Source organism: Mastigoproctus giganteus, chromosome 8 (genome assembly GCF_048544385.1).
Source record: "Mastigoproctus giganteus isolate SK-2022 chromosome 8, ASM4854438v1, whole genome shotgun sequence".
Taxonomy (NCBI): Eukaryota; Metazoa; Arthropoda; class Arachnida; order Uropygi; family Thelyphonidae; genus Mastigoproctus; species Mastigoproctus giganteus.
The window spans coordinates 14,588,291-14,660,379 of NC_143582.1; the positions used below are offsets into that span (position 1 = coordinate 14,588,291).

General features: G+C 36.4%; 3 protein-coding genes across 3 annotated transcripts; 1 reads left to right on the plus strand and 2 right to left on the minus strand.

Annotated features, from left to right (window-relative positions):
• The first annotated feature begins 5,023 nt into the window (after nt 1-5,023).
• LOC150081277 (fatty-acid amide hydrolase 2-B-like) lies at nt 5,024-34,129 on the plus strand. Its single transcript, XM_090379482.1, has 7 exons — nt 5,024-5,206; nt 13,747-13,966; nt 22,068-22,277; nt 25,247-25,366; nt 26,807-26,961; nt 27,118-27,219; nt 33,536-34,129. The coding sequence occupies exons 1-7, from the start codon at nt 5,024-5,026 to the stop codon at nt 34,127-34,129; spliced, it is 1,584 nt and encodes a 527-aa protein (XP_090235608.1).
• A 28,996-nt stretch (nt 34,130-63,125) lies between these two features.
• On the minus strand, nt 63,126-64,220 carry LOC150081278 (terminal uridylyltransferase 7-like). The gene has a single exon (XM_090379483.1). The coding sequence runs from the start codon at nt 64,218-64,220 to the stop codon at nt 63,126-63,128; it is 1,095 nt and encodes a 364-aa protein (XP_090235609.1).
• Nucleotides 64,221-64,738: 518 nt separating this feature from the next.
• LOC150081279 (caspase-7-like) lies at nt 64,739-65,413 on the minus strand. Its single transcript, XM_090379484.1, has one exon. It carries the CDS (start codon nt 65,411-65,413, stop codon nt 64,739-64,741), a length of 675 nt encoding a protein of 224 aa, XP_090235610.1.
• Between the last annotated feature and the right edge of the window lie 6,676 nt (nt 65,414-72,089).

A 72,089-nucleotide genomic window follows, 5' to 3' on the forward strand; every position in this document is an offset into this window, starting at 1 on the left:
GACATCATCCCACTTTTTATAAGAACCTCTCATCAGAATAGACATTTGAAGTTCTAGTCAGACCTTCTCTTACTTACCTTTTCCATCAAGAGGAAGGGGTTCTTCAAGGTTCTATTTAGAACCTTGGGGAACCCTTATTAGCACTCTTTGCTATCAGGAGAAACTCCATTACAGGTCAGCTCCCATCAGTGACTTCCAATGCTATGTCAGTGATTTCAGCAACTTTTGTCAATCTTATAATATGAGATTAATTAAAAGACTGTTGAAGCAGGCTATAATGGATGCAAGCTTTTATCACAAAAATCTGACTGTATCCATTTCTGTCATAAACAAAACCTTCATCTTGATCCAGAACTTATGGCAGGTTGGCAAGGAAGTGACATCAGTGTGGTATACAAATTAATGTGGTGTTCATGCACACATTACACCTGAAATTGCATGTGATGTTTGAGTTAAATTGATCCTGTAGGACAATTTACTAATTAAGAAAATAACTAATGTGAAATAAGCATAGATTAATTTAACAATACACTGAAAACACAAATGAAATAACTTCTTTATAAAGATGACTCACAGGTGAATTATCTTTATAAAAAAGTCTAATTCATTTGTGATTGCTGTACAGTAACTAGAAGCCCCTGGCTGTAATTTTCTAAGTATTACCCCGGGGGGCTCACATCTGGTGAGTATGGGCTTGGCAAACCCAGGGTCTTGAGCTGGTTATCATCATCCTTCTCTTTCTTGCATCGTGGTGATTCCCTTCTACTTCTGACTCTCTCTCTCTCTCTCTCTCTCAGGGTAATTCAGAAATTTTTTTTTTTTTTGGCTGGTGCAGCATAAGCCTCAGGCTTCTTTGCACCATATAGCTAATAATAATAATAATAATAATAATAATAATCAAAGAAAACAGTATTGAAATAAGATATCTGCCTCACAATCAGTTTTATGCAGTAAAAATTTCATAGTATATTCAAACATTTTATGCAGTAAAAATTTAATAGTATATTAAAACAATAAATAATGCAATCCAAGCATGGAATGGAACATAACCAGAGTTATTTTTCTGTTAAGAGTGATTGCAAATTATATTGAGGTGCAGTCACAATATTGTGAAGGATTGAAATTGAGGCACAATAAATTATAAAAAAGTACTGCCACAAACTAATTGTTAGAGTTTTTTGGTTCATTTTGGATGTAAATGTGAAATAATTTAATTTTTTTTTTTTTTTATAATTCAAATATGACTGCATATAAATTGGTAATTCAGCATCACTGTGCTACATATTTTAAAATAACAAAACCAAGACAAAAAAGAAAGTTTTAAAACACTATTTGTATATATAAGTATGTTTCCAACCAGTTATATATTTTACATTAACCTTTTTTATTTAGAAACCTTGACTCATTTTTGTTATTTTTGTAAACCTTTTTGTAAGATTTTTGTAAAATTGATTGTTGTCCATTCTGATGACATAGCCATACCATTGTCAGTTCAATGTTAATTTTTCTGAAAAGCAGAGATCGAAATGTACTTTGTTCCATTTACTTCAGTCTGGTGAATACAAATTATTAATGAGAGATAACACTCATTGAACCATATATATGTATAAACATGTGCTAATGTTAAATGTTTAACATATGCCAATGTTAAATTAGATATGCTTATTTCTAGAATTTTCATGAAATTCAGGTTTTTACTTGAGAGATGGAGAATAAAAGAAGTCTGTTCTCTCACTCCTGTTCTATGAGATATGATAAGTGCATGCCTTTGTTTTCTAAGGCTTACTTACTTTTTCACTAAAGGATAGATTTTCCTTAACTTTTAGTTAAAAAAAAAAAAAAAAAGTATCTAAGCAGTAAATATTATTATTTTAATGGGACCCAAGCTTGTTTCTCATATCTGTGCATATATATTATGTCTGTAAATGTATGTATGTGTGTATTTTCCAAGCCAAATTAAAATGTTAGACGGTTTGAAATATTTCCAGTCCCCTGGCTGAGATTGGCTGACTACAACCTTGAGTGAAGAGGATTTTAGAAATTTCTGTAGTCATCAATGGGAAAATTGAATTTGTCCCTCTCCAGAAAAAAGGTAGACAGCAATGTGTTATGACTAAGTCTCATCAGAGGAGAATATCCAAGTTTGTGTGTGGTTTTTTTTTTTTTTTTTTGTTCTGGCAGATATTAGCAATGGCCACATGATGCAAGGAAGCCTATGGCTTATGCTGCACCAGCCAAAAATAAAAAATAAATAAATAAAAGAATAAAAATAAAATAATAATAATAAGAAAAAATTTTTAAAAATAATAATAATTAATAAGAGAAATGGAAATGGACAACCCATGCATTTCCCTCAACAAACTTTCAGCCTCTACCACACATGTAGATAACTTATTCCAGTAATTTATAACTCGCTGGCTAAAATAAAACTTCCTGCAAACCAGTCTAAACATCTCCCCCTGTAACTTGAAATTATGGCCCCCTTGTTCTACCTTCAGAGGTAAAGGGAAGGGTTTTTGCTTTCATAAAGGCGACTACGGTGGTCTGAGACAGTATTTAAATTCTATATGGTGGGACCAACTGATGATGTTACCAACAGCAAATTCAAAATGGGAAGTATTCAAAGAATTTATCTTGGAAGCTATTAGGCTTTTCATACCAACTAAGAAATATTGTTCAAGGTTTAGGCCTAAATGGATGTCAGATGAACTAATGAGACATATGGCAGAAAAGAAAAATGCATGGGATACATATAAATTAATGGGTGACATGGAAGCCTATGATAGATATAAGCTCGTCTGTAACCAAGTCACAAAGGAGATTAGGCAGGCAAAGGCAGATTATGAGAAATCTTTGGCAAGGATGCAAAGAAAAACAGCAAAGAGTTCTTTACCTATGTAAACTCTAGAAGGAAAGGGATGAATCAGATTGGTCCACTGTGTATTGATGGTTCAACTGTTTATGATCCTGCTCAGGTGGCTAACAAACTAAATGAGTATTTTGCATCTACATTCACACATGAGGAGTTATTCAAGGAGGGGAATGCCAGAAGTGAGTTAAACTCTGGCAGTGAGCTAGATGATTTTGTAATAACTAAGAGGAAAGTGAATGAGAAATTGTTGAAGATAAACATAAAAAAGACACCTGGGGTGGATGGGATCTATCCAGTTATAATAAAGGAGGTAGCAAAGGAAGTAAGCAAATCCTTAGCAATAATTGTAAGAGCTTCCTTGGACTCAGGGGAGGTACCCATGGACTGGAGATGTGCAAATGTGACCCCAATTCGAGGATCAAAGGGCGACACAAGTAATTATAGACGTGTTAGTTTAACCTCTGTTCCAGGAAAATTAATGGAGACACTGGTTAAAGAAGCACTGCAGGATCATCTAGACAAGATTTCAGTTATAGTTCGGACACAGCATGGTTTTGTTAAGGGAAAGTATTGCCTGACCAATTTGGTTGGATACTATGATGTGGTCACAAAGGAACTGGATGTAGGGAATAACTATGATATCATATATTTTTATCTTAGAAATGCTTTAGAGGTGGAAAATGAAGTTTACCATTGACAGATGTAAAGTACTACATATGGGAAGCAGTAACCCCAGAATAATGTATCAACTTTGTAGTACTACACTGACAGTGGTAGAGAATGAAAGGGACCTGGGGTTAAATATCTGCAGACAGATATGAAGTTTTCTGAGCAGTGCAGACGGTCTGCAAAAGTAGCTCATGTTCTCTTATCAATGATATACAGGACTTTTTCTAGCAGGGATAAGGAGGTGATTATCCCCTTGTATAAGGCAATGGTCAGGCCACTACTTGAGTACTGTATACAGGTCTGGAGGCCTCATTTTAAGAACGATGTAGAGCTGTTGGAACGAGTACAGAGAAGGGCAACAAGATTAGTAAATAGAACAAAGGGTTGCTCTTACGAAGAAAGGCTAAAATTTTGCAAATTACAGTGTCTGGAGACTAGGCACCTACGAGGTGATCTGATTGGGGTGTATAAAGCCTTGCATGGTTTGAGCATGCTCAGTGCTGATGGGATTCTTCCTCTTGCTCAGAATAATCACATGAGAGGGCATAAATTCAAATTGAGGAAAGACAGTTGTAGGATAGATGTGCGGAAGTTTGCCTTTAGCCAGAGGATAGTTGATTGGTGGAACAGACTTCCATACTTTGTTGTGGAAGTTGATAGCCTAAATAAATTTAAGGCTGAGCCAGACAGGTATTTGGAACAAACGGAGGGGTGAAATGGGAGCAGTTTTTTTTTTTTTTGACTGATGCTGCATAAGCTTGCCTTCTTGCATCATATGCAAGAAAGCAAGCTAATGCTAATATCAGCAGATCTTTTGTGTAAAAATGGAGATGCTTTAGTAATCAGTGTAGTGTTGTTGAGCCCGTCACCACCAAATACGGAGGATGCGGAGAGGTCAGGGAATGACCACCGCATATTACGGAGCAATATGGCCTTAGTTGCTAATGCTCCTAAAAAAAAAAAAAAACCAAATGTAGTGTTGTGTTGAATTGAATGATTAGCCTAGTTGACAATAAAAACTGCCATTACTGCCCCATGGCAGTGGACCATTATAAGTGGTCAAATCTGGGATCTTTACAGTTTTCATCAGCCTGCCAAGATGCTAAGACAGTTGTTGTTGTTTGTTTCTTATTTGGTTTTTAGGAGCATTAGCAACTAAGGCCATATTGCTCTGGGGATATGCGGTGGTTATTCCCTGACCTTTCCACATCCTCCGTATTTGGTGGTTACGGGCTCGAACCCCGGTCTAATCAAGGAGCGTGTGCTGTGCACTGCTGCTCCTGGCTACGGAGGCGCCTGCTAAAACACTCTGTCATATCTGGAACATATGGGAACCCTGTTATACTAGTATGTTAAATGAAAATTATCATTTTAAATTTTAAAATAAAAAAAATATATATTTCTATCTTTTTTTTCCCCCTGCAGGTCCAGAATAATTTGTACTTCCTGAACATTTTACTGATGCTTCATTATTCCTAAATCATGGAAAGCCTGTGGAATACTATTTGCTTTTTGTTGATTAGAGGCATTTTATCCCTCTTTCATTGCATCTCGTGCTGTATATTACGTTTATGGTATGGAAAATCTGATGCACTTCCTCCAATTAAAAATCCACTTCTCTTGAAATCTGCTACAGAACTAGCTGCAAAGATTAGAAAAGGACAGGTAAAAACAACAAAATCAAAATTATAGATGATATAAAATATTTCAATATTTTATTTTTATAAATATTTATTTTTGTTTATGAGATTTTACTTGGGTAAATGTATATGATTAAATCTGTAAAGCTTTTACCGTTTTACAGTAATAATATTTACTGTATAATAAGTACAGTAATAATATTTTGGGCAGTGAAAAAATTCACCATCAAAAAATCTGATCTCTTGCTGTTGGTGTATGCAGCACACTAACATGGCCACATACATGACCAACTTTATTATAATATATTTTTAAATTACTAAAAAATGTATAATAAAAATAATGAAAAGCCAGTCTTCTCTATTTCAAAGACATTGCTTTATATTCTGTTTTTCAAAAAAATTATCGAGCAGTGCATAACATACACTAAAATGCTCAAATATGTCTATTGAACTTAGAAAATATAAATTATTGCAATGTAAGAAAAATATGAATTTTTCATAATTGTAACACATTAACCACTTCAGTATTAAAGGCATTCATGCTTACTTCCTTCCTTCTCTTTTCCTGTCAAGAATAGCGGTTGTGATCTGTCTCCAGGCTGCTCCTATCTCAGCCAGACTATTCTGGATGTTATCTTTCAATTTCATGCGGGGCTCCCCCTTTGCCTCACCCAAGGGGGTTTGGCTTCCCAGGTTAAACATGGAAATTGATTGTTGTCCATTCTGATGACCTAGCCATACCATCAAAGTTGGGTTTCTTGGATCTGCATTTGAAGTGGATTTATGTTTAATGCATCCTGTATAGTTTGACTGTGGACTCAGTCTCATCTTGTCTTCTGTTCCACTCTATGAAGCCACCTCATCTTGGCAGCCTGCAATTAGCTTTGATGCTGAGTGCTAAGAGGAAAGGGTCCATGACTCACAGCTGTATGTCAAGGTTGGTACATAGGTGGACTTGTACACAACTAAATTAGTCCCCATGCTCACCTCCTTCTTGCTGATAAGCCCTTGGTTTATGGCATGGTACAAGCAGTGCTATAGTCGTAAAATTAACAGAAGGTATACTCTGTAAATGTTACATATGCAGAGAGTATACCATGCTTATTAATTAAATTCCATAGAGTATACAGCGTATACCCATATGTGTGCATATATATATATATATATATTTATATATACACTGGTGTTTAAAGAAAGTGCATCACCTAGGAATTTCGCATTTCTAACCCATTTTCACGATGGTATGTTACATTAATGAATAGCATCACAAATAGAAACAAAAGATATTTATTAATAGTTAAGGCAAAGCTAAGTAATATTTGACAGGTGCTCACAAAATATTCCAAAATTAGCATTTGCAGCCTTTATATAACAGTTTTGGTAAACACAACAATTATGGCTGAAATGTTATCAGAAGTTCTCAATTTGCTTCAGTTTATTATTTTAAATGGAAAACAAAATGAAAAGTCCACCAGGTGCAAACTAATATTTAAATATTTAGTTAAGCCGCCTCTGGCCCTGATGACAGCAGCACACCGTCGAGGCATTGACATTATCAATTTCTGAAGGTAATCAATTGATAGTTCATGGTTCCAAACACTAATTATGGATTCCTGAAATTCACAAAAGGTCTTTGGTTTCTTTCTACCAACTCCGGATTCAACACGATGCCAACAGTTCTCTATAGGATTCAGGTCCGGGCTTTTTCCTGGCCAGCTAACAGTTGTAATGGACCGTTCTTCCAACCATTTTTTGACCTGTAACAAATGTAAACACATTACTGTCGAACCTCTAATGCAGAAATGAAGCTAAAGTAACTACAGAAGTGCCTACTTACACATTTTGCCCGATGACAAGGAGCAGAGTCGTCCTGAAAGATGCAGTTACTTGGCAGGTTGAAATAGTCTAATGGTTGGCAGCAATTTACCTTACAATATAGCCAGGTATCCATTGGCATTATAGGAACCTTTTATAAACTGCAGGTGACTTACTCTGCGATACGAAATGCACCCCCCCATATCATTTGGCTGGTAGGGAATTTCACTGTACATACCATACAGTCTGGATGGTATTCTTCACCACGTCTACGGTGAATCGTTTGTCTCCCATCAGAGCCATGCAGGTTAAATTTTTTTCTCATCCGAGAAAATCACTGAATTCCACTGCTCGGGGTCCATTTGACATGCTCCTTACACCAAATGAATTGGGCCTTTACCATTTTTTGTGTGAGGAGGGGCTTCTTCTTAGGATGACAGGCAACAATTCCATTTTTGAAGAGGCCTCACTGTTTTTGTACTTGCTACCACTCCTGTATGTACTTCTCATTCTCTTTTCAGCTCAGATAAAGAAGCTTTATGGTTTTTAAGGCATAAGCGCTACAAACATGGTCCTGTTTTGGCATAGAGACTCGTTTGCGTCTGGTTCCTTTTTTCATATCAGCAGAACCAGTATTTTTGAGTTTGGGAAGAAATCTCACTGTCGACTGATTAGAAGACACTCTATAAGCAATATGGCGGGAAGAACACCCTTCATTACGTAAAGCGACAATAGCACTCTTTCTTCATGGCATCAACTGCATGTAACTCGCCATCTTGACACAAGCAAGGAATGACCAACTCTTGCAGAGCGTTCTTAAATAGCTGAAAGTAACAGCTGATGCAATATTGTGTCATCACCTACGTGTGTCAATGTTATCTGATGCAATCCGTAAGAAATATTGCCATATACTTACGTTATTCGGACGGCAATTACAATTTTAAGGGGTGATGCACTTTTTTTGAACACCAGTGTATATACAGGGTGTCTCAAAAATATTGGTACAAACGTTTAGGGGAGGTTTGTTTGTTATTTGGTTTTTAGGAGCATTAGCAGCTAAGGCCATATTGCTTGCGGATATGCGGTGGTCATTCCCTGACCTTTCCGCATCCTCCGTATTTGGTGGTGACAGGCTCGAACTTAGGGGAGGTAGGTAACATCTAAAGGAATGTGAATCGCATAGGAACCCATAACTGGAAACGTCACTGTAAGTCGGTAGATGGCGCTGTTCATCAGTTCGCGAGAGGGAAAATTTCTGGTTTACTCATTCAAGCAGCAGTCGCTGCACGAAGAGCATGCATCGATGTATGAACTGTGGGCTGGCAGACATGCACCTAGTGTATGGATTAGCATGGGGCAATGGACGAGCCGCTCAACGAATTTATAGAGAACGCTTCCCAGACAGACATGTACCGGGCCACCGTTTGTTTGCAAGTGTGCATCAAAATTTGTGCGATTATGGGTCATTTAGAGGTAACAGGAGTAGTGCGGGCAGACCACGCTCGACACGAACTCCCGCCATGGAAGAAAGTGTGTTGAATGCCGTCCAGAATAATCCTACTACCAGCACACGTGCCATTGCCTCTGCCTTAGGAGTGTCTCGTTGCAGAGTAATGTGTGTCTGGCACCACGATTCCTTACACCCCTTTCATCTCCAAAGGGTTCAGTTACTGCTCCCCCAAGATCATCCTGCACATGTGGCTTTTGCACAGTGGTTTCTCCAAGAAAGTGTTCAAGACTTGAATTTTCCAGCCTATGTTTTGTTCACGGATGAGGCTTATTTCACTCGGGAAGGCTTATTCAATCGGCACAATTCTCATGTATGGGCTCACAACAACCCACACGGTGTGTGCCCCCATGCAGCACAACATCACTTTGCAATAAATATGTGTGCAGGTATGGTTGCTGACTGCTTAGTCGGCCCATACCTGTTACCATCCCGCATGAACTCCGCTAAATATCGGATCTTTCTTGAACAAGTTCTACCAGGGTTACTTGATGGTGTTCCAGCAAATGTGAGACGCAACATTTGGTTTCAACATGACGGGGCACTTGCCCATTATGGAAGGTGTGTTCGTGACCATTTGAACAGGCGTTTTGGGCGTCGATGGATTGGCCGTGGTGGACCCGTTGCCTGGCCCCCACGCTCACCTGATTTAGCGAGCCTTGATTTCTTTCTGAGGGGGCCCTCAAATCTATCGTATATGAATTGCCTGTGGAGATGGAAATGGATCTCGGGGGGGGGGGGGGAGACTCGTCTGCACTTCTGCTACTGTCAAAGAAACTCCAGGTGTGTTCAACCGTATCCGCCAATCCATGCTGCGTCAGTGTCACACATGCATCACGTCTCATGGTGGAACCTTCGAGCATCTGTTGTAAAATCATGAAATGCATCCATCTCATACTCCATTTTTAATATTATGTCAAATAAATGTTTGCCGCTAATTACTGTCTTGTGTCATTTCTGCTTCTTGTGCCTCTGCTACTACTTTCCCGTGATGTTTCCTGTTATGGGTTCCTATGCGATTCACATTCCTTTAGATGTTACCTACCCTCCCCTAAATGTTTGTACCAATATTTTTGAGACACCCTGTATATATATATATATTAATATATTGTTTTTTCAAGTCTTTCAAAAACCAGAAGGCATACACTGTTCACCTAAAATAATCCAGAGGGTATACAGTGTATACCTGCAGATACCCTCCACTACAGACTTGGGTACAGGCATCCCGACACTGCAATCCTTGCATTTAGCTCTTCATCTGTTCAGCCATCCTTACTGATGATAGATCCCAAATACTTGAAGTACCAAACCGGATCATTGTTTCTCCCATCTAAGGTGATCAGATGGCATACATGTAGGAAATCGCCATAGACTTGGTCTTGATGGATTTGATAACCATTCCTCTTTGGAATGCTTATCAAATCCATCATAGCTTTCTGCTATACATTCAGGTTATGTTGAAGATTTTCCTGCAACTTGGCTATCAAAGCTATATCATCGGTGAAAGCAAGCTTGGAGATGGCAGCAGGCCTCATCATCTAATTTCCCAACTGGAAGGGTCGGGTATGTGCTTTGCAGTCCTTGATGATGTCATCCACGATGATGATGAAGATATGTGGAGAGAGAATGTCTCCTTACCTCACACCCAATGTTGTCAAGAATTCTTCTGAATTCGTATTTGCCAATTCTCATATAGTTGCAGCATCATGTGTAGTAAATTCTAATGTCAGCTAATAAGCTTCTGCTAACATTTTTCTTCTCCACCACTCTAACTCACACCATGGAACCTTGTAAAATGCCTTCTCAAGGTCAAAGTAGCAGAGGTGCACTTCTGAGTTGTACTCAATGGATTTCTCAATAATCTGCTGGAGCATAAAGATAAGATCTTGTGTGCTCCTTCCCTGTCTGAACCCACATTGATCATCCTCCGGCTGTCCATCCACCTCTTTCCTGAGCCTTGTTTCTATCATTCAAGAATACACTTTCCCCAGTACACTAAGCAAGGAAGTGTCTTGATGGTTTTGGCACTTCTAGTTGTCATCCTTTTTAGAAATTAGACTGATAAATCCCAGTCTGCCAGTGTCTCCTTACTTTTCCATCTATCTGCATCACTACTGTTGACATGGGTGGACAGTGCGATGTTGAGTCAATTTGGTGTGACATAAATACTGGGAAAGGGAAAAGAGTAGGAGAGTGTTATAGGCCTAATGACACTGCTGAGTACAATGAACAATTGTGCAGAGAAATAGTGTGCCAGTAAATCAGAATGTCTTGTAATGGGGGATTTTAACTTTCCAGATATTGACTGGAACTTGTGGATTGGTCACTCACTCTAGTAAGACTTTTTTGTGGATTTATTGGAGGATTGTTTACTACAGCAACATGTCCAAGGGGTAACTAGAGGGGGTAATACTCTTGATCTGATTATCAACAGTGATAACTCATGCATTAGGAATTTGTAGATAAAGAACCACTAGGTGACAGTGATCACAGTCTACTGATGTGGGATTTACTTAAAGATCTAACTACCATCAAGGGTAAAGGGAAGGGTTTTTGTTTTCTTAAAGGTGATTACACTGGTCTTAGGCAGTTTAAATTCTATATAGTGGGATCAACTGATGATGATAAAAACAGTGAATTCTAAATAGGAAGCCTTCAAGAAATTAATCTTGGAAGCTACTAGGCTTTTCATACCAACTAAGAAATACTATTCAAGATTTAGGCCTAAATAGATGTCAGATGAACTAATGAGGCTTGTGGTAGAGAACAAAAGTGCATGGGATGCATATAAATTATCTGATGACACAGAAGCCTATGGCAGATATAAACTAGGCTGTAATCAAGTCACAAAGGAGGTTAGGCAAGTGAATGCTGATTATGAGAAATCCTTGGCGAAGAATGCAAAGAAAACAACAAAGACTTCTTTACTTATGTAAACTCTAGAAGGAAGGGGATGAATCAGATTGTTCCATTTGATGTTGGTGGTTCGACTGTTGATGATCCTGCTCAGATAGCTGACAAACTGAATGAGTATTTTGCATCTACATTTACACATGAGGAATTCTGTAAGGAAGGGGAGGACAGAAGTTTACTAAACTCTAAAAGGTAGCTAAATGATTTTGTAATAATGGAGAGCAAAGTGGAGGAGAAATTTTTGAAGTTAAACACCAAAAAGGCAAAAACCCTTAGCCGTAATTATGAGAGCATCTTTAGATTCAGGGCAGGTCTCCATGGACTGGAGTTGTGCAAATATATCCCCAATTTACTAAGGGGGTTCAAAGGGCGATGCAAATAATTATAGACCTGTTAGTTTAACTTCTATTCTGGAGAAAATAATGGAGACATTGGTTAAAGAAGTGATGCAGGATCACCTAGACAAGATTGCAGTAGTAGTTCAGACACGGCCTGGGTTTGTTAAGGGAAAGTCTTCTCTGACCAATTTGATTGGCTACTACGATGTGGGGCGCCTCCGTAGCCAGGTGGGAAGGAGCAGCAGTGCGTATCACATGCTTCTTGATTAGACCGGGGTTCGAGCCCGTCACCACCAAATACGGAGGATGCGGAAAGGTCAGGGAATGACCACCGCACCGGAGCAATATGGCCTTAGTTGCTAATGCTCCTAAAAAACCAAACAACAACAACAACTACGATGTGGTCACAAACGAACTGGATGCAAAAAATAATTTTGATATCATATACTTGGATTTCAGGAAAGTGTTTGATACTGTTGCACATGGAAGGCTGCTATACAAATTGGAGCAGTATGGCATTAAGGGCAAGTTGCTGCAATGGATAAAAGGATGGCTGAGTTGGAGATGGCAGAGAGTGGTAATAAATGGACACTGTTCTACGTGAACTAACATTATTAGTTGAGTCCCCTAGGATTTGGTGTTGGGCCCACTGTTGTTTTGTGTATTTATTAATGATATCGATAAAGGTATATTAGGCTTAATGTCCAAGTTTGGAGATATACAAAGGTTGGCAGGATTGTTAATGACACTAAAGACAGTATGCTACTGCAGCAGGATCTAGAAAAGTTAGGTAGATGGGCTGAGAAGTGGCAACTGAAGTTTAATATTGACAAATGCAAAGTACTGCATATGCATCCCAGTAACCCAAGAGAAATGTGCCAACTGTGTGGTATTACACTCAGGGAGGTGGAGAATGAAAAATACTGGGGGGGGGGCGTAATTGTGCAGTCGGGTATGAAGTTCTCTGAGCAGTACCAATAGAGTCATGGAGTTTTGATATATAGGAATTTCGCTTGCAGAGACAAGGAAGTAATTATACCACTGTAAGGCTATGGTCAGGCCACGCTTTGAGTACTGCATACAGGTCTGGAAGCCTCATTTTAGGAAGAATTTAGAATTGCCTAGAATGAGTACAGAGAAGGGCAACAAGATTGGTGAGAGGAACAAAGAGGTTCTCTTACCAGGAGAGGCTTAAATTCTGTAAATTTCAGCATCTGGAGACTAGACACCTGCAAGGTGATCTGTTTGAGGTGTACAAGGCCTTGGATGGTTTGAGCAGGCTCAGTGCTGATGGGATTCTTCCGCTTGCTCAGATTAAGAACCTGGGGGGGGCATAGATTCAAATTGAGGAAAGACAGTTATAGAACAGGGGTGTGGAAGTTTGCCTTTAGCCAGTGGGTAGTTGATTTCTGGAACAGACTTCCATCTGTTGTTGTGAAAGTTGGTAGCTTAAATAAATTTAAGGCTGAACTAGACAAACATTTAGAGTGACCGGATGGGTGAAATGGGAAGGTTTTCTTTCTTTTTTTTTTTTTGCTGATGCTCTATAGCAAAAAACAAGCTTATAAGCTTGCTTTCTTGCATCATATGCCTCAACTAATGTACTCTCAATAGAAGATCCATCCCTGTGGTACCCATATATTTCACCAACTCTGGTGTTATGCCATTATGTTTGGCTGCCTTTCTGGCTTTCATCTTTTGTTTAGCTGCACTCAGCTCTGCCAGACAGGCAGAGCTGAGTGCTGCAACCTGTAAATTTATAGTTTAACCTTGAATATAAATTAAGTTGTAATAGAAAGCTCTTTCTATTACCTGAATTATGTCCTCTCCCCAATATGGACAGGTATGCAAGAGTAATTCATGAGTGGTGAACTTCACCATAGTTATATCACTATTATTTACAGAATAGATTCTGTGAATCTATTTGCAAGTCATGAACAATGAAGTTTTTGTGCATAGCTTAATCTCTTTTTTCTTTTTTTTTTTATATAGGTAAAGAGTGAAGATCTAATAAAAGCATGTATTGAAAGGATTGAAGAAATTCAGCCTATACTAAATGTTGTGGTAGATACAAGATTTAATGAAGCTCTGGAAGAAGCAAGAAAAATTGATCAGTTCATTTTGTCCACCATAAAATCTGAAGAAGAGCTAGCTAGAGAGAAACCATTCCTAGGCATACCTTTTACTTCTAAAGAAGCCATTGGTATAAAAGGTGAGTCTTGTGGAAGTTATCTTGTTTTTAAAATCATCATGCAGCAGTAAAAAAAAAAAATCCACATTATATTTATCATGGGAGGATATAGTCCTATCTGGGACCATTGCTAACCTACTGTGCACGTGGCTATGTTAGAACTTTTAAGTTCTAACAAGCAAACAAGTGCACAGGGTCATGTTAGATGTTAGGACTGTTGTGCACAGGACCATGTTAGGACTTTGGATGCAAAGAAAATAACTTCCCTCCTTCCCACACATGAAAAGGTCTGTCTTAATTATGGCCATTTGTAGACTTCCGTGTTAAAATGGCTCTGGCTGTACCTAGTATTTTGTTTGGCACCTATATATTTTTGCCGAGTCATTTCACTTTACTTATTGTAAAGGTGGCATTGTGGTGATCTTCAGCTGTCACGCATTATTTTCACTTTCTGAAGATACTACCAATTGCTCTTCCTTGCTTGATTCTAGATATATATTTCTCAATATGAATTACATACAAAGAAAAATACATCTGGAAACTTTTTAAAATTGTGGAGAAAAATATATGCCAATCAACATTTCCCTCTTGGAAAGAAAGTATTAGGTTTGGTGAAATATGCTATTCTATTAAAATGTAGTTGGTGTACATTGGCCATCTTTAGTGATAATAAGCACATTTCTCCTTGGCATTAATTACACAAGATAGTTACAATTATTATCTTCAGTGCAGCTAGCTCATTCCTGTAATGCCCTTCAGGTTTCCTTTCATCAGAAACTTTCCAAATAAGTTCTGTTTCTTTCTGTGTTTCACTGTTATGCTCTGGTGCATCTTTCAAAATAATCCCACAAGCATTCTGATTCAAATTTTGGAACTGTGAGGACCAAAGAAAAAGATTTTAGTAGTGTAGTGTAGTGTAGTGTAGTGTAGCTTAGTAGACACACAGCCCCTTGCTGCCAGTATTTTGCACTTATTGATATAGATACTACCTCCCATCCGGAATTGAAGGTATCCACAATTTTATGCAGTATTATCATTCATATTTGCTTACATCGCAGGAAAGGTAGTTGTCAGCCCTGATTGTGGAATTTTCTTCTCACAAGAGATAATTATGTGACAAGATCTTATTTTCTTCTGACAAGAGATTATTATATGACAAGATGTTATTAAATTCTAATTTATACTGCATTTTTTTTTTTTTTTTTTTAACTAGCAGTGTGCTGTATTCTCTAGACATTTATTTATTTTCGAGGAAGCAAAGATTAAGAATTTCACAATAAAAAGAGCACCCTGTGAAGATGCATTCCAAGGTTAAAGGTTGTTTATTCACAATTTGTATTGTTTTGGGCTGAAATAGTAAAGTGTCTTTAGTTACACATTTATATAGAGTGGGCATATATTTTTCAATGCATTACAAGCTTCTCTAAAATTAAAAATTAAATTATGTGTTTACTCTCTGGGATGACCACAAGGTGAGAGGACTTTACAAGATAGAGAGAATACAAGAGCATTATACCATATTTAGTAATCATGTGGGCTTGAACTTCGGTCACTCAAAGTGTGTACACTTTTGTACCCTCATACTAGATCAATTGGCCACCTGTTTATTTTATTTGAAAGAACACAACTTAAAAAGTTTCCATCAGACATTAATAGGTTTTTGTGTGGGTCCCATTGATGCCCAAAAAGATGTTGAAACAATATTAAATTTCACACCAATGTTTGTCCAGTACAGAAGTAACTGCATTGTTGATACATGCACAGCATTCTTTCACACCTTGGACTTTAGTGGACATGCTTGTTTGTTAAAATAATCTAAGAAAAAAAAAAAATCCAAATCAGTTATATCTAAGCAGCAGGGGAGCAAAGAAATGAGTCTTTGTTGTCCAATCCTTTGGCTTGAAAACATGTTATCCCGGAATTTTCTATCTTCCTGGTCTTCGGTGTAGAGAAGTGCCATTCTGCCAAAAAATAACATTTGGTTGTGGTTGTTTCATCTGGTGTACAGCAAAATAACTGAAGTGTTTGACTGATTTCTTCATGAAAGAAGAAATGACCAATCACCATACATTTGACTTGGGATTATCTCCATCAAACTCTTATGCAACATATGGGTTTCAGCAGTTTTATAGGAAAAAAAAAACTTTTGTACACTCCAAGGGTTGCACTAGTTTTAGCAATAGACACATTCACAAAAGGGTGATGGTCAATGTATTGAAAACAGCTACAAAATACTACAAATTTTTTTTTTAAAAAGCAAAATTTTACCTTGCTGAAAATATGCTCAACTATATAACCTAACCTCAATACATATTAAAGAACAAATAAAACTGTATTCAGAACATAATGGCTTTACAGTTGCTAAGACTGTTCAGTTGATGTTAAACAAACCAAACCCAAACAATGCTGAAAATAGCACAGACTACAGTCAGTGTGTTGATATCAAACAGTTGTCTGATTTCATGTGCTTTTGCAGCACTTATTGATTACCTGCTTAAAAGGAGACATGTATACAGAGCCGTGCCGAGCCATTTTAGTACCTGATGAAAAATTGTACCCTCCCCTAAAATATTTTAAAAAATATATATGACTTATTTAAAATACATTTTTGGTTTTAATAAAAATTAAAGATGAAAAAAATAAATAAATAAAAACTGTTTAAAGTAATTTTTATTCTCATAAGCAGTATTTATTATAAGTATATAACAGATTTGAAATGAATGATATACATCATTCATTTCAAAAATAATAACAATATTATTATAATACTTGAAACAAATGTTTCGTCAAAAATATCACAAATTAGAATAATTTTAATTATAAATAAACAATATTTCTTTAATGAAAACATAAAATTGAAAACGTTGGCAATTATTTAATCTTTCTTTTAGCACCCCTTTCAGCTTTTAACCTGAGGCAAGAACCTCATTCGCCTCACCCTCAGCGTGGCTCTGCGTGTATATATAACATTAGCACATTGTTTAGGTGCTGTTTTGACGTGTATATGCATCAAACAGCAGTGGGCATATCAGTGGTTGTATGCAGACATTGCATTGTATCTCTATATTGCTAGGCATTGATTCAGAATACCCAGAAAGAAGTAGATCTTGGCAGATGAAGAAGACCATAAGCATTACTTACCTGGATAGTATTGGAATTTGATATTCTACAATTTGTAACCTTTCATATATTACATGACTAATCGATATCATGGTCTAACCTGTAGATGGCATGGGTGATGTAGTATTATTGATTGCTGTGCTCTAAATAGGTTTCTGTTACCTATCTTCACAGTGCAACAAACATCAAATTTAAACCTAATTAATCACACTTCAAAGATCTATGCTCCTTTCCATGCTTCCGGCCTGCAGGACAGTATCCTCTGCTGAACTGCAGGTCTTGGCAGGTGTGCTTTCAGTGGACCTTCATCTCGTGTTCAAAGGTCTCTGCTACCAATTAAAACACAGAATTCCCACTGGAATTCTTGGCATAACCTGTAATTTAGATGCATACATCAAGCAAGAGAAATCAGGATATGGAAAAATTTGATAAACATCTTGCAAACTAGATGGGATACCAGCAAAACTAGGCACGTGACACAAAACTTTATATCAGATATTACCTTTGCCATTGGAAGAGATGTTTAGAAATGGTTCAGCCCTAGTCTTTACTCTTAATTCTTAATCACTGGTCACAGATCCCTAAATGTGAAATTATTTCAATTCGGCCTTGTCAACTCACAGTTTTTTTCCTGCTGGTCCCAGCAAACTTGGGCTTGTGATTTATCGTTGCTCCAACTACATGTATCCAACGAAATTGACCAAAGATCAACAATAAAATCTTACCATAATAATTTTGCTGAAGTAATGAAGCTATTCTCTTGGAAAATGAAGAATCCTTTCAGGCATTCCAAAGATTTGCACTAGTGTTTACAAAAAAAGAGATGTTGGTTGCTCCACCCACTGCTTCTTCTTCAATTGTTGAACCTCTGGCAAATACACCTACACCATCTACTGCAAACTCTTAAACTTCTGACCATTACTTGATGTGTATGTTAACTGTTCAACAGACTTTTTGCTTTGATCTGGAAACGTATCCTAAACTTCAAACTGTGGAGGGGGGGGGGACCTCACATTGATACTTGATTTAGGCTCTTGGATTCTACTGAAACTATTACTTACATATTCTGTGTACCTATCACTGTTATCAAAATTATAAAATAGACCTGATGTTGTTGTTGTTTGTTATTTGGTTTTTAGGAGCATTAGCAACTAAGGCCATATTGCTCCAGGAATATGCGGTGGTCATTCCCTTGACCTTTTCGCATCCTCCGTATTTGGTGGTGACGGGCTCGAACCCCGGTCTAATCAAGAAGCGTGTGCTATGCACTGCTGCTCCTTCCCACCTGGCTACGGAGGTGCCTTTAAAATAAAATAGACCTACTTACCTGACAGGATGTACCTAGATAGAATGTCTTGCTAGATTTCTTTTTCCCCAGAACAACTGATTTCAATGTGGCCTTAACGGGGATGACTTTATGATAGGATACACCTGACTGGACTACGTGATTGGACTTTACTGACTGCACTTACCTGATGATACAAACTTGCCTTCTCCTTCCATGGATCAGAGTTTTTATTTTCTGTTTCTCCACATCTCCTAAAGGAGTAGAAATTATGGCCTCACGAGGCAAACTCTTTTTGCTGGTACCCAGGATTTGGGTCTCCTATGGTACAGGATTGTTGGCACCCACTAGTTTCTCCATGTGGGTGCGGCATTATTATTTTTATTTTATTTTATATACTTTTTATTTTTATCTAACTTATTTTTTTTTCTTATATATACATTTTATTTATTTATTTATTTATTTTACAAATTAATTTATCTAATTATTTCTTCTATCCTATTTGTATTTTAATTTATTTTATTTTACCTGTTTTATTATTATCTTTTTTTTTTTTTTGCTGACACCCAAGGACACTCATTACTGTCTGTGGGTGTGGGATTTTTATTTATTTTATTTTTTAATTTTTTTTTTTATTTATTTATTTATTTTTTTTTTCTGGCCCCCAAGGACTTTCATTACTGTTGTAGGTGCAGGATTTTTTTTTCCCTCTGACATTTTGCCCTTTGCTTGAGGTGGGATTTTGCTGGTGCCTGGGTTTGGGCTCCACTAGTATTGGACTTCACCAGTGGAGTTTGGATGTGTTTTTTTTTTTTTTCTCTCTATCTCTTTGAATGATCCCAAACTCGTTTTAAGCATTCAGTACGAGCTGGTTGAGGTCTGCCACAGTACATGCGCAGTTGTGGCCCACCTCCCCGTGGTGTAGACGGATATTGGGCAGGCTTTCCAGGTCACCTTCCTGGTGACAAAGAGGCCAGAAACAGCTAAACAACATAACATGCCTTTGTAAAAACAGCTAAACAACATAACATGCCTCATAGACCAAGGGCATGCAGGTTTCCATAGACATAGAGAAGGCATTTGATACTACCTGGCATCACAGCATTCTTAAGAGACCTGCATGCCCTTGGTCTATGAGGCAACCTGCCTATATTCATTGAGAACTTTTTATGGAGTTGTTCTTTTCAAGTACGATATTTTAACTCCTTTTCTACGACATTCTTGCAGGAAGGAGGAGTTCCGCAAGGGTCTATACTGAGTGCAACCCTTTTTGCCCTTAGAATTGACTCTATTACAAAAGAACTTCCAAATACTGTTTAGTCTTACCTTAATGCTGATGATCTCTCTCTCTCTTTTTTGCCATTCTCAGAACATGAGATCTATTGAACGTCAATTGCAGATATCCCTAAATAAAATGCAAAAGTGGGCAGTGCTCAAAGCTATCATCTTTCACAACAGAAAACTGTTGCTATACACTTTTGCAATCAACCTAAATTGCATACAGATCCCAAACTTCACATGTCAGACTTGACCATTCTGATTGCCAACAAACATCAGATTTTTGAGATTAACCCTTGACAAGAAGTTAAACTTCCTTGAACATATTAAATTTATATGTAATACCTGTCTCAAAAAGCTCTACATACTAAGAGCTTTATCCACCCTGTCTTGGAGAGCAGATTGTACCTCATTGCTTTGATTATATAGAGTATTGATTAGATCCTATTTGGATTATGATGCTCCAGTCTACGATACTGCCTGAAAGAGTATACTATGGTGGCTGGATCCTATACAACAGAGTGCATTACAGATTGCACTTGGAGCCTTCAGGACATCTCCAACTCATAGTCTATATATTGAAGCTCATGAACCCCCTTTGCACCTCTGCAAAAAAATGTTACTACTCAAAAAGTATGCAGCCAAAATAAAAAGTTGCTGTTTGCATCCTATTCACCCATACCTCTTCAATCCACAACTACCTAATCTCTATAGAAATAAAGCTAATAAAATAAGGCCAGCAGGCCTACGGCTTTTTGAAATATCACAGAGTTGGAAAGTTCCTCTTCACAATAGTCAACAGGTAATGAATTACTTTCATCCACCTTGGCCTCCCCTTCCTCAACTGAACTTTGATACTTATTTTCTTCAATGGGGTAAGAATCTTCTACCGACTCTCAACCCGAAACAACTCCATGCAAGTCATATTCAGAGCTATGTTGATTTCCTGCCAATATATACCGATGGGTCCAAATTTCAATCAGCTGTTGGAGCAGCAGCAGCAGCAGTGTTTCCCTCTGCTATCATTTCAGCTTACCTTCCACCTGAGTATAGCAACTTTTCTGCATAACTCCATGGAATAAAATTAGCTCTAGAAAATCTGAATCTTTACCCATCTCCAAAATATTTAATTTACACCGACTATCTCAGCTCAATTAGAGCAATGAAAATCCCTCCTATACAAATCATCCTGTTTTCAGCCAAATGACGCGGTTGCTCTTGAAAATTGAACATCGTCAACAATTAGTGAACTTTTGTTGGATTCCAGTGCATTCAGGGGTAAATGGGAATGAACTGGCAGATATATCTGCAAAAAATCTGTTAACTTTAGATTTTACCTCTGTCCATATTCAAGCCTTGGACTATAATGTCATCATAGCAGCAAAATGCCTTGCACAATGGAAAGAACTATGGCACACACAGACTAATAATATTTATGTTCATGTTTATGTTCCTGTTTCAACTTTTTCAGTTGAAACAGGAACCAAAATTTTGGCACTCAAGCATCCAGACAACGAGAAGGGAAGAAGTGGTACTTGCATGGGCAAGAATAGGGCATACTCATCTGACTCATATCCATCTACTCACAGGTGATGATCCTCCTCCTCGGTGTCCACACTGCTCAGCACAACTAACAGTCAAACATATTCTTATTGACTGTCCTCACTATCAATAGGACAGAATATGAGTCCTGCTTTCTTTAACAAATCTTCAACAACCGAGATGACTAGAGCATATTATTGGCGATCAGGCAAATAATAATGAACTTTTCAGCTTTCTGAAAAAAATTGGAATATATCATTGATTCTGAATAGTTTTCCAAAATGAAATTGAAATGGCTTCAATTCTGAATTATTTCCTAACACATCCCTGTGAGCATAGCACACGCTTCTTGATTAGACCGGGGTTTGAGCCCGTGACCACCAAATACGGAGGATGCGGAAAGGTCAGGGAATGACCACTGCATATCCCCGGAGCAATATGGCCTTAGTTGCTAATGCTCCTGAAAACCAAATAACATCCCTGTGGAGTGGTGCATTATAGGCAGTGTAGCTTATGTGCCATTAAACACCCATAACATGCACACTGCACAAACATAACATTACACACATTTCTGAGCCTTTTACAGAGTTCTGTATTCAACATAGTGTACAAAGGTGGAGTTGAACTGACATTCAGGTGCAGTCCTACATAAGATACTCTACATGTCTACATTACCTATCTTATGCTAAATTTGTTTGCTACTTCTGCTATATATTGCAGATTTTGATTGACTATTTGGGAAATGTAAGGTATATTTTAAAAATTAAAGTTCATTTGCTAAAATTCTTAGTCAGCTGTTTTAAATCTTGCTTCACAAGGAGGAAAAGTTGTTCATATTGGTATAATTGTTTCTAGATTCAATTTTCTATTTTGTAAATCTTAAATTGTGTATTTCAGGTTTGAATTTTGCAAGTGGCTTTGTACCAAGAAAAGGCATAAAAGCTGAAAAAGATGCAGATGCAGTTGCAGAAATGAGAAAAGCAGGAGCAATTCCTATAGCAGTTACAAATGTTCCTGAACTCTGTATGTCATATGAATCACCAAATAAGCTGTATGGTCGCACAAGAAACCCATATGATACATCAAAAATTCCTGGTGGCAGCAGTGGTAAGTAATCAGTCAATCATCAGGAATTATGTTGTGAATGATTGCTCCATTTCTATCCATAAAAATACTACTTTTGTGTTTAATTAGTCACGTTGATAGAAACTTATTTTCGTAGTATACTCAGCATTTTGTATGGATATGAGAGTTGTCCCAAAAGTATTGCACACTGTGCATGTGTAATCTACTGGTTTATGTCATATTGTTGACTATAGCCTTTTATTAGAGGGTAGATCTCAAGTAACAAGGTCCGTTTCTACAATTTTCATCACTGGATGAGACATTTGTGAGCTATAACATTTTGGAATGGATGTAGAGAAAAACACATGAAAGATCAGTGACTGTACATTAAAATTGAAATGTTACATTTAGAATCTCACAGAAATCCATAATGCCTTTGGGAGAATTTTGCAGGGATAATAATCTTGACCAGAATGCATTGTCTCCTGTGACCTTTATTGAAATGAAGGTCACAGGAGACATGACATCTACATTTTTGTCTATTTTGAACATCATTTGGGGGGGGGGATTAATGTGTGAAGAAATTACTAAGGAAGTGGGTGTCTCAAGAAGTGAGGTTCAGAGGATTTTGATTAGTATCCTTCAGAAAAAAAAAGTGATAACAAATTGGTATTCTTTGCCGTATTTCAGATGATGAGCAGAAGACCTGGGAAAACTTAAGAAGTTTGATCCCCAAGCACCTGGACTAAAGAGAACTGTTTCTTCCACCCCTACAATAATAGTTGGATCTTGCCTCTCCCACCATATGGTTCCAAGTTTACTTTTTGTTTAGTTATTTCATATTTTTTGTTATTTATCTGTTTATTTCATGTTATACTGATATTAATTCATATAACCTAAATTAACAAGTTAGGTAATATATGCATTGTGTTATGTTTCAGGCATGTTCAGTTATCAAATGATGTCTCATAGGTTAAAAACTTCTATAGTGTGCTCAAGAACTGTTTACCAGAACCTCATAAAGTGATTCATAGCTGTGAGGAAACTGATTGCAAGCAGTGTGATATGAATGCACTGTTTTAATTTTGAGTCTGAAAAGAAATATCAGAAAAGAAGCTGTATAACAGTTCCTTGTTGAAGTACGTTGTGTGCGTGTGTATTACATTACATTAAAGCGCCATTCATAATTACCATATTTTCTGAATAATAAAATGCACCCATGTTTTAGAAGGCAAATTTCAGAAAAAAAAATATTTTATTAAATACATTTGAAACAAATTCACAAGTGCTTACTAAACAAAAGTCAGTGAAAAACAAAGCTTTTGCTTTAACTTAACATATAAAGCCAATTATGTATTGCTGCTACTGTCATATTTGTAATTACTGATTGTATGATCTGAACTTTCACATTCTTCAAAGAGTTTATCATCTTCAGGGCCACCGAAGATGATAAACTCTTTGACATTGCTGATTCATATTTCTTGAAAGACATGGTAAGTATCTCATATTTTGCTAACTCCCACTAATTTTCACCCATTCGCACACCTGAGAAATGTTTGGTCACTTCATTCTTCCTTTAGTGTGAAATTGTGATTTAGTGCCTCCATCTATTTGATCTACTCTCACACGTGAATAATTTTAAGAGTTAAGATATCCATTCACTGCAATTGGCTAAGATCTGGAATTACAGCTAACTCTGTTTAATTTGGCAATCATCCTTTTTTTTATATCTGTCATGTGTGATTTGAAATGGTCACACAATAAAAGAGAACCCTATATTCTAGTATATAAGTTGGCTCAACATGTAAGTGAACTTTTATTTTTTACCTTGGAAATACATGCTTAATCATATATTCATTGTCAATCCCCTTCTTTTAAGTCATCTTTGCATTTCATTTAGTTGTGGTGTATTACAGTAAAATCTGTTTTAAGAACCAGTCTACTTTTTAAAGCAGTTATTTCTGCTCCTTATTTTATTAATATTATCTTTTAAGTAAAATGTAAAGAAAGTAGTAAGTTTATACAGTCCTTCCTTATGCAGGAGGCCACGAACCACCATCTAAAGGTGGCAACATGACACTGCTCATACTGATGCTATGTACGTACATGGGAGGTTCTGATTATGTAACTGAGACATTCCTTGTTGTCCATTTATAACTGTACAACACATTGGTTTCTCCAAAAAACAACAAGGAGGCACATTTGTTATAAAAAGTTAACGTTCTTAACAGTTTACTTTTGCAGAATTCAAAAAGTAAACCCAAAAACACAACTCTTGACGAATTCCATTAATTGTTTTTGTCTGATTTAGAAGATGAACAAATTGTTAAGTTTTTAAAGGTGAGCAACAATATATTTGTGCAAAAATATATATGTAATAAATTGTAAATATATTCATATTAATTTATGTCTTTCTTGACCTTAAACACATGCTTTTAGTTCAAGGTTAGTATTTTTTACTTGGCGTATAAAGTGATCGTAAAATTTTAGATGATTTTTTAGTGGTTCAGAGGTCAACTCATATGCCAGAATGTGTGGTAGCTGTTTTAGGAGACCACTTGAACATTTTGACTGTAATCTCTCTCTCTCTCTCTCTCTCTCTCTCTCTCTCTCTCTCTCACACATCATGACTAAAGGTCACTGCATGTACCTAGCTAGTATATGTTCTGATCATAAGGTGCAGAAGAATTTTAGGCAACGTTTTCTAGAAAAAACGTGTCCTATGGTGCAGAAATTATCTATACTTAACACAAGGAGGGAGGGTGGATAAAATGTTGTGATATATGTGTGATCACAGAAATGTTACATAACAATTTTTTTACTAAAAAAAATAAACAATGACTCAAATTGGAGTATTTTCTTATATAATAATAAGAGGATCAAGGCTGTTGTTACAAAGTGGAGAGGAGGTTTTCAGGGATTGCTTTCAAAATTAAAAAATTACACTACATAATTTGTGAATAGGCCTTTTTCTCAACATTTACATTTTAAAAAATTTTCTAACTTTGTAGGTGGTGAGGGTGCCTTACAGACTGCTGCTGGATCTGTACTTGGCATCGGTAGTGATCTTGGTGGCAGTATTCGTTTGCCTGCATACTTTAATGGAATTTTTGGCCACAAGCCTTCTAGAGGTAAGTTGCAATTAAATTTTATTCAATTTAATTTTTACAAAAAAAAAAAAAAAAAAATACTTGCAATGTGAAATGAAGAAATGCTTATCTGTTATAGATGTTATGTAATTTCTGTGATTCCAGAAAAATTAAATCCATTAAGGCAAATTTGTTCATAATAGTTGTCATCATGGACAGATCACAGTTTCAACTCCCAGGGATGGCAAAACAAACACAGACCTTTTCATGTTGCCTTAGGCTGATTGGACCCAATTGGACCCCATGCTTTTTTTTTTTTTTTTTTTTGCAAACTATTATTTGGTGTTGAGTTTGAGTGTTAGGCTTTAAGCATTCATAGAAACTCTACAGTTATAAACTAAATGCCCATTTTTACAAGAAGACAAAAGCCATGACTATGTACAGACTTCTGTGTTTTAACAGTAACTGTCTATTGCAAAATAGACCTTTGTCATGCACACTGTATGAAAAAATGACACAAATAAATTGCACATACATTTTTCAATAATAATAATAAAATAAAATATATCCATACTTGGAGGTTCTAAAAAACCTCCCTAATTAAGGTGTTGCACTTCCTAGGTCAATTTTGAGCTTAAAAAGGCTTGATACAACCCAAACGATGACATGACTGTCATCTCATCACTAACAAGGAAGTTCCTGTCACATCTTTGGTAGCAAAACTCTATACACTCTGTTCTTCGACTATTGTTGAATATTTTTGCCATATCCACCAGCAAAAGAAACAATTTGGTATGAGATTCCATTGGAATTGCATACCGAATTGTTCTATAAGAAGAAGAATACATATTTTCCTGTACAAAAAAATGACCTGTACATGTGGAAAGTTACTTTGTTTTCGACTACAACAGTGTCCCATCCCTTCCCCACACACACAGAACACTTACCAGTAGTACTTGTTGTGTGTGGGGGAGGATTATCATTACTATAAGTTTTCTGCAAAACAAAATGTTGACACACTGCATCATACACCATATTCTATTGATTTAAATATGACTGTTGTGTATATTAATTTTTGAAGTGAAAAGTAAAGTTAGTCAGATATTGTGTTGAGTGATTTTACATTTTTTGTAGGTGCCTCTGTAGCCAGGTGGGCAGGAGCAGCAGTGCGTAGCATACGCTTCTTGATTAGACCGGGGTTCGAGCCCGTGACCACCAAATACGGAAAGGTCAGGGAATGACCACCGCATATCCCCGGAGCAATATGGCCTTAGTTGCTAATGCTCCTAAAAACCAAATAACAAACAAACAAACAAACATTTTTTGTAATTACTATGGAGCATTAACACTTTTGACACACTAAAATAAGCCAGTGTCCCTTTTTTGAATGATTCTCATAATTGTTGGTCCCATAATGTTTATTCATTGTTTCTGAACTGCAACTGATTATTTAGTGATACAGCAATTTCATTTTTTGGATAGGAATTGTTTCGAATGGAAATCAGTTCCCTACAGTTACAGGAACAGCAGATAATTATTGGTTTACAGGACCATTGTGTCGATTTGCTACTGATCTGAAACCCATGTTGAAGGTTCTGGCAGGAGATAATGTCAACAAGCTGAAATTGGATTCTAGTGTCAGTATTTTAGTATTAATAAGTTTATTCAGACATTAGTTAGCATTTTGATTCAATTATTTCATTAATAAATTAGATCATTTTTTTTTTTTTTTGTTATAATGTGAATATTTTTTTTAATTCAAACAAGCAAATTTTTTTAAAATTAAAAATTAGGTGGATTTCAGCAAATTAAAAGTGTATTATATGGAAGATAACGATTCAAAGAATTGTCTTTCCAGTCCGGTTCATCCAGAAATTCAGCAAAAAATATTTAAGGTAAGACAATTAACTATTCTGATAACTGAAATAACAATAACAGTTATCCCAGTATTCATAAATAGTATATATTAATGCTTTTTCAGCAAAATCTAAGCAGAGACAAATGTGAAACATGCCAATAGCAGGCTGTTTTGAGCAGGCGACAGCACCAGCAACTTTATTGTATTAAAAAAATAAATAATATATTTTATCCGTATACCTTAGCTAACCTAACGTAATTAAACTATATAACAGTTTCATTATGCTAAGGAAATTTCCAAAATCAGTTGGTACTCAAAATTTGGAAAAAAAGAAACTCACAATGGAGAAATTCCCATTGCCGACACTGCCGGCTACCAGACAACGAACACTACCATCATGCTGTCATTTTTACCTCTGCTTGGATTTTGCCACTTTTTCTCCTTTTCTTAAGCAAACCGTTACAATTGTTAAATTACTACTACCTGTCATAGCACCATAACTAACCATTTATTTGCTTTATTAGTATTTACAGTAAAAATGAAGTATTCTTAAAAATTATAGTTAGACTTAATTCATTCATTATTCATTCTTCTTAATTCATTCTTCTATTGATAGCAATTTAGTAAATTGCCATTAATAGAGGAATGAATCTAGCCTTTTCTTTCTGAAAAGAGAAAGGTGAAAAAAAAAAAAAAAAAAAAAAAAAAAAGTTAAGAAATGTTGGAAAACTGATGGCAATTAAGCAAAATGCCATAACTTTTTCCACCAAAACCCTGTTTCCCATGTGTGCTTTCACATCTTCCTCTCCTCTTTCCCATGTCGCTATTTACATAGCTTGTTCATTAGAGTTTGCCAAATGTGTGGGTTAATGGTACAGTCATGGAATGAATATTTTCATGGAATTTTTAAAAGTTATAAAAATAAAAACTTTGTACCTGCATCCTTTTAAATATTAATTTGTTCTTATTTGTCCAACATTAGAGTGAAATAATTGACAAAAATTAAATCATAAATTTTTAAACTCATTAAAAATAGTAAAAAAGAGTTATTATTATTTTTTTATTTTCAGTAGTAGTAGCATTCTATAATATCTATTTACAGTATTTATCATTTAATTCAATTTCTAGATCTGAATTCCAGAGAATTTCAGATTTTTTATTTTTAAATGCAAATTAAAATTTTTAATGCTGCTGCAGCCAACAGGTGCGATCTCTTCCTTAGATTTTCAGTGCTATTTTCATGATGACATCCATTAAAAATTGTTAGTTAGTTTTATTTCCAGCTATTAGTTGAAAATGAAAATAAGACATGACAACACATACTGGAAGTTTTCCAAATGATTTGTACATTAGCAGAAACATTATTTTAATTGCATATGAGACGACCTTGGAGATAAATGTATGTGTATACTCCTCAGAGTTCACACACAAAGCATATTCATGTACATATTCCAGAAAAGATTAAATCTTTACTGATAATATTAAGTTCTTCACTTGATTGACCTAGCATATTTTCTTCCATGTTTCCCAAAATTCCTGCTTACTGCTGTCATCCACCCAAGCCTATGGCACACAAACTCATATAATATTAATACTTATAAAAATTAAAAATACAGTGGATTCCAGTTATTTGGGCCACTGGTTAATTGGGGGAGCCGTTTATTTGGGGCAAATCTTAAAAAACAGAAACCGATTGAGAAAAAGCCAGGGTTTACTTCGCTTAATTGGGACAGCATGCCGTTTAATCGGGGCAGGAGACTGCAGCACTGGAGATTACCTTACGATTGTCTCCGACGGTACCATGTGGTTTGGTCGAAATTCTGGAAGTCACAACCATAAAACAATAAAAACAATTAGCAGTCACCTGTTTATTGGGCTTTTCTGTTAGTGAAATCTATTATAAATGGAAAGTAAACTCGATCTTACTGAATTTGCGATAATACCAACAGCTGGAATTCTGTGGGTTATTATGGTGAAATGTGTTTACACTTCCATGAAATCTTCAATAATATAAAAAAATTAATTTTCAGATCTTCTCTTCATTCCTATTTTTAAAGCTTTGTAACTCGTTACTCTGTTCTCACTTGCACGTATTGTGTTACTTGCAATTTGTGTGTGCCTTGTTCTTTGTTATTGATTGCTTATCTTTTTACTGTTTTAAATTTTAACCCCCACCCACAAATGTCAGTGAACAGAAATGTCAACTAGTTCGTATGTACATATTACAGTACGTATTAATTATTCCGATTATAACGTATATTCTTCCAATTTTCACGTATCATTTAATTTTATAATTGGTAAGGTAATGAAGGGTAAATTTGTGCTTAATATATCTTTGCTTTTATAGCCTATGGATAATATTCCTCCTATTTTCGCTAATTAGAATCGCTGTTTAATAGAATTAAAATTCAATTCACAAACGTGATCACAATGACTGGCGCTTACTGCACATCGTATAGTGAACAGTACTTTACTATGTTGAGTTCGTCGTAACGTGATTTGATTGTACAGTGAACCAATTGTAAAGGGAGGGATACATTGTATTTTTAACTATTTACTTGAAACTTCAGATAATTGGGGCAGCCGCTTAATCGGGTCAAAATGCACTAGTCCCGATGTGTTCCAAATAACTGGAATGGACTGTATATATTTTTTAAAAGTTTAATTGCCATCATTCTATTGCTTTTTCTACACATGCCATCATAGTAGATATAGATCTTCTGTGTGCCATACTTTTATTTTTGTCATGCAATTTTTATTGCATGATGAATCTTTAATATGTAGATTGATTATAGCATCATTTCCTTATTTGAAAATATTAGCTTTGTAATAAAAATATTACTGTTAATGTTTATATTCAATGTTATAGTATAGTATACAAATTAATTAGCTAATCTTATTAAACCTTTTATAGTTTTTAGCCTACTTTCAAAAATATGGAAAGTAGGCTTAAGATCTCTTTATGTATTGTGTCCTAATTTAAACCAAATTGACATGTGAGAAGGTTTTTTTTTTTTTTTTTTTATGAAACCCCAAACAGGAGAGGTAAAAAAAAAAAAGGTAAATTGCAATAATTGGATGGGAAGGATTTGTCACCTTTTTTAGGAACTGGCTGGATATGAGCAAATTTCCAAGCAGAAGGAAAAACACCTTTGGAATAAGAAAGTGAAAAAAGGCGACACAGAATAGGAGTAAGCTCAGGGCCAAAGGTTTTGAGAACAAGTAGAGAAATACCATCAGTACCTGGAACTTTCTTAGTATCAGGATTGTTCAAAATCCTTCTGACATCCTTTTGATGGAAGACCACAAGAGGCACTGAATGCAGTGTATTGGGAATGGTGGAAGGTCGTTTACCAAGATCATTAATACATGAGTTGCAATCAAAATAGGAAGCTAGCAGGTCAGCTTTATTTTTGGCTGAAGTTGCAATAAAACCATTTGGTTTTGACAGAGGTGGAAATAGAGATGGGCAAAAGTTGCGGCCAATAGTTTGGCAAGGGACCAGAATGTTCAACTACCATTTGGACAAGAAGCAAGTTTTCTACTCTTAGCCTGTTCAAAATCTTGTTTGGACTGAATAATAACTTCTTTGCAATTGTTGCAAGCTTTTGTGTAGGCAAAAAATGAACCTGGAGATTTGGATACAAGCTAATTACAATATGCAATATTCTTCTCTTGAACAGCCTTAGTGCATTTATTGGAAAACCAAGATTTAGATAAAGGACAAGATTTTAAGGTGGAGCATGGAATAAAGGATTTCATCCCTACAAAAATAATTTCACTGACACGATCTGAGCAAACGTTGATATCAGAAGATTTTAAACAGTAATCCGACCAAGGAAAAGAAGAAAATAAATCTCAAAAGATCATCCCATTTTGCATTCTTGTAATGCCAATTGTGAGGTTGAGAATGGTCACTGGAGAAGTGACCATCACCAAGTTGTGATCTGAGGTGTGTAGAGGACCACTCATTGTGACCGTGTACATAGAAGGGTTGTTTGTAAGAAAAAGATCAAGCGCGTTGGCTGCATTGTTAGTATTGTCCGGTATTCTGGTAGGTAAATGAGCAATCTGCACAAAGTCATTAGTAATTACAAAAGCCTCAGCATTTTGACCACCTGGTTCTGTGTGACTAGAAAACAGAAGCCAGCTGCAGTTGTGAACATTAAAATCACCAAGGAAAATTACCTCACTATTAGGAAAGTTGGGCTGGAGAAAGTAAAGTTGCAAACAGAGGAAGTGAAAGAGTTCCAAGTGATCAGTGGAGTTGGGAAAAACAATAGAGGCAACAGATGAATTTGATAGAATGTGGTACACAGATTTTAAGCCAGAGAAGACTGAAAATGGAAGATGCCAAATTATTAAGTCTCTGACAGGGAATATCAGAATGGAATATATGCACAAGTACCACCTTTTAAGGGAAAGGAGTCATACAGCAAATAATTCAGACAACTGAGATGAGCAGTGTTTGAATCAGCCGATAACTGGGATTCTGTAAGAAAAAGTGCGTGGTGTTTGGCAGACTAAGTGGAAATGGACCTTATTGAGATTAGAACTGAGACCCCGTATATTTGTGAAATGAATGAGGAAATGTTTAGGGGTTTAGATCTTTTCACACAGAAGTTTTTTTCTATTAGTTTGACAATTCATGATGTATTCAGTAGTAAGAAAAGGTGGGAGGGACATGCTGTATGAAGTAATGAAATTTTTGGATATGGCATACACATGGCAAGAATGTACCCAGATTTTTGACATAATGTGACCTCGACAATGCCCCCCACATACTCACTACTCAGACTTCCTCCAGTCACTGTCTGGTAGAGTAGAGCCAGCAAGATTATACACTAGCTGATCCAGAAGCCTCCTAGAGAGTTATCAATAGGTTCTGTTCAGTGGACTATCTAGTAGCCAGCCTCGGAACACCGTTTTAGAGCATCATCCCCTCGAAACGTAAGGAAGATTGGATCTCTCCATGATGTATAACTTCAAAATAATTCACTCATACTGCATGATGGAAGAGATGGTGGGGGGGGGGGTTGCTAGAGCTTTGGTCTGGAAACTAAACATGGGTTCCACCGCTTCAAGCCTTCAATAAGCAAAGTAGTGGTATTGCACTGGTTGATGAAAGTCATTTACCACCTAGTATTGCCTGGTAACATAGAGGGATAGCATTACTCGGTGTGATGAGTGTCACACCTCCACCCCTGCTTACTTTGGTTTGTACCTGGGTGAAAAAATGGTTTTGTTTTCAGCACATGAGGATTATACCCAGGGTTGCTAACAGCTTCACCATCGTAAAGGTGCAAGCAGAGGATTTTGCTGTTACAAACCAACTGGACTTTGCTGAAATTAGATCCACTTTACTTGAGTGTCACCCAAATGTTCAGTTCCGTCAGCATTTTAGACTCCCATGTAGCAAGCCCAGCTTGGCATACCTGAGAGAATGTCTGTGACAGCTTCAAGGACCTAAGTTCTCTGATGAGGTATTTTTATTTCCATTTGCCACTTGTTTCAATATGGTTGTCAATCAAATTATAAGCACCATCACTACCTGTTAGGATTCTTGTTTATCTTCCGATACAAACCATGGGGAGTTTTATATTAAACTAAATTATACCAGATATTCAGTATGTGCATAGGCACTTCAGGGTAGGAGTGGAAAGACATTGATTGTGGTCCCTTTAGATTTTTGGTGGATTTAGAGCAGACTGTCAAGGCAACATAGCATTAATTTATAGAAAAGAGCAAAAATAAATCATCACCATACAGAAACCTTAAAGACAATTCTCACTGGCACTACATTAAAAAATCTGTCAGGAGTATCCATATTTCTTGCCTTTTGCATTCATATTTCATACTGTCAGCAGCAAATCTGAGATCTGGCTGCATGATCTACACCTAAAATAACAATACCATAGAATTTCAACAGAAATGGAAGTATATCTTACTAAAATAAAATCTGCCCAGTCCTGCTTGTAGAGAATATATACAAAGGCATTTTATTTTTATGCACCATCTTGAAACAGCCACCGAATGGATAAGCACCACCCATTTAGAACATTTGCATTCAATACAAACAAATTTACAGTACTTGAAGGATGTGTCCTAACAAGGGGGTGATTTTGTTTTGATTCATGATCTTTAAAGAAGATTAAAACAGGCTCAGCATGGTGAAAGAAGTGGAAGTAGGCACCATCAATTCTCTTTGGAACTTCTTATTATAATTTAATGTTGTTATAAATCAGTTAAATTATTAAATTAAAACTTATTTGCTGTATTTTGTTGTTAACCCAGTTCTTTCTAATTTTAACATATCATGAAACCAAATTATTTAATATCTTTATCTTTTACAGACTGTACAATATCTTCAAGAAACTTATGGATGCACGGTTCAAAAAATCACTATTAAGCAGTTAAAATATGCACTTGGTGCTTGGTTTCACAAGCTAAATTTGGCATTTGAGTATCCGTTGAGTGTGGAACTAGCAAATAGGAAAGGAAAGAAAAATATACCTCTTGAAATAGTAAAATGTTTGTTAGGATATTCTGATCATACCATTCAATCTTTGGTTTTTGCAATATATCAGTCATTTTTTAATCCAAAAGACACTAAGGTTCATAATGAGTATATGGAAATATATGATCAGATACAAAAAGAATTTAATGAAATTCTTGATGATAATAGCATTTTTATTTACCCTACTCAACCTGTTTTAGGTTTGTATCACAACCAGACTCTTTATAAATTTTTTGACATTAGTTTCACAGGTATTTTCAATATATTAGGTTTTCCAGCTACTAATTGCCCGGTAGGTCTTTCTTCTAAAGATATTCCCATTGGCTTTCAAGTTATAGCTGCTATGAATAATGATCACTTGACATTGGCCACAGCAGTGGAACTGGAGAATGCATTTGGAGGTTGGGTCCTTCCTGGACCTGTGCTTTAAAAAATTAAAAAAGATAAATAATAAGGTGAAAAGGTGCCTTAAAAGCTTGAAGAAAAGTTTAAATATGTGAATTGCATAAATTTTAAGGTAAACGAAAAAATTATTTAGATATTTGGATGAGAAAATTATTTGGATATTTAGAAGAAGAACTCTTTATTGCATACAAATTTAAATTTATTATTAAGAAATAGAGTACGAAGATAATATTAAGATACAGGGTATTTTCTGTGCTACATGACCCAGTAAGTGAATTTATATCCAAGGAAAGTGCAATGAATTAAATGTATTATGTTACAGTATACCTGTGTTGATGTTAGTTACAGTATTACAATAGTTTTTTGCAACTGACTGCCTCTAGTGTCCAGGTACAGTTGAATGTGATGGAATGGCATGTTTGCCAGTGTTCATAGTAGAACCTCACTCTCAGTGTAACAGTGAAATGTGATACATTTCCATAAATTTAACATTTCCTAAGTATTGTAGTACATTTTGTTCTTTATAAATCCTCACAAGATGTCTGACAGATACAAATCACCCACATTAGTATTAACCCCCCCCCAAACAATTCTATCTTTTCTGTTTTTTTAATGTACCACATTAAAAAAACAGAAAATATTGTTTAACAATGTAATGTTTTTAAATTGGTTAATGAGTTTCTTAAAAGTTACAAGTACTATTTAATAATAACAAAAGTCACACTAGGGCCAACCGGAATATTAATTCTTCTGCCCAAGTGTATCATGTTCATGAATTCTCTATGTTCTCTGGTTGATTTGCCTATTTTTCTGGACGAAAAACCTGAGTTTTTGGGTAAGAAACCTTGCCAAAAAACCTCTGTGGCTGAGTTAGTCAGTCTCAGGCCTACACCTGAGACTGACTAACTCAGCCACAGAGTGAAAAACATCGATGAAAGTTCCTTGTGTCATTGATGGGATTCAAATGCGGGCCCTTTTCCAGGTGGTATGGTAAGGACAGTGATGATGCCACTGCGTTACCCATGCAGACACAAGTACTGTTTGGTATTTAATGATTGTTGAAAAAAATTTGGGCCAATAATTCTGCACCAGACTAACCTTCAAAGGTAATGCTGCCCAAACAAAAAAGCATGTTCTTCAATTAAATATGGCATCAACAGTTATTGCAAAATCAGGCATTGCAGGAAACTCATTGGTGATAACCTTCATTACTCTTCTGTGTTTACCCTATATGGATGTTTCTTGAAAATATTAGTTTTCATCTGTTATATTTCTTAGAAATACTTGTAAACTAATGGCTTATTTAGCATGGAAAACACCCTGTATTTTAACTGCCTTATACAGTCGAATCTCGTTAATACTTATACTTCCTTATACAGTCGAATCTCGTTCAAGGGGCCTAAATTTTCACGTTTTGTAATAACGAAGTTTGTAGTAATGAGATCCCTCAAAAGTGTCAAAATTTTACCTTTTTTTTTTTTTTTGGTACATACGTTATATCTAAGAATAATAATAAATAATAATATCAAAAATAAATTAATAAAATAAAAACAAAAGCCTTGTCTAACAATACAGTAATAGAAATAACATATTTTTTAAAGATTTTATTTTATTTGTAAGATAAACTAAGAAAAAAGCAATTAACAGAAATGAAAATATTGTACAGTATATATTTTGATATATACAATATTTTAGTATCAGAATAAAAAGAATTACAATCTTAATAAAAAAGGAGTCATACAAACCATTATATTTTTAATAAATTAATCTAATTTAAAGAAAGAATCCAATGTTGTTTGCACAGTTTTTGTCCTATTTGCATTTTTAACTACAGAACAGACATTCAACAAACAACAACTCCACATTGCCCACACACAAAATTATCTGCATTTTGCAAAAATATATACTGATGGATCAAAATCTGAAAGTGGAGTGGGTGCCGCAGCCGTCTTCCCTCATAAAACCTTCTCCGTATCGCTTCCCAATGAATGCAGCAGCTATACAGCTGAATTATACGCCATCAAACTTGCAATAGAAATTATTCTTCATCTGTCCATCCATAAAAGCATGATATACGGACTCCAAGAGTGCACTTATAGCTTTACAGAGCATTCCTTCTCAAACACGTCCTTTAATAAAAATTATAAAATCCAAACTGATGCATATCCAAGAACTCCAGCGAGTGGTCATTTTCTGCTGGATTCCAGGCCATGGTGGGATACCAGGGAACGAATGTACAGTGCCACTATTATGTTCAATACAGTATTATGTTCCATATCTTTACTAAAAAAGTAATATACGAAGAATATGTAGGGAACAGTGGACAATTCAATGGCAAGCCCAAACGCATAATAAACTCCTCCAAATAAAACCTGAACTGCAGTTATGATCCTCCAGCTTCTGTGTAAACAGAAGGGAGGAAGTAATCTTAACCAGAGCGCGAATTGGCCACAGTCAACTTACCCACCTTTATCTTCTCACAGGTAATGATCCTCCGCAATGCACACATTGCAACTCTCCTCTTACTATGAAACATATTCTTGTTGAGTGTACTTTATACACCACTGCCTGCCAAGTCTCATTTAGCTTTCTTCCAAATCTTAAAGAATCCCTGACATCATCATCATCATCATCAGCCATTTTCAATCCACTGCAGGATGAAGGCCTCTCCAGCAACTTTCCAGTTCCTTCTGTTTTGAGCACTGGCCATCCATTTACTACTCAAAATCTCATGAATTTCATCTATCCATCTCCTCCTTTGTCTTCCAGGTTTTCTTCTAGCTCCTCTTGGGTACCATTCTGTTATTTTCTTAGTCCATCTGTCATCATGTCTTCGAGCTATGTGTCCTGCCCAAGACCATTTTAGTTCTTTAGTTTTGATAAGAATGTCCTTTACTTGAGTTTGCTGCCTAATCCATGTGTTTCTCTTCTTATCTAACAGTCTGATTCCCAATATAATTCGTTCCATTCTTCGCTGTGTAGTTCTTAGCTTCTCTTCCATTCTTTTGGTGAGTGCCCAAGTTTCACTTCCATAAGTCATGGTGGGGAGTATACATTGATTCATTATTTTACGTTTCAGACAAACTGGGATATTGCTCTTCAGTATGTGACTATATTTCCTGAATCCTATCCATCCAAAATTTATTCTTCTCCTGACTTCCAGCCATTTATCATTATTACAGCTAATAACTTGTCCCAGATAAGTATATGACTCCACCTTTTCAATTACTGCTCCTTCAATCATTATTTCCCTTTCCGTGGCATACTTGTTCATCATTACTTTTGTGTTCACCATATTCATCCTTAGTCCAAAATCCTTACTAACTGTGCATAACTGATTAAGATTTTCCTCTAATTCTTTGGGATCGTGGCTTATGACCACAATGTCATCTGCAAATCGTAAATGGTTTAGGTACTCTCCGTTCACATTGCCTCCTTTCTGCGACCAGTCTAATCTTCTGAAAGCTTCCTCAAGGGCAGCAGTAAACAGCTTCGGAGATATTGTGTCTCCTTGTCGAACTCCTTTCTCGATTTTAAATTTGCTACTGTCTTTGTCTAGTCTAATAAAGGATGTAGCACTCTCATATATTTTCTTCAAAATCATAATATATGGAGTATCTATGCCTTGTCTTTCCAGTGCCCGAAACATTGCCTTATGCTGTATGGAGTCAAATGCCTTTTCATAATCCACAAATGCCAGGCATAATGGTGTTTTATATTCATTTGCTTTCTCCATTAGCTGTGATATTACGTGAAGGTGATCCATAGTTGAGAATCCTGTCCCAAAGCCAGCTTGCTCTTTCGGTTGATTCTCATCAAGTATTCTTTCTAATCTGTTAGTAATGACCCTTGTGAACAACTTGTAGATATGGGATAACAAGCTAATTGGTCTATAATTTCCAATTTCTGATTTATCTCCTTTCTTATGCAGCAAAACTATGATTGCATTATTCCACTGCTTAGGCATCACACCTTTTCTAATGCACTTTGTGAAGAGCCTTGCCAGTTTTTGTGTTATGTCTCTTCCTCCCAATTTTAACAACTCTACAGTAACTTCATCTTCCCCCAGGGCTTTCCGATTCTTCATTTTCTTCAATGCATGTTCTACCTCATCAGGAAGAATATCGGGTATGTCGTATGTGTTGCTACTTTGCAATCCATCTTCCCCACTGCTGGTATCATTCCCTCGCTCCTTGTATAATTCTCTATAGTAGTCTTCTGCTATTTGAATTATGCCTTCTCTGCTGTTTATAAGTACACCATCGCTATTCTTCAGTTTCAGTATCATTTGTCTTTCTGTATTACTGCTCATGGCTGCTGATTTAAATCCTTTGTTTTCCCTTAATGCTTGTTCTACTTTTCTTGTGTTAGATCTTATGTCCTCTCTGAGTCTCTTTCTAATGGCTTTGCATAGCTCAGTATACTCAATTTTCTCCCTGTCAGTGTTTTTCTTGCTCTTCATTTGTCGTCTTTGGTTCATCATGACAAGTGTTTCTTGACTAATTTTTTCTTCTTTGGATTTCTGTTTCCCTATAGGTTTCTTGGGCTTTATCACTTTCAGAAAGTTTTAATATTCCTCGTCGATATCTTGGTCCTGAGCAGTCTGCAGAAGCTCAAACTTGATTTTAAGTTCCAGTACATACTGCTTTTTCTCCTCATCTGTTATTTCAAAGACCTTTGTATTATTTACTCGAGTCAGTTTTTTCCTTTCCTTTCCTACATCTATATCAAGTGTACATCTTACCATTCTGTGATCACTTCCAACATTTACCTTATTCAGGACGGTAATATCATTCACAATATATCTTCTGTTAGTGAGGATGAAGTCGATTTCATTAGTTGTTAATCCATTTGGACTCTTCCATGTCCACTTTCTGTTCACCCTTTTCTTGAAAAAAGTGTTCATTACTGACAGTCCTTGAGATTCTGCAAATTCCACAAGTCTTTCACCTCTTATTTCTTTCACCAATTCCAAAATTTCCTATAGTTCCTCTTTCTGCGCTGTTTTGCCTTTTTCCAACCTTAGCATTGAAGTCCCCCATAATAATAGTGTAGTGGGTTTTCTGCTCATCTAGAAGACTCTCAATTTCAGTGTACATTTCTTCAAACTCTTCATCATCATGGCTCGATGTTGGTGCATAAATCATTATAATCTTTAGCTTGTACCTCTTAGAAATCTTGAGTATTAGTCTTGACACCCTTGGTGATGTACTTTTGAATTCCAAAATGTTGTTTTTAAAATCTTTATGGACCAGAAACCCAACTCCACCTTCACTCCTTTCACTGTTTCCATTGGTGTACAGCAGATTTCCACTTGATAAACTTATAAGTGATTCATTTCTTCTTCTTGTTTCAGCCAAACCGATGATATTCCAATTCACATTTTCTAATTCCTTTTCCAGCTCTAATATCCTGTCTTCACCGATGAGTGATCGTATGTTATAACAGGCCAAGTCCAATTTCCGTGCATGGCAGCCTGGTCGTACCCAGAGATTCTTAGCACCCTCTGCTTCCACTCTGATCCTCTCGCTGCCGTAAGAGGGAGAGTGAAAGCTGCTGGGGACTGAGGGCCATTTGTATTGTTGTGCTCTCATTGCTGGAGGGTTTGGTCTTTTCCTCTTCACGCTGACCAGGCGTCTTGAAGAATCTTGAATCCCTGACACTCTACCACATCATAGGTAATGATGCTAATATGCTGGAATTTTTCCAATTTATTAAACAGATACAATTATATCAGTTTTTGACTGATGTCATAACAGTCACTATGCACGTGTAACATTCATAATGTTGATTAGTACAATATGGCCTAAGTCTCCCTTGCACCAAAAAACAACAGCACAGACATTATCAAATGCAATAGTTGTTTTTTTTATCAATGTTACTCCAGGCCAACACATTCTCTATTATGTTCAATTCATTTTGGGCATTATTTTTAGATGGCAGTGTGTGCACTTCACTTTTGCTGGTAACAAAAACATCATTGTTTTGTTTGGTGCTCAGGAGCTCTTCTGTTGTTGGCATTGCAGTGATAGCAACATCATCATCCACCTTCACAAACTTCAAATTTGCCAACAAAATCCATATGCTCCTTCAAATTCCTCCATTCCTCAATGTTGATATCACATTCGTCTGCTGGACCATGTTTTTCGATGATATTCTCTCCAAAGCCTCTCTTTCTGAAGCAGTTGATTATTACACTTGATGCAATACTGTCCCAAGCAATAACAAGATTACGGATAGCATCCAAGACATTCCAATTTGGCTGCAAATTGTTCTCCCCTTCTATGTTCAGGATCAAGTACCTTATCAGGCAGGTTCTGTATGCTCTTTTGAGGTTTAAATAATGCTTTGATCCAGTGGTTGCATAAAACTGTTAGTATTGAGGTAAAAACAACAGCCATATATTTGTCAACTTAAGTGTCTCGGCAGAATGTGCTGTACAACGATCTGGAATCATCAAAATGTTCCTGTTTTCTGAAGCCATTCTTCTGTCCACTTTTGATAACCAAGACTGAAAAATTTTGACTGTAAGCCTAGCATTTCTATTGGTCTCATAATCACAGGGAAGTTGGTTAACTGCTTTAAAACATCTTGGCTTGGAAAACTTACCAATCACAAGTGGGTGTAGTTTTGTACTGCCAACTGAATTGCAGCATAACAGAAGAGTGAGTCTTTGTTTACTAAATTTTCCACCATGCCAAGACTCTCCTCGAACAGCAAATGTTTTGTTTGGCAGCAAATTATAAAATAAACCTGTCTCGTCAAGATTTAAAATATCCTTTGCCTCATATTTTTCAAAAACGGACCATACAGAATACAACCAGTTTAGCCATTTCTTTGTCAGCTAATCCAGAATCACCGCAAACATTCCGCGAAACCAAGTTATTTGTGTCTTTAAATCTTTGGAGCCAGCTACTACTGCATTTTAAGTCGCTAATTCCATGTTGCTGAGCTAGATAATTTGCCTTTTCTTGCAAAATCGGACCTGATATGGGCAAATTAGATGCACGCATTTGTTGGTACCACTCAGTTTTGTTTCAAGCTCCTTCCTTGTATTTTGCACCACAAATTCATTTCCTGTTTTTCATCGCTGCTCCAGTGTCACACACTTCTTCAAGTCTTTTTCAGTTTATCAGTATTGTAGATAAAGTAGGTAAAGGGATGTATTCCTTTGCAGTGTCCGTTTTGCTTCTTTCCATCCTATCAACCTCTTGTATAGTTTTTAGGCTTAATTCCATCTGTTTGTTTTGTTGCCATAATACTGCTAGATAAGATTTAATATAAACAAATTTTAAATAAATGAAGACACAAGTTCCAAAAAAAGATATCAGCTCAGATAAAATGGCACAAAAAATAGATTGCTGTGTACGGTAGCAAAAGACTCTTTGAGCTGGGGTAATAACTGCAACTGACCTTATTCCTGTGGAGAGTGAGGGAGTGCATATAAACAACTTAGAAAAACTTTTTATTCTTTTGTTAAGTTAGCAACTCATCCTTCACAAAGATGGTTTTCAGAGTGCACTTGACGTTGTAGCTACCATAAACTGCTTTTGCTTTCACAAAACTAATTTCTAGCAAGCTTATGCAGCATCAGCCAGAAAAAAAAAAAAAAAAACCACTCCCATTTCACCCCTCCATTCGTTCGAAATACCTGTCCAGCTGAGTCTTAAATTTATTTAGGCTATCAACTTCCACAACAAGGGATGGAAGTCTGTTCCACCAACCAACTACCCGCTGGCTAAAGGCAAATTTCCGCACGTCTATCCTACATCTGTCTGTCCTCAATTTGAATTTATGCCCTCTCAGGTGATTATTCTGAGCAAGAGGAAGAATCCCATCAGCATTGAGCATACTCAAACCATTCAAGGCTTTATACACCTCTATCAGATCACCTTGCTGGCTGGCGCCTCCGTAGCCAGGTGGGCAGGAGCAGCAGTGCGTAGCACACGCTTCTTGATTAGACCGGGGTTCGAGCCCGTGACCAAGAAATACCGAGGATGCGGAAAGGTCAGGGAATGATCACCGCATATCCCGGAGCAATATGGCCTTAGTTGCTAATGCTCCTAAAAACCAAATAACAAACAAACAAACCTTGCTGGTGCCTAGTCTCCAGATACTTCTCCATCCTTGGAGAAGTAAGGAGCCAGGTAGCCAGGGGCAATAATCGGACAGCTCTGCCAAGATTTGTATTAAACATACAAAATGACAATATTTATTTCTCACAGAGTGAAAAAGAACTTTTTAATACATATTAACAGAATTTTGTAATAAACGAATATATTCACATAACAAAGCCTATCCTTTTGCAGGGGAATGGTATGTATTTCATATAAATGAGTACTTTGTATAAACTGAGTTTGTATTAACGAGATTTTACTGTAACAGGACAAGCATAATTTTTTTTATATATATACAGCAGGCCCCCATTATAACGCAGTTCGCTTTACACTGATTTGCTATAACGCTGTTCTTACATTATAACTCGTATCTGATTATAACGCTGTCACAGATCACTATAACGCTCTTTTACAGATTGCATTTTTGGCATATTTAACGAAATCGTTTCATTTGATGGAGTCGATATCTTGAAAATGAATAGCAAAACAACATTAAAACGTTTCCCATGCCGACTTGAGAAATTTTCCCACACTCAGTGAAATTTTCTCACACGCTAATTTAATTGCAGTACAGTGACTTGTTACATAGTTCCGAGATCAACATTTTAAAAAATGATCAAGTATATTGCTTGTAATATTTGCGTTATATGCATTTATCCGAAGTCTAGTCATCACTCAGTACAGTATTAGACATTGTGCGTAACGGACATGAACATTGTATCACAATTAATGCAACCAACGCAGTTACATTTTCGAAGAGTTAATAATGGCCGATAAGAATGAAAAAGCAACGTCTGGTGCAGTACGAAGACTATAAATGTAAGAAAAAGACTGAATTTAAAAATTAAATTAAACGTTTTGAAGCAAATCGATTCCGGTCAATGACAAGCGGATGTGTGCCATAATTTAGGACTTGCAAAGTTAACTGTAAGAACAATTATAAAAAAAGTAAAGAATTAATTTTAGCAGTGGGAAAGATAGCTGTTCCACTGCAAGCAACTAGGGCTAGGCCAGCTATTAGGATTGAAATGGAAAGACTTTAACTAATTTTATTGAAGATAATATCCAATGCAGAATTCAGTTAAGTTAAATATTATTAAAAAAAAAAAAAAAGAGAGAGAGAAAGGGATTAGCCAATATGATGATCTGAAGAAAACTCACCTAAAAAAAAAAAAAAAATGCGGAACCATTTAAAACTGGTAAGGGCTGGTTGAATAGATTTAAAATCCAGGGAGAAGCCACAGGTGCAGATCAAGGAGCCGAAACTTTCAAAAAAAAACTTGTTAAAATTATTGAAGAGAGGTATTATGTGTTATACTCCTCAACAAGTTTTTAACATAGATGAAGCAGGACTTTTATGGAAACGAATGCCTAAAAGAAGTTTCATATTGAAAGAAGAAAAAAACATGCCAGGTTTCAAAGCGGCGAAGGATCGGTTGACTTCATTGTTAGGTGGTAACGCTGTGGGAGATTTAAAATTAATACCCCTTTTAGTTTATTTGGAAGAAGGCCAAAGTTCAACCCAAAAGCGACACATTTTTCATGATTAAATTCATCAATTAAATCAATTTAGATCAATTAAATTCATGATTTTAATTGGAATTTTTAAGTTTAATTTTGATATGTAAATAGTTACCACATAATTATATATGTATGTAATGTAGAATATTTTATATGTACAAATATTTTGACCGACATTTGTGCATCTTTTCACTACCTTTTATTGTTGATTAGGAAATATCCTATGCCACCGACCGCAACTCACAAATACATATGTTACCTTATGGGAATGCGCGCTCGCTTAGCGCGGATTCACTTAGTGCTCTATTTTTCTGGAATGAATTATCAGCGTTAAGCGGGAGTCACCTGTATATTTATTTATAAAAAATTATGCTTGTCCTGTACATCTTTTAAATTGTAAGTGTTCAAACTGACCTCCATGAGAGCTTATCAAGAAATATCCAAGATTCATAACTGTCCACAGCAGTGGTTTTCAAAGCATGATACACAGAACTCTGGTCTTCTACAAAGTGATCCAATGGTTCTGCAAATGTTTTGTTAATTTTTTTATCATTGATTTTTTATTTAATTTTTGCACACAAGTGTTTTAATTTTTTATTAGTTATTATGGAGTAAGTAGTTCAAAGGGCTAGATTTGCCATGGCTTGTGCAGATCAAATTTAAAAAAGCTCAGTAGCAGTCCCATGTAGGAGCTAAAGGAGCTATGACACACACATGATCAAAATAAATATGGTTTTTTTTTTTTTTTTTTTTACTATGTGATGATTAAAGCTTAATGATTCTCCAAACACTGCTTTAGCTGACCATTGTTAAAAAATCCTGGGATGATGACTGATTGTCTAAATATTCTGAAATATTTCAATATTTTTAAAATACCAGGGTTCTGTGGCAGATTTAGATTCAAAAGGGTTCCATGGCCAAAAAAAAAAAAAAAAGTTTGAAAAACACTGCTTTAAATTATTGCACTTTTTTCGTTCTTCTGCATAACTATCCTTCTCTTTACAATTAGGCCTTTCTTTAGGATTTTTAATTGATAAATTCATTCTAGGTAACTTGAAGGCAAATAATAGTTTTGTACCACTTAAAAATAATTTAAGCATAAGCAAGTCTTGTTATATTTGTATGAAGAGTTAAAAGAAAAGGTTTTTTTTTTTTTTTTTACAAAATATTTCTAATTATTTGCACAAGGGGGAAAAAAAGCATTTTTTCCCTACTTCTAGATATTTATTTTTAATATAAAATCATTATAAAGCAATTTTCAAAATATATGGTAATGTTAAAGATGCACATATTGTTATTTTATTTTATGGTATTTTTGTATATTTTAAAATGGCTTATGTGCTTAAATAGTGGGGTGCACTGAGTTTTGTAATTAATATTTCCATTCCAATCAGAGGATAGACTCAGGTAGCGGCATCCCCCCCCACTTCAAATGACTCAATCCTATTCTAAAAATGTGAAATTTATATGATATCCGGTTTGTTTTCTGTTCTTAATTTCGCACTTTTTTTTGTGTCAGAACAGACTATACATATTCCTTTAGAGACTCAAATATTTTATAAAATAACATAAATATGACAGAGTAAAAAGAAATACAATAGGTTATATACACAGAATATTAAATTTTTATAAGGTATGCTACTTGTTTTAGGCCAATGATTACCAACCTTTTCAATTCAACCCCTCCTCCTCCACTTTACTATTAATTTCTAAAGCCCTCTTATGAAAACCATATAAAACTGTATAATTTTTTTCGTATGAAATTGTTAGAAAAAGTATTTAGTCTGTATATTAGCAAATTTAAGGCCCCAAATTTTTAAGGCTTTTCTGTTGAAATAGAACATGTATAAATATGCTAAAAGAATCAGCCAAAGTGGTCACCCCTTGGATATTATTAATCAGAGCACATTTTGACTTCAGGAAAATTCCCTTAAATTAAAGATGTGCAAACATCTTGCTGATTGACAAAGGTTATTCTAGTAAAAAATGGGTAGCTGAAACCATAAACATGACTTCTATGGCAGGGAAAATTGTGATATGAATTTACTTGGCCTGCACTCCAATTTACATTTGATAGATAAAATTATTTATTCCATAGTAGTGGATTTTCTGTGGGATCATCTGTAAGAGAAGATAATTATATCACTAAAGGACTGGTTGCAAGATTAATATTTTTATAATTTATATGCACTTTAGTACAGATTTTGATACAATCCCAGGTGAAACTTTTATATAAAAATAAAATTCAACAGGGTATTATTAGAAGTAAGTTATTACTATGAATAAAAGGAGTAGTTATAAATGATATTGCTCTGATTAGATTACTATTTGAAAGGGGGAAAAAAGGAATTCGCTCCAGTATGCATGAACAGTAGAAACAGCTAGCTGTATGAGATCTGTTACATCTCACACTACAGTCTGTGTTATTATTTCTTTTCCTTCAGCAAAAATTGATTTATGTTCATTTCAGAAGTACACCAGTGACATTTTTAGACAACCAAGGATGGGGAACAGCTTTCCTATTAAGAAAAAATGCATTAGACAAAATTTTAATCTATAAATCATAAAATCTAAATGTAATACTTAGTCAAATTTTAACATTGAATTCAAAAATTTCAGCTGAAATATGACAAAGGTTCAGATGACAAATAACCCAAACCTAAAATTAAGTAAGATAGACCTGGTGCCTTTTAATTAAAATACCCTATATATACAGATTATACATAGGCTGTTTGTACAGTTGGAGTTGCTACACTTGGTTATATTACTATTTCGAAACACATCAGGATCTCTCCATTCATAGATATTGTTTCTGAAGGTGTCTGCAAACAGCAGATCCATGACAGTGAGATTAAGGCTTATGGGAAAAGCAGGGTTTAGTTTTTAGCTTTCAAGATATTTTTATATAACTTATATTTTAGTATTGTATTAATATATTTTATACATATTGATTGTCAATTAATTTTTTGCTTTGTGTACACAGAATAGAAGTTATCAGATTATAGAATTTGTTTGGATATTTGTGAGTATTTTTTTTATTTTTAATGCTATTATTGTTCAGAACTTAGTGACAATCCCACCTTTTTAATCATTATTATATTTTATATATTATTATGATATTAGTAAAATAATAAGAGGAGTTTACTTCAATATAGTGCGTAGAACCCTTCCGTATGATACCCTCCAGAAATTAAAACGGAAAAAACGTTTTTTCCCTTTTAATTTCTGGAGGGTATCATACGGAAGGGTTCTACGCACTATATTGAGGTAAACTCCTCTTATTATTTTACTAATATTACTATCAACGTAGAACATATTGAGTAGCACAGCTCTGATTCATACTATCTAATTATTATGATATGAAATCTAAATCATATAGTGGTCATCTATATGATGGAATTTGCATTTGTTATCTAAAGGATGATTTTTTTTTATCACATTATTTCTTTTATATGCAGTTTTGCAAATTTTTAATAATAGCAACATTATTACTGTGTAGAGAAAGGTTTGGAAATTTGGTTGGAACCATTGAATACTCCATTATTCAATTTTTAGGTTTTTTTGGACTGCTGTTTGTCAATAGAAACATAAATGACAACTACCTTGGTGTCATTATGGATAATTTTGAGCCTTTTTTGTACAGCTGTGGCATTGGTGTAGATGACAACTGGGTGGTGCAGGGCTCATACTTCAGTTGTTCTGGAATTTCTGGATGAAAATTTCTGACAAAGGGTGTTTTCTACCTGCTCCCCTGAGGCATATGGCACAGGACTGGCATGGGCTCCAGTGTCACCTGTTTTAAACCCATGTGATTTTTATCTCTGTGTTATCTCAAAGACAGTGCTTCAAAAGAATCCAGCCATTCTTGCACTGAAGAAAGCAATTGAAGATAATTTTTTGTTAGCAAAACGCCCTTGGGCATTGGGAATAAGCATACTAGAAATAGATATTGTCACAACAGACAAAATGTTAAAACTTTATTAGAGAATAAATTAAGAAATAAAGATAAAAATACAATAAAAGAAAATATAAGGAAACTTTTTAAAATGCTATATATGAATAAATACCAGAAATAGATATACTAAAACCGATAAAATCAAATATAAACCAAGTAGCTTTCGGAGTGATGTGACCCTTTATTAACTTTGTCAAAGTGTGACACCCACCTGCAGAGGCATAAAATGCATGCATGCACTATAACTAAATCAATGCTGATTGTGGGCAGTGAAAAAGGAAGGGAAGGAAAGAAGGAAGAAACAAACATTAGCCTTTGGATCCTGCAGGGACAGGGCAACACATGTTTGCCATGTTACTAGCTCACCATTTCTCATAATTTTGTGAAATGACTGCTTCCATAATAGGATGTATGCAGGTTCCACAATTGCAATTAATGGTGGAACCCACCATAGTTATGTGGAGCACTTCCAACCAGGAAAAATTATGAGAATCATGTTCACGGCCCAAAATTTCAACATTAGAATATGAGTTACAATTCATGTGCTGCTCACACTAATGCTCAGCAATTGCAGAATGAACAAAATTGGCCTGATAGGAATAGCCCCATTATGCTCTGAAATACAATCACAAAATCTCTACTCAAACTCACCAATGTTACAAACCTCACGACCAGGCATGTAATCCGATAAACTGAGTCTGTACATTGCAGTAAGAGAATTGATCGCTTTAACCCTAGAAACAAAAAAACTTCAACTTCCTACCTGGGAGCCTTAACAAAACCAGTGTGGAAGTGATGCAACACCCCGGCAAGACATGCTATATTTTTATCTTTATTTCTTAGTTTATGCGGATTGTATATCTTTAATAAAGTTTTATTTTAACTTTCATCAGTTGTGACAATATTTCTAGAAATTTTTTATGTTGGAGAAAATATCAGAGCTTTGCAACTTCACATCCCAACTGACACATTATTGATAAATGTCATAGTTGGAGCGTGAAATATAAATTGATAAATCTTGAATACTGGAGAACATTCAGTGTTACCAACCCAATCTCCAAACCTTTCTTTACAGAGTAATGATATCGTTGGTGAAAAAGTTGGAAGCATGCACAACCTTTAAGAATAGAAATAGTATGATGAATAAAAAATTGCCCTATATATTGTTTAATGTTTAAACCGATTATAAAATTGCCAATAAGTGCTGTTTTAAATTTTTGTTTATTAGTGGATATCTATATATCTATTTATTAGAAGGAAACATTTATTTATAGATAAATAAATAACATATATTAAACTATTATGTGTTTGTTATTACTGCACTGAATTTTTCAGGCCTTTTGGTTCCTGTTGAAGTGAAATCTTAGCTAATGAAATTCTGATTTAAATATTTGATGACTTATATTCATGAGTAGTTTTTATATACATTTGTCTTGTTTAGTTTGTTCTTTTTCAATTTTGGCATGCTAAAGTGAATTTTCATACTCAGCAATTGTTGAGGCGTGGAGATGGGGGAAACCCCTGGTGCCATCAGACAGCTAACACACTTTACTCGGCAATTGTTTTCTAGTAACCAGCATGGGAGACAAAATATCTTGGCAAACTTGTAGGATATTTAATTCATGCCATTCAAATTATTTTACAAATTTCATACACTTCAAATATTTGTACCGGGCAGAAGAGACTAGATAGTCTCAACAAGCATATAATAACTTTCTTTGTTACTTTATAAAATTCTTTTGAAATTGAAGCAGCAGTGCAGTGTAATAACAAATGTTTGTATTTTCTGTGTTAATTATTTTTAAACTCTTGTTAATATTTTAATTATGTATATTGTAGTGTAACATGACACAATGTAATTTACAATACATAGAAAAAAATAATTAATTGTGCAATAAATGGTACATATGTATTTATTGTTCCATGGTAATTTCCACTTATGTAATAATAATGTTTGCAAACAACGGAGTTAAGAACCAAAAATGGGCACGTACGGTCTAAAGAAATAATTTCTCTCAATGTGATTTTTAACCGTTAAAAAAAATTGATATGATGAGTGATTTTAAAAATGATTTTTTTCTATGCAACTAAATTGAGGATGCTAGATAGCCAATGATTATGTGATAAAACTATTTATATTCAGCATGCCTTTATTAGTGCCTTTATCATATGAATACATTGAATAAAAATTAAAAATATATTGAAATGTAAATAGCAAGAACAGATATCAAGAAAAGAATTAACAAAAATCAAGAAGAAGAAGAATCAAAGCATTTCACTTCCTTATCAAAATATGGTATTAATGATGTCATTTCTATTTGCAATTTGATATATAGTTGTTAATTTTACCCAAGATATGTGATATAAAGAAAATTTCTACTACTTATATATATGTTTAAATAAAATATAAATGCTCAAGGCATAATGGCATAATATATTATGAGTTTAAAATACACTGTAAAATATCGGTGTAAATACACCATAGTGAACTCATAATGAAAAACTACATAAGTAGTGTAAAGGCATCAATTTAATTGTATCTCATATTGTGACTACCTTCACAACAAAATACCATGTATTGCACTACCTTGTATAAGTAACGCTTTGCTAATAGAGAAGACTCTTGCTACGTATTCTCACTGGGCACCATCACCCAGGCGGCACCTTTTCAAGGCTTATTGGCCTATCCTCAGTGGGTGGGCTTGGTACCGTGGGGTTGCAGTCACAATATGAGATACAATTAAATTGATGTTTTTACACTACTTATGTAGTTTTTCATTATGAGTTCACTATGGTGTATTTACACCGATATTTTATAATATATATGCATGAAAGGCATTACATGGGATTGACAAGCTTAAATGCAGTAAAACATTGGATTCCATGCATATTTTACAAAATTAAATGGTTTATTGATACCAAGATGTTTCTTACATCTTGGTATCAATATGTATTTGTGATTAGAAGACAAATATAAAGTGATTTGGAACAGCTTTTCAGTTTATATTTGTATTCTGAAGAGTCTACTCAGACTACACACATAAGGGGGCATAAATTCAAATTGAGTTAGGATGGTTGCAGAATAGATGTGTGGAATTTGCCTTTTAGCCAATGGGTGGTTGATCACTGGAACAAACTTCCATCTGTTGTTGTTCTGGAAGTGGATAGGTTGAATAAATTCAAGGACAAACTATTAGAGGGGATGGATAGGTGAAATGAGAAGGTTTTTTTTTTTGGCTGATGCTGTATAAGCTTGCTTCTTGCATCATTTGCCACTACTAATACTATTGTAGTGTAGCAGTTGGCTTTAGTGATGAAATTCCAGAGTAGATCCAAAATGTTAACATTAATGCAGTTTTATTTAGTCAATTGTGAACATACTTTAGTATGTATTGAAAATATTTATTTCCTCTCTTGGGATCATTGAACCATTTAATTTTGCAATATATATATATATGGAGTCCAGTATTTTATTGCATTTAATAATTTTTACTTCTGTTAAATCATGTTATAATAAATAATTGCACAAGTTTAATGTATTGTCCGAGAATATATCTTTTCTGATTAAATGGCATTTTCAAAAGTTGAATATATTTTTATGTGTGTTTAAGGAGTAGTTGAAAAGTTTCTGGCCTACATATAAAGAATGCAATCTAAACAGGAAGCAACTTTTATTCAACATAGTCACCCTCTGTATGAAACACATGTATTTCATAAAAGTTGTGATAGATCAGCTCATGCAACTACTCATAGATTATATGAAGTGCTTCCTGCATAGATTTTTCCAGCTGCATTTTGTATATAGTGATTTTACTGTATATATATACAAAAATCACAACTGATGCATGCTCAGTTTTTATCTTTAATCATCTTTGTTGAGAATGGAATGAAATACTCTCCTCTCATATTTAATTTTTGCTTTGTGCGTTAAAAGCAATCCATATTACAAATTTTTCTGAATAGTTTTACAATCACTTTGTAAAAAAATTTATCAAAAGGAAAAATTAAATGCAAATGAAAAGTAAGGTATTAAAATGAAACAGCAATATAACACCTTTCATAAAATTCCTTTTCTTTCCATCATACTTGTCCTAATACTATCTAAATTACCATATGTTTGCTGTAAAAATAAATTTGCTTTCTTTTATAAGCTGTGGTTTCAATATTTAATTACTTATGTATTTATAAGTAATTATATTCTACTTATATAAAATTAATTTTGTTTTTTTTTTTTTTTTGCAATTTCACCCAAAGTAATGCATATACACTTCAAAACATGAAATCTTTCTCATCTGATGACATTTTCTAACTTAGCATATGACTTTTTTCTTTTTACCCAGAGATTTGTTGACACTTGTATATAAGCATAAGTTCATACCCCATATATGTATAAAAATTGCATAACTTGTGCTGATATGTACATTTCATACATGTATTTAGATGTAAACAGCTTAAGGGTTGCACAATTGAATAATTTCCTCATCTTTTGTAGACTACATAGAATCCAATGACTCCTTGACCACTTGAATAGCATCATTATTCATTCCAGAGTGTCATCGTAATTCAATCATTTTTACATTCTTATTTTAAAAATTTTTACATTCATATAAATAATTTAATATCAGTTATTATTCAAATAATGAAATGTGGTAGGCCAAAATTTTTTCATATACTCTTCATATTTTAAATATATAATATACTTTTGCATATTGTACTTATATAATTTATCAATATTATGAAGCCATGTATTTTGCAATTGTTTTGTAGTAACAAATAATGTATATATTCAAATAACTTCAAATTTATAGAAGTGTTGAGTAAAAAAATTGCAGAAGATTCTGAAATAAACTATAAATAAAAGTTTCTTTTATCCTTTTCTTGTGTACAGTTACGCTTTAAACATATATAAGAAACTGCTTTAATTTTATAGTTTGGATATTATATTATTATACTAAATTTCCTTGTATTTTTTGTGAGCATTATTGGAGATTATTAATTGTGCCCTCTTAATAAAACCCATTTCATTTTCTTATAATTATGTTATCTCTCTTTGTATTTGATATAATTTCTATTCAAGATGAAGGAGTTAAAGGGCATTGTTTGAAATGCAGGACAACTGATCCAAAGAAAAGACATGCTACTACACTGCATCGGTTGTGCCTAGAATTAACTAACTTAAATTAACATGAATAAATCGAATTCCATATATTTCAGGATGCTATGATTTGTGATCAAAAAGTTCAGGGACTCACTGTGTCATGAAATTGTGGATCATAGTGAGTTGCAAAATTGCAATGCATTCAGTGACATCTAGACAAAAATGTGTGAGTCACCTGTTTATCTGCAATTAGTCTGAATTAGTATTAGTGGCAAATGATGCAAGAAAGCAAGCTTGTACAGCATCAATCAAAAAAAACAGAAAAAAAAAAAAAACGAAAGTTTGATCCAGCAGTCAACCACCTGCTGGCTAAAGGCAAACTTCTGTGCCTCTATTCTGCAACCATCCTTTCTCAATTTAAATTTATGTCCCCTTGTGTGTAGTTGGTGCAAGAGGAAGGGTCCCATCAGCATTGAGCTTGTGCAATCCGTTCAAAGCCTCAATCAGATCACTGTGCAGTGCCTAGTCTCCAGATTCTGCAGTTTGCAGAGCTGTCTTTCTTGTTTAAGAGTACTTCTTTGTTCCATTTGCCAATCTTGATGCCCTTTTCTGTACCTGCTCCAGCATCTCTACAACCTTCCTAAAATGAGACCTCCAGACCTATATGCAATACTCAAGATGTGGCCTGACCATTGCTTTATATAATGGAATAATCACTTCATCCCTGTTAGCAAAATTCCCGTATATCACAAAACCCCAGGTACCGTCTTGACAACCTGTCTGCACTGCTTACAAAACATATCTGACTGCACAATTACCCCCAGATCTTTTTAATAGACTAATATACCTTAATCAATATAAATAAATACTGAAAACAAGAGAGAGACTTGACTGGAGTGGTGCTGCCAACACAAAGCGTAGATAGTTGATTAGTGGAAAAACCCATGTTTTTTCCACTAATCAATGTTGCTAGACAAACCTCAATTTATTCTTTCGCATCAATGGTAGTGTGAAAATATGGCTTGAACCTCATGAAGGCATGCATCCAGGCTTCTGTCCACCACAAGCAGCTGGCGGTGGTACCCAGGTACGGACTGAATTTGCTTGTATTGTTAGAAGGTACGAGTGGACCCAATTTGTACTGTGTAAGATTACAAATAGATTATAACTTTGACCAACTTCACCCTGCACTGCTTCATTTTAACTGGAATTCTTTCAAGAAAATGCAACTGTCCATGCAGAAATTGAAACGTTTGTTGATTTTGTCATAGGATTTTAGGAGCATCAGTGACTGCGGACATTGCTATGTATAATATATGTAACTTGCTTCTGTTTTGTGGTTGATTTTATGTTTGCTGGATGAACCCCTCCCCCCCCCACTTTTCTGAGAAAAAACTATTCTACCATGAAAACTATGAAACCGACTAACTCAGCCACATGGTAAACACCCATAAAAATTTCTCATGCCATTAACAAGACTCAAACTCAGGTCTTTTCCCATCAGTGTGGTGAGTATAGCAATCCTACCAACTGTGCTACCCACAACGGCTCCCGCACTGCACAAGTGGTTCAAGGAACACGCTGAAGATATTACTCATCTCGATTGGCCTCCAAGTTCACGTGACTGCAATCCAACTGAACACGTGCGACATTTTGGAATGAGAAATGAGGTTTAGGGACATGCAACCATCATTTACTCCAACATTGTCGAAAGCCTTAGAGGCAGCACGGTTGGCTGCAGATACCAGTAGCCGTCTAGGGGAACAGAAACTGTTAGCTGAGTTAGTTGATCTCAGGTGGAGATAGCAAGGTTTTTTCTCCCAGACACTGGGTTTTTAGTCAGTCTTTTTTTCAGTCTTTTTAGTCACCCGGACACTGGGTTTTTAGTCAGTCTTTTTTAGTCAGAGAGGAGAGTGAAATAGAAATTGTTGAAGTTAAACATAAGAAAGGCACCTGGGGTGGATGGGATCTACCCAATTACATCAAGGAAGGCAGCAAAGGAAGTAAGCAAACCCTTAGCCATAATTATGAGACCATCCTTACTGTAATTATTAGCCATATGGTGCAAGGAAGTTGATGGACCGGAAATGTGCGAATGTATCCCCAATGCACAAAGGGGTATCTAAAGGTGACAAGAGTAATTACAGACCTGTTAGTTCAACTTCTATTCCAGGGAAAATAAAAGTTAAAGAAGCAATGCAGCTTTGGTTCATTCACAGCGTGTGTTTGTTAAGGGGAAATCTTGTCTGACCAATCTGATTGGATATTATGATGTGGTCACAAAGGAACTGGTTGCAAAAAACAATTTTGATGTCATATACTTATATTTCAGGAAGGCTTGATATTGTTGTGCATGGAAGACTACTGTACAAATTGGAGCAGTATGGCATTAAGGCCAAGTTGCTGCTATGGATAAAGGAATGGTTGAATAGGAGAAGACAGAGCGGTAATCTGTGGGCACTGCTCATCATGGACTAATGTTAGTGGAATCCCATCAGTGTTGGGACCATTGTTGTTGTGTTCTATATTTATTAATGAGGTTGATGAAGGTATATCAGGCTTGATGTTCAATTTTGCAGATGATATAAAGGTTAGAAGTGTTGTTAATGACAGTATGCTACTTCAATAGGCCCTAGAAAAGTTGGGTCGAGAAATGGCAACTGAAATTTAACGTTGACAAATGCAAAGTACTACATATGGGTAGCAGTAATCCCAGATAACGTACCAACTGTGTGGTACTACACTCAAGGTAGTGGAGAATGTAAAAGACCTGAGGGTAATTGTACAGTCAGATATGAAGTTCTCTGATCAGTGTAGACAGGCTGCTAGGTCAGCTCATGGGGTTTTTTCAAGGATATACAGGGACTTTGCTAGCAGCGGTAAGGTGATTATTCCTTTTTAAAGGCGATGGTCTGCTCACACCTTATGTACTGAAAGAGGTGTAGAGGCTTCATTTTAAGAAGGATATAGAGATGCTGGAACGAGTTCAGAGAACAAAGAACAAGTACAGAGTAAAGAACTAGGAAAGGCTTCAGTTTTGCGAATGAAGGCCAGGTACCTGCGAGGTAATCCGATTGAGGTGTTTAAGACTGAATGGTTTGAACAAGCTCAATACCAATGTGATTCTGGCCCTTTCTCAGATTATGCGCTTGAGGGGCATAAATTCAAATTGAGGAAGGAAAGACAGTTGCAAAACAGATGTGATGCCAACGAGTGGTTGATTTCTGTAACAAACTTCCATCCTTTACTGTGGAAGTTGATAGCTAAAATAAATTCAAGGAAGAATTTGACAAACTTTTGCAGGGAATAAAGGTGAAACGGGAAGTGTTTTTTTTTTTTTTTTTTTTCTATGCTGATGCTGTATAATCTTGCTTTTATGCATCATAAGCCACTACTAATGCTAATGCTATTGCTGATGAATATATGAAACTATATATGATTATGCTTCCTGTTCATGATATTTTGGTTTTAGAAGTGTAATTGGATTGGGAAACCACGGAAAATGGATAATGCTTAGTTCAACCAATAGAAATCACAATTACAGAAATTTAACTAAAAAATTGATTACCTTGGCTATTCAGCATAAAAAAAATGTCATATTAGGGTTTCTCGAGAACTAAATCTGCCAAAAGTTTATTATTGTGTGTGTGTGTGTACCAGAGAACACGTACCACACAGTTGGTACGTGTTCTCTGGTTGATTTCCCTGTTCTGCTGGATAAAGAAACCGAGTTTCCACGGGAACCTCGCTGTTCCCGATCGAGACCCACTAAACCAGCTACGGTGTGAAAAAAATCCTATAAAAGTTTTCCCGGGTGATTGATAGGATTTGAAACGGGGCTTTTCCACCCAGTGTGGACGACGGTGATTATAACCACTGTGGTACTGCGCAGACTGCTATGCAGGACAATTATTATTATTTTAGGGTTACCCGTATTTGTGTCTGTAAATTGCGTATGTTCTATGGTTGATTTGCCTGTTTTGCTGGACGAAAAAACCCCAGTTACTGGGGAGAAAAACCGTGCTATCTACGCCTGAGATCAACTAACTCAGCTACATAGTGAAAACACCCCATTAAAGTTCCTCGCGTCATCGACAGGATTCGAATCCAGGGTTTCCACCCGGTGTGGGGAGGACGGTGACAATACCACTGTGCTACACGCGCAGACTGCTATGCAGGACTAATGTTGTAGTAGTAGTAGTAGTAGTGGCATGTGATGCAAGAAAGCAAATGACTGAGCTTATGCAGCATCAGCCAAACAAAAATCACACCATTCCACATCTATTCTACATCTGTCCTTTCTTAATTTGAATTTATGCCTCCTTAGGTTCGTAATCTGAACAAGTGGAAGGATCCCATCAGAATTCAGGGTGCTGAACCCATTCAAGGCCTTATACACCTCAATCAGATCACCGCGCAGGTGCCTAGTCTCCAGCAACTGCAATTTGCAGAACTTAAACCTCTCTTGATAAGAGGATCCCTTCATTCCCTTCACCAATCTTGTCCTTCTCTGTACACGCTCAAGTAAATCTACATCCTTCCTAAAATGAGGCCTCCAGACCTGTACGCAGTACTCAAGGCGTGGCCTGACCATTGCCTTATACAGAGGGATAATCACCTCCTTTTCCCTGCTAGAAAAATTCCTATATATCATTGACAAAACCCCATGACTTGCCTTGGCAGCCTGGCTGCATTGCTCAGAAAACTTCATATCTGACTGCACAATTACTCCCAGGTCCTTTTCATTTTCTACCACCTTAAGCGTAGCACCACACAGTTGGTACGTTTCTCTGGGGTTACTTCTATCCATATGCAGTACTTTGCATTTGTCAAGGTTAAACTTCAGTTGCCACTTCTCAGCCCATCTGCCAAAATTATCTAGATCCTGTTGCAGTAGCACACTGCCATTAACAACCCTGCCAACCTTTGTATCATCTGCAAACTTCAATACTAAGAGTGTACCTTCATCAATATCATTGATAAATATACAAAACAACAGTGGACCCAAAAGAAACCCTGTGGGACTCCACTAATAACAGTAGTCCATGAAGAGCACCACCCATTGATTACCACCCTCTGTCTTCTCCCACTTAACCATCCTTTTATCCATTGTAGCAACTTAACCTTAATACCATTCTGCTCCAATTTGTACAATAGTCTTCCATGCGCAACAGTGTCAAAAGCTTTCCTGAAATCCAAATATATGATATCAAAATTATTTTTTGCATCCAGTTCCTTTGTAACCACATCATAATATCCTATCAAATTTGTCAGACAAGACTTTCCCTTAACAAACCCATGCTGTGTCTGAATTATTGCTGCAGTCTTGTCTAGATGATCCTGCAATGCATCTTTAACCAGCGACTCCATTATTTTACCAGGAACAGAAGTTGTTGTGAGGTCTAATCCCCTGGCTTTATAATCACAACATTAAATGGAATCTTTAGTTAATGCTCACTTCGCGATTAAACCTCCAACTGGGGACTAGTGGTTTTCAACTGAAAGAAGAGTCTAATACGAATCCGCCCCCCCCATTGTGAAAAGGGTTTGTTTTCACTTGCAGGGTCAGACCTTTAGAGTGCGTTGTGCGATACCCTAGGTTTTCCAGGTTGGGTCTTCCTTTCCAACCTAGAGCCGCAATAAATCGTATTAAGATAATATTACTTAGCTGATTTATTCCCACCTTTATGCTTGTTGTCGGTTGTGTTTTATCTAGAGACTTCTTGCTCTAACTAGATTTCTCTCTCTATATATATATCTGTTCACTTATCTATTTATATATGTCTCTTAGTTCAGTTTATGCCCACAAGTAAATAAAAGGATCATCGACACATTTATGGACTAAATGATAAACATTTTAATAAAAAAACAGGATTATTAACAATACAACTATTCCACATATGGTGGTTATGGGCAAGAGTCAAGACAACAGAGTTATTGGCCATACACCTTACAATTAGAGTGGGCCCTTAGACAACTGAGTAGTGGTACATTACCTTATTAGCTTTTACTTAGTTGATTCAATGATCAATATCACGACATTAAATGATTCACGGCATTACATAATTCTTTAACCTTAACATTGTTGGAACTTGGTTCGGGAGCTGTCTACCTAAAAGGGGTGTACTGATCCGTGTGGAGTGGGTATACGTGTGCGTGTGTGGGGCGGTGTCACGAGTCCGGGGTGACTAAATAAGCGAACAATTTGAAGAAGGAGCACTTACCGATCAACTTCACGGACTTTTGTGTACTTCAGTGTCAGTAGTTTCTAAGGAGAACTGGGGAGAATGCTGATTCAGGCGAATTTTGAGGACTCGTGTCCACCGTGGACGTGGCGACCGCACTACGGGTAGGGGGGTGAGACGTTCACTTCTGGTCTACGTTAACGACCTGGCTTCTTCTCTCTCTCTCTCTCCAGCTCCGCGCCTTCCCTTTTTACATAACCTCACAAACATAAAGGAGTTTCGGATTGGACACTAAATTCCTGGGGCGACCTTGTCGTCCAATAAGGATTATGACCTAGAAACAATTTCAACAGCCCTCTGGCGGGACCTTTCCAGGTCTTGGTGCACGCACCTACGCACATGCTGGCTGGGCATCTGCTTCCATCCTGTTGACTTGCAGGCCAACTATATATATATATATATAGCTACACCCTTGTGTAAATGCTGTGCCCATAAACTCGATTTCCTTTCTCGCTTACCACTGCAGCATTCACCATCTGGTACTGTTGATAACATTATCTGTGACAGGAACCAGGATGAGGGCGAGACCAGTGACTCAACTTTCTTTTCGTATTCTTATAGATTTGCCTTTACTTTTGTAGCAAAGCTTTTTTTGTCTAATGAAATTTCTGAATAAAACAGTTAACGCATAATGCCTTTATACTTTTTGTAATTAAATCCCCAACTAATAAAATATCAATTCGCTCCCTTTTGAGAGTTCTATCCATATACGTTCCCCTTCTTTGTCAAACCGATCACCATCCTTAACTTTACCACCATTCTTAACTTTACCACCATTCTTAATGCGATTCCCTGATGTATAAACAATATTCAGTTATGCATTCAGTTATGTTTCAGACTTGGTAATGACCAGGAATTACTGGGTGTCTCCTTGACTCTAACACTAAGGAAAGTATAGATTTGTGGCGGATTTAATGTCTCTAAAAAAGATTAACTTCCATAGCAGGAAACACAAAACTTGCGATTAGACAATGTGTGGTAACACAGGGTCTGTTTTGTCTTGAACAGATTCGGAATACGTTTATGATTTGAATAATGTCAATTATTAATAGACAGCTGCTGTAGTAACTATATTTTAGAACGAAAGAATTTGGGGGGGGGGGTGACTGGTTGCCTTGGCAACATTCCTCCATTCACCAACTGTGAAGACCAAGGATTGGTCGAGAACACTCTCCCTCCCTGGAGTAGAACCAAATGTAAGCTGATAAACTTTACCATTTATTTACTATTAGTATTGTTATTCCTCTTATTCTATTTATTGCTTTATTTTTATTTATTATCATTATTATTAAAAAGGTACGTGATATGAGTGCGCTCTTTTGTGTGGTAGAAGTTCACCTCAGTAAAAGTTCAGTGCGACTGACTGAAGAAGTTGCAGGGTGCCGTTAGGAGCCGCAGGGCCTTTCCACCCTTTCTAATTTACGGTATGCTATCGGGAAAGAGTAATAACTGAGCTTAAAATTGTGAAACGCGAATCTTCTAAGTATGTGTCTCGTTTGCGCTTAAAGTTTGCTAAGTTATCACCGAACCTCGAATACAAGAAGAGAGTATAACGACTCCAGATCGACACTTCATCTCTCGGGTAAGTTCCTCTTGCCACGTATTTAATTATTGTTTATCACTGCTCCCGAGCGTGTATACCGATCCCCCTTTCTTTCGGCCTGCCTTCGTTTAAACGTATGTTAAAAATCTTAAAAATTGAAACTTAAAGATAAAGCTGCATTTACTTGTTTAAAAACTATTCTTTAGTTCTCCAAACATTTTTGACTACACTATCGTTAACAGCAGTGTTCCGCAACCTTTTTCTTTTTGTGGCACACCTTAAGTTATCCATGACACAAGGCACATCAAAAAAAAAATTTTTTTTTTTTTTAAGTTGATTTCCGCAGTTATACCTCTAATTTACGATAAATTTGTATTGATCATTGATCCAATTCCTTTACCAAAACTTCATACTAATTTATCAAAACAAAATTTAACAACAATAGATCACCAGAGTTGGTGAACAAATCTTCACTGTGGTATCACGAACACTTCTGAAATAGTCAATTTACACTTTAGGAAGATGAAAACTAAAAGTCTAATTTGGAATGTTCAGCAACAGTTTTCAGAGAAATTCTTGTGAGAAAACACACGCAGTCTTTTTGTGGATTAATTTTTCATTCTTTTTTTTTTTTTTTTTTTAATTCACTGAGAGTTTTAACCGATCCACTTCTAGAACAGCGTCTTTGTGGGGTGGAAGTCCTCATAAGTTCTAGGCTACTTGGAGAGGAAAGTAATAGGATGTTGCCGTGCTTGAGTCCTTGGAGGTCACATAGATTTCTATTTTTCTTCTTTAAATGGCACTTACATTAAAACAAGTCCTAATACACTGAGAAACTTTAAGAAAACATCGGCCCAACCTTGATGATGGCACATCTCTCTTGTCGTCACTCATTGCCCATTTACATGAAAGAAAAAGAACAAAACGTAATATCAGTATTACAAATCAGCTCATAGTAAGATATATTAGGTCATTTTACAATTGACTATTAGTATCCATTTAAATCAATGTTATATTCCTTGATTTAACACTATATCTTAGTTATACATATCACTATAGTAAATAGATAAATACAGTACCTTAAACATCAAATGATAAACTTAAATGTTCCAAAATACATTTCTGGGTGGCTTTTCGTTTGATATATCCGAAACCAACCCAGTTCAAATGGAACTACATATACATTTGATATATATATATATATATAATTTTTTTTTAATAGTTAATGTCCGTATGGGATATACTATAATACGATACAATACGTTAGGTTACCTAATCTCTTGAGATAACAATCTCATAGTGAGATATAATAATATCATATGATATAACAATATGAATATAGTAATATGACATGACCATAAACTAACCATTTCAATTCATAGAATTAACGATATTCATTAAGAAGCTTATTACAATATATATATATATATTTTTTTTAAAACATCCTTCCTCTCAATTTCAGAAATTCAACCAAAGAAGTTTAAATCATTACATAAGTATGCATTGAGAATATTACTCATCATCTTTCAGCAACCTTTTCATCTAAGTAACATTTAATCAGACTTCTTTATAATGTGAATATTTTTAAGAAGGAATAGAGTGCATACTTTATATACCAATTAAGTTAACATTGCGTCTTAACATAGTTTACCTACCAATGGATTACCAAAATAATATTTGGAAGGCAAGGTTGTAAGTATACAACCTTTTGGAGCTTACCTTTCCAAAAAAAGTTTTTTTTTTTTTTTAAACTCTGGCTAAGAACAGTTTTGGATTTCATTCTTTTTCTAATAGTTCTACATTTACATATTTAGACAATCTCTTCTTTGCAGCGTGTGACTTCAGTGTCTGGTATCTGCTGATGATTCTCTTGGTGTGTCGTCAAGCATGATAGGGCTTTAGATTCAGCTGGAGCAATCTTAGCAATTTCTTCCTCGAGGTCAACAAAGGAAGGGTTACTCTCAATTATCGCTTTTCTTTCTAACTCTGTTTCCGTAGTGGCAGCCTTTATGAGTATTGACCGGAGAATTTGTCTAAATTGAAGAAAGTTCCATCGGCTAACTTGCTTTGCGAGATTTCGTTCTATTTCAAGTGGGTCTTCAATGGCTAGTGGGGAATTCCATTCCCACTCAGCCCTTCTGGAGCACATTCTTCCACGTGTGATCGATATGATTACGCTCTGGTAATCAAATTCGTCGCTGTAAAAGAGTAACATACGTAACCAAAGTTCTCCAACTTGATCTTGATTCCTCTTCCATATTTTTATTTCCACGACGAAGAACATGACCTATTCACACTTCGAATAGTGAATAAAAGGGATTTATTATTTATTTACATTTTTTTTTTTTTACATCATTGTTTATTCACTTCGTTTTTCTTTTTTTTTGTACAGATTATTTCCCTGAGCTGGTGAAGGTACTCTTACTCCTTCTTAAGACCTCGGCGGTTTTTCTTTCTAAGATAGTTTCCGTGGTGGTAGCCACGAAGAGTGTAGATCTGAGAACCTGTCGAAACATCCTGAAATTCGGCCAACCGAGTGGTCTCAAAGATTACGATCGTCCTCAAAGGGATCCTCGACTACGAGCGGTGAGCTCCACGCCGGTTTGGCACTTCTAAACAACATTTCATCTCTTTTTACCGAAATAATGACATTTTGGTACTCAAATTCCTCGCTATAATATAGTAGCATTCGGAGCCATAGCTCCCCGACTCCATCGCGATTCTTTTCCCGTCTGGGCCAAGTTTTAGATATCCATTCTACTTCATGCTGAATGTGGGCAGGAGGCTTCTTTTTCCAGTAGTCCTCAGTAATTCCAGGTAACTCCTGTAGGACTGGGAGAACTGGCGGATGAACCTTCTGCAGATAATAGATTACCATTAGTGAGATTGCGTATGACGATATCCCATTATGCCCTGCTCCTTCAATATGGAACTTCCTCGTTACGTATTTTAGATTCAAGATAAGGGTCTTTACCCTTACGTCCATCTCCACATACAAACGAAGTAAAGCACTATTGGCTTCGGCGAATCGATTGTTTAGACATATATCGACCAACATAGTCTCTCGTCTTGAACCCTGGCTGTTATAGAGTACTTTAACTATGGGAACTCGGGCCTGAACAATGGCGTCTGCCCCCATACAACTCGTGCGCCTCCGAAGTCCAGAGCATATGGTTTCTAGTACTCTTATCTCGGAGACCTTTCTCACCTTAGAGTGCATAACTGACAACTTTACATGGACATCTAAGTCAGAATTCCATGTATCAAGACCAGTAGAGGTTGAACCAATTATCGATACCATAGAATCGGGATACATACTCAGGATGTGTTCCTTAACAGATGCGAACAGGGCTTCTTTCTCGGTTCGTTCTTCGATCGTAGGGACTAAGGTCTCAGTCTGACGGAGGCACAGGACAGATAGTCCTTGTATACGTAGTGAATTCGTCAGAGCTTGCTGCAACCATTCCTGAGTAGTCAAGTTTGTGGACACCCGCGGGTGTAAATAGTATCTTTGAGCCTGATGCACGTCTATTCTCAAATTAGCCAAAACCTCCTCGATATCCTCTACGGGGTCAGCTCCTCTGGTAGCCATGACTTTTCTAAGATTTTCCTTGCTGTCTTGACTTGCCTGTAACATGATGAGTTTGCCTTAGGCAGTGTGGTTGAGAATGTTGGTTTTTTTTTTTTTTTTTTTCAATAACATTTTTCCCAAAGATTATCCTTATTACTATTAGTGTGGTTATTCATTAGTATATATATCTATATATATACATTTTTTTTTTGTATAAAAATTACAAAACAAAGAGGTCTGTTTTGCTCCTTTTTTTTTTTTTTTTTTTTTTATCATTTATGAGTGCTCATCTTCCCTAATCTATCAGCTCCACGGAATTTTCTTTGACGCTGGGGCCGTCTGAATGGTCTGGGGTCTTTGGACCCTCCAGGGCGTCAAGTACGTCCCAAGGATCTTCTATAGCCAACAGGCTGAGACTTGGAGCAAAATACATTGATTTAGTTAACCAAGACGCGATACACGGTACTCGCTCTATGGGTACTGGTTTTGGGTCTTGTATTGTTTCGAAAATCTGCACAAACTCTCTGTTCATAGTGGTGAGAACCTCTAATAAATTGATTGCTCCATTGGCTCCTTCTAACTTATCACAAAGACGTTGAAGAAACCAACTCCCACTTTTCTTCATTTGCCAGGATTGGCATCCCTGTGCTGCTGAATGTACTAAAAGAAAATCTGCATGGGAAAGGGTTGAATGGGTCAATTTTTGTTTCTGCAGGCGGTACTTCAGAGCCGGTTAGCCCAACACCATGGCAATTCTGGATGAAATATATTTTAGGTTTACCTTTCAAAGTAGGTGCATTCATTTCCAGAAGGGGATAGGTGATGTGATCGAAAGTATACGAACCATCTCGTGCAAGCAGCTTATTATCTTCCCCATGGGTGATGATACAGCAGACAAAGCAGTCTACATGTGACTGGTCTTCAGCCGCAATGCCCTCTAAGATCGTACCAATTTCTACCACTGATGCATCATAATAAATCTGGGCTAGGAATCCCATGGATGCAAAACACCCACGCACACGCTCCGCATCCTGAGAAGCACTCATCTCATCGCATTTTATCGGTGTTACTTCAAATATCCGGTTACACAAGATCACACAAACTCCTTTCGTACTGTGATTCATTCGATAAAATTCTTCTCCCAGAACCTGTTGAGGAATCGAAAAAGACGGTTCAGTATTATGAGGAGTGACATTGCATCCTAAGCGTCTCTCCATTAGATCTGGGAATTCGACACGCTCGCAGATTATCCGGGCCATTCTTACGCCTTGCCCAATCACAAGTCTCCTGGAACTGACATTAAAAAAAGTGATTTCTAGTGGCTCAGTGGTTATTGGAGTAATCATTTGAGATTCCAATCTCAGTCCTAATGGCAACACCGTGTGGCCTTCACAAGGGGCAACAAAACCTATGCAACCAGGTGGTATTAGGATCCTTAATCCAGTATTAATGGTTCGATGTGATCCAAACGGAATCACACATCCTCTTGGATTTAGAATTGCATACCCCAGTGATGGAAACGCCTCTCGCATTGGTTCGTACGCATTACGCGTCAACCTGGTATAATAGATTGTGGGGACAGTGGATAGTTGTTGTGCAATAGCGGCCTCCAATGTTCCTGTGACTCGGTGATTCCATTCCATTGTTTTCAGTGGAAAGTTGTGGCCAGGGCTACTGCTAGTCAAATTTTCCGAACGTTACAATACGTCCTCCTCTTCTTTTCTCTTTTCTGTAAAGAAAGAGATAGAGATGACGACTAATTTACTATTCTTGCTCTTCTCTCATTCCATTTCTTTGTAAGTTATAAAGAAAGGATGAGACCGGTAAATTTTCACACCTTTCTTCTCCCTTGAACTTCAGCCTAATTAACCTTCCTTACTACCTATCCAAGTATTCTAGATTCCTAAAGTTCTTAATCAATACTGTTGGTTAAAATGAGATGCCAAAATCATGAGATATATCTGTATATGCATATTTTTTTTTTTTTTGAGCATTCTTTGAACTTCCTGTGACTTACTTTTTTATACAGGCCAAACAAGCCCCAATCATAAATAAACTTCCTAAAACAATGGCCGCTAGGATCGCTGGATAGAGGAGCCAAGAAATCATACTGGTTCCTCGAATAAGCCTTACAAAGGCTTCCCATGGGTTTTCTCCTGGCGTGAAACTTGGTTGTGTCTTTACCTGTGAATAGTTTGGATGCATTACTAGTATTGTAGGGTCGTCTAAACAAAATTTCAAATCGCGGCAATCCGAGATTGTGCGTCCAACGAGGCAAATCTTTTCCTCATGGCACTTCTGATCCGTTTTAAATTGTATTTCAAAATCTGTGGCTGTGGTAGTCAAATATAAAGATTTAGTAGCTACTTCAATGTTTTTGAAAGTGACAACAACTCTTCCGGCTAAACAGATTGATGATGCTGTCACCCGAGTTACTACCATTGTGTCACAAGCATAGCATCCCACTGGAGTTGTTATTTCAGGTGATAATTTTGGACATACAGTATGAGTTTCCATGAAGAATGTATATACATTAAAGTTCAGATCTAGCACTAAAGGTGCAGATCGAAGCATTTTTGAAAATAATTGTCCCGACTGCTCTGTATAGAACTGATGATATGTTCGTGTTTTCGGCAATTTGTTAATTTTTCCTTTCACTATTCTCAGCAAATAGGACTCTTTCCTACCGCAAGTAACTCTTGCTTCGTACAAATGACATGTGATCATATTTTCATCAAAAATGAAATCCTTCGAGACACTATAGTTAGACTGGACGTCTCCTATCTCACCATACTTCGGCCTTGACATAGGAGCAGCCTTATCCAGGTATGCCTCCTGGGGTTGTCCCACTCGCAAAATTAACTGGGAATCCGTGATTCCTGTTGGCTGGTCATATGCACCAACCACTTGCATTTCTATCCCCTTCTGTGTTCGAGCATACTCCTCGAAGATTATCTCTTCGTCGCGTCCGTCCTCTTCTGTGTGAGCAATACCACATAGGAGCAAGACATACCATTGATTTTCCTTACTTCGTATGATTTCGTAAAGTCAGGGACAAGCCATACTCGGTAATGGATACATGATTGACTATCGATTATCAAACATATAGAACCGCTATCTCCAGCTAGACAGTTCGTAATCCCAGGCCAGCTTAAGGATTCCTTTGTCAGAGCGGGGAAGTTGAAGTCTCTGTGGCATACATCTCCCCAACGACAGAACTGATTTTGTGGGCAGCTAGTTTGGCTGACTAGATGCTCATCCACAGGAAACGTATAATAAAGTCGCGTTGTTGACCATCGGCATTTTACTTCTTTAAATGTAATTTTTAGCTGAAACACTGTTTGATCAGTAGTTGAGGTGAACCAAAGACACTGAGTAAATTCAAGATTCCTCAGTGTAACTCGAGCATGGGTAAACAGCTCACAAGGATTTGTGCCTTCGTTTCCATCACACTCACGTACTTCGGATGGTATAACTTGATGATTACTACATTCATCTACAGCTAGCGTGGTCATTATTAACCCTAACAACATAATAACAGTTGCAATCAATGGCCCTTGATCATTTACTCTACCCATTCCTCTCGCATGATTCTCGAAATGTTGACTGACTCGCTCAGTCGTTTGGGCTATTCTTTCACCGGTATTAATTCCCGCGATGGCTGAAATGTGACCTGCTAATTTCGCTAACCGCCATCCGGCCCTTAATAGCAATGTTAAGGCTCTGATAACTTGCCACAATAATTGTATCAGCTTTACTGTAGTAGACAGCCATTAATGTCATAATGCCTACAGTTACATAGATACAATACACTAAAGATTCTGGTAGACAATGCCTATTTTTAATCAGCTCCCAACAAAAAACACAATTTAGCTGATAACATTCATTTCTTCCAGAAACATGCACTACACCCTGCAGTACATTGCCCTTTTCAGTAATGAAGGAAAATTTTAATGCTCCTGGGGTTCTCGACATTTCTAAAGGTACTTGGGCTTGTAAAGGTTCAGTGACACGCATTATCTTTTCGATGCCTTATTTTCGAATAATTAAAGTCCCTTTTCTATCTAATGTAAATACTGAATCCGTAAACAGCACCTTAATTCCCTGCTCCTCAAACTTAGCCATCTCCTCAGCTAATAACTGTCGATGTGACCTCGAAGAAGGTCGCAGCACAGTGCAGCGTTTAAAAGAGATAAACGTTGGATTTATAGAAATTCCTCCATCCGTTAATGCTAACCAGCTTGTTTCGGCTGATTCTATGTCACAAATGCAATCTGACTGTTGGTTACATTCCATCTGAAAACAAAATTCCATCGACCCATTACACTTCTGACGTGAGCAGTGACAAGGTCTTCCTTCCTTTTGGTATCGATAGACCTGAGAAGTACCGTTTCTACGCATTACTTGATTAATAATAAAGTGTTGAGGAATACCCAATGATCCATTGGAATACAATATTCTTGTTACCCACTGTTTTAAACAATTTCTGCATCTATTTTTAACACATCCGCCTTCTACCATTAAATCGAGCTTCACTTCACTTGGTTTTACAAATGCGCAGCGATAACTACCATTTACTATGGTACATTTTTCTATCTCATCAGCCTCAGCTTCTTTTACTATTATAATTAATAAACATCCTATCATCCATACATTCCGTGATATTAAAGATTCAAACCATGGACTCATGATATTCATGATTCTATCAGTCTTGCCTTTTCAGTATAGCCTTATTTCACAGGAGGAAACCTACAAGGTAAAACCAACTGGTACAGAGTTGAATGAGATGAATGAATACGAAGTAATCATATGCACACAAACTATGAGTATATATGTATTCTGTTTATTTACCTGCGAGCCACCTATCGAAGCCTTTAGAAAACATGCAAGTTGGAGGATGTAGATGTTCCTCACCTGTTCCATCAATATCTTCCTCAGGAGATGATGTACTTTTTCATTTTGTGATATATATATATTTTTTTTTTATTTCATTATTATTTATTTATTTATTTTTTAAATTTAAATTTTCCATCTACCAACCGTTTCTTTAAACCATTCTAAAGCATCTTGCGATGACCGTTCTTCCGTACCCTCAACATCTGAAACTTCTTCCGTTGTGGATAGTCTTCTTCCTTCGACATCATTATTTGTCTCAATGTCATCTGTTACATCCTCTTCCTCCGTTGCAGATACCTCGAACTCATGAGTTGTTTCACCTGTGGATAGTGATGCCTCGCCATCTGTTGGAATTTCCTTTTCTTGGCTTAAAAAAATGACAGTTGGCTTACTCCTTTCATCAGAACTCTTGACATCTGCTTCTTCTGAGGTTCGTTCTAATTGGCGATCTCTACTTCTTAAGTGATAGTGATGTGTTGGTCGATCTAACCACGTTCTAGAGTCAGGAGAGTCACTTCGTGATGCTTGTTGAACTTCCTCCGATGATAGTGATCGCTTAATTGTCCTGTTTGACTCATCTGTTGGTCTGGATACCGGTCTTATCTGCCGATATGTCCTACCCAGCTGACCAGGGAGAGCATCCCACAAAATTTCTTGGTCGCTCCCCTCTCCTTCCTCTATTTCAACTGAGGTCGCCTCCACATGCTTTGGAGCGGTTTGCTCCTCTATTCTAGTTTTCACTTCCAAAAAGGGTTTCCTTTCAGTAATCTTTGTAAGTCTATCCACATGTACAAGTTGTCTGTCTTTTGGTTTTGTTAAATTTTGAATTTCATAATTTACAGGAGATGTCTGACTAATAACTCGATACGGTCCCACATTTTGTCGAGCCAGCTTACGTGTAAAACCTCTTTTCACTCTAGGCACATACAAATAAACTACACTGCCAACTCGTATTTTCTTGTCAATTGCTTTCCGATGTCTATAGGCTTCTTGTTCTTCATCAGCCTCTTCTAGGTTTTCTTTGACAATCTCATAAGTTCTCTTCAGTCGTGCACACAATGCTTCACTATAATTCTCCAATGACGAATATGTTGGTTGAACATCAGATTTCCAGACATGCTGTGGCAACACAATATCACATCCGTACAGTAGAAAACTAGGAGTTTCTCCTGTAGCGCTGTGAAATGCAGAGCGATAGGCTAACAAAGCAATCTGCAAAAATTTAGGCCATTCATGTTGAGCAGAGGCCACCATGTGTGACAAGATGTTCTCTAATGTCTGATTTATCCTTTCACATCTTCCATTACTTGAGGGATGATATCCACTCGTTCGTACTGCTCTAACTCCAAGTTTTGCGTACACTTCTTGCATTAACTGTGATACAAAATTACTGCCACGATCTGAGAGTACTATGGATGGTATCCCATGACGACTTATTACTCCATCGATGAGGGTTTCTGCAACCTGCTGAGCTGTTTGAGTACGCATAGGATATGCCTCCACATACCGTGTAAAGTGATCCACTACCATTAAGATATACTTGTAACCTTCTTCTGAAGTTGGTAACGGTCCTAACACATCGACTGCGATTTTATAAAAAGGTTTTGCTTCCGCTTCAGCTCTAACCAAATTCGCTTTGGCTTTAGGTTTAAAACCTCGTCTTTCCATACAACTTGGACAGGAACTAACATAATTCTTTGTGTCGGAGTACATGTTGTCCCATATATAGTCCTGCCTGATTCTCTGAAGAGTCTTGGTGAGAGCCATATGTCCTGAACAGTGTGTATCATGGCATGCTTTTAATATCTCACCTCTTAATTTGCTTGGTACTACTAGTTGTTCCAAAGGTTCACCCCTAGTTGACTTATCTGATGGTAGGGAATAGTGATACAACAGTCCGTCTCTTACAAAGTATTGGTTTGCTAATTTGGGGGAAAGAGACTCTGTCTTCCCTTCCAATTGTTCCAAAATTGGTTTTAGTTTTGGATCTTCTCGTTGCAATTTACGAGTGATCTCTTGTTGATCGCTACCGTCACTATTGCTCCCATCTTGACTTGTCTGATTCAAGTCAATTGGCATCTGTGTGTCCAGTGCACTAACTGGTCTAGACAGATAATCTGCATTCTGATTTTTCTTTCCCGGGCGATACTGAACTGTAAAATCGTACCCATCAACATAAGATTCCAACGTGTAAGACGTGCATTTGGATTCTTCAGATGAAGTAGGTATTGTAGAGGTCTGTGGTCTGTTACTATAACCATTTGTCGTACATATATGAAGGGATGAAACTGTTTGATGGAGAAGACAATTGCTAATGCTTCTTTTTCTGTAACACTGTAGTTTAGCTCAGCCGCTCTTAGTTGCCTGCTCAGATACGCTATTGGTTGGCGAACACCAGTTTTTGTCCACATTGTTCCAAAATTCCAGAAATCGCTTTTTCACTCGCATCTGTAGTTAAATAAAATTCCTTCTCAAAATTAGGATATATAAGAACTGGTTCGGAAGTCAACAGTTCTTTTAACTTCTCAAATGCTTTATTTGCAGCTTCGTCCCATACAAACTGCACTGATTTTTTTGTCAGTTTTGTCAAAGGAAGACAAATACTAGCAAAGTCTGGGATGAATTTGCGATAGAAGTTACACATTCCTAAAAATCCACGAACTTGTTTCACGTTTTTTGGGGGTTTACACTCCCTTACAGCTTTCACATTTCTGGGGTCGGGTTTCACTCCTTCAGCACTAACGACATGTCCCAAGAAATCAATCTCAGTTCTCAAAAACTCACATTTACTAGGCTTTAATTTCAGATTATATTGGCTCAATCTTGCAAACACTAATTCAAGTTTGCGGAGGTGGTCAGAGAACGATTCTGAACACAAAATGATATCGTCCAGATAGATGAAGATGGCTTCGGATTGGAGACCTCTTAAAGCAAATTGAAGGCCGCGGTTGAACGTTGCAGGCGCATTGCGAAGCCCAAAAGGCAAGCGTCGATAATTAAATAAACCTGCATGACAGATGAAGCCTGTCTTGAAACGAT

Bases quoted from the DNA above. Each gene is read 5' to 3' on its own strand.
- LOC150081277 (XM_090379482.1), top strand. From the start codon at position 5,024: ATGGAAAGCCTGTGGAATACTATTTGCTTTTTGTTGATTAGAGGCATT. The intron at 22,278-25,246 runs GTAAGTAATCAG...CTAACTTTGTAG, and splicing joins AATTCCTGGTGGCAGCAGTG to GTGGTGAGGGTGCCTTACAG. The intron at 25,367-26,806 runs GTAAGTTGCAAT...TTTTTTGGATAG, and splicing joins TGGCCACAAGCCTTCTAGAG to GAATTGTTTCGAATGGAAAT.
- LOC150081279 (XM_090379484.1), bottom strand. From the start codon at position 65,413: ATGGCCCGGATAATCTGCGAGCGTGTCGAATTCCCAGATCTAATGGAG.
- LOC150081278 (XM_090379483.1), bottom strand. From the start codon at position 64,220: ATGTTACAGGCAAGTCAAGACAGCAAGGAAAATCTTAGAAAAGTCATG.